The sequence below is a fragment of the Lagopus leucura genome, unplaced genomic scaffold (genome assembly GCF_019238085.1).
Source record: "Lagopus leucura isolate 7727_CA_CO unplaced genomic scaffold, USGS_WTPT01 Super-Scaffold_100008, whole genome shotgun sequence".
Lineage (NCBI taxonomy): Eukaryota > Metazoa > Chordata > Aves > Galliformes > Phasianidae > Lagopus > Lagopus leucura.
Genome location: NW_024962265.1, coordinates 33327811 through 33399899, shown reverse-complemented (window position 1 = coordinate 33399899; position 72089 = coordinate 33327811). Strand labels below are relative to the sequence as shown.

Genomic DNA, 72089 nt, shown 5'->3' with positions numbered 1-72089 from the left:
ATTGGTGCTGTCTGTGCTACTGTCAGCTTTGGAAAAAGTGCTGATAATATGTTTGATCTTAGATTGGTTCTGAGATTGAAGCTAAAGAGAAGCATGTTGCTAAAGCTTGCAAGAATGGGGGCTTATGATTCATCATCACCAAGGCTGAACGTTCAACAAGAATTCAGAAGTGTTTTTATATCTTTATTGCATTTCAAAACATCAGTGGAGCCACTGACAAACCTCAAATAGTCATTTAGAAACCAGCAGAAGAAAGCCAAGTAACATAACTGGCGAAGAAATCCCTCTGCCTTTTATAAATTCTGAGCTAAAATGTCATCACTGGGGCATGTTTCCTGATTTTCCCCATCTACAATTTTCCCTGCAGAGGACTGGTTACCAGCTTCACAATGCTAAGCTTCAAAGGTAATACATATTACTTAATCAGATATGGATGCAATTGGGTTGGGTTCCAGTTCAGTTGGTATCAAGCTGCATTTTGTCCCTTCCCTGCATCAGTGCACCCAGAGCAGCACAATGTTTGCTAGAGGAAAGACAACCCTTTTCCTACAGTGAAGGAAGGCCCCTACTTCCTGGGGCAGGAAGGAGCAAGATGTGCAGATATGGAGGATTTGCCTGGGTCCTAAATGGATTGTGCATGTGCCACACTAGCTGGCTATGATGCATCTCTTGTGGCTGCATCTCCTCATCCCTATACACAGCTTGTTATTGCAAGGGACAGGAAATGTCTGCTGCACTTTGCTTTTACAGTGGGGTGCAAGCCCGGCTGCTCCCATTGTAGTGCACATAATGGGCTTTTTACCAGTAGTGGCGCTGGATTAGTGCCTTTGGAAATGTTGTTCAGGACAGTCAGCTATTTTTATTATTTTTCTTGCAGTACATGGGAACTCCAGCCCACACATCAAAGATCCTGTTTGTTGCACGGCTTCCCGCACTGAGTACAGGTAGTCACCAATTCCTGGGCTGCATGGGTGCAGGAAATGTTCAGGAAATTACACACTCTTTTCACCTCCGATTTTGTTTTTCCTGGAAAAAAAGAAGAAGCCACAGATTCTTTTCATGTCTGCACACACGCAGAGAGGGCAGAACAATTCAGTGAAGGGCCTTAAATCACCCAGACACAGACCAATGCTGCAGCTTGTCTGAGAGCTCTCCCCACTTTACGTCCAGGAAGGTTTCAGCATCAGTTGGCTCCCATGGGCCAAGCAGGAGCCATAGGGGTGGAGGAGAGTGCCCGGGTTGATAGACTCAGAAAGGCTGTATGGAGATTTCTGGGAGATATTTGTGTGGGTCAAAGAACCTTGGAACACACCTAAGTTCAAGGGCTATGCTAGCAGGGGAGATGGGGAGATGGCACATTTTAGGGAAGCTGCTGCCTCAGCATCTTTCAACCACACCTCCAAGGTTTTAACAGATGTAAAATATACCCTTGATTAGCCTGTCAGAGCACAGCCTGCAGCCCCAACAACACACAGACGGCCTTGGGCCTCCTCTTCAATCCAGCTTATGGATACAAGGAAGGGTTCAGGGCAAGGACCTCGCTAGGATCCTCCCCTCCCGCAGAGCCGTTCCGGGCCCCGCAGCCCCGCTAGGTGTCGCACGGCGCAGCGGGATGCTGGCGCCCCGGGATGGCTCTGCAGCCTGCGGCTGGGCCCCTCCTGTGCCTCCCACCTGGGCTTCCCACCTGAGCCCCCTCCTGGGCTTTCCAGCTAGCAGAAATGCGCGGTACCCCTTGCTCTAATGTAAAGCCTGGGAGGCAGCCTGGGCCACATCTCAACGTGAGGATCCATCCGTGCTGTTCGCTTAGGGTTCCGTTTGCTCATAGCTCCCAGCCTGTGTATGGCCTGGAGGTGAGAACTCACCTCCGCTGCCTCAGGAATGGCATAGCAGAGACAGGGGAGCCGATTCTGCCTCACATGCAAGTGTCGTAGTGGCCTTCCCCACTCCTCTTATGTCCCTCTTTGCTACCTTTCACTCTCATCCTGTCTCAGGTACGAGGCAAGTTTCACTCCACACATGCCCATAGCATGGACGTGTCTGTAGGGCATTGCAGCAGGTCTCTTGCATCCGCACCACATTACCTCATGCACCACTGTCCAACTCCACCTAGGATCCACCGACCTACGCATGGGAACCAACTTTGGAAAGACACCTTCAGGCTTGGAAAAGAGACGATTTCCTGCCTCTGAAAACGCACTGATCAGTGGTGTCCATAGGACCCAGGGCAGCACTGGCCTGACAGACTCACTGGGTACTGGTACATCACCATACACAGAATCATAGAACAGAATCATAGAATCATTAAGGTTGGAAAGATCACTAAGATCATCTGGTCCATCAACTCATCACCACCATGTCCAATAACCACCATTAACCATGTCCCTCAGTGCCACATCTACACATTTCTTGACCACCTTCACAAACAGTGGCTCCACCACCTTCCCGGGCAGCCTGTGCCAATGCCTCACCACTCCTTCTGAGAAGACATTTTCCCTGTGTTACTGCACGAGCTCAGTTTTGGTGGGATGAGCATCTCCATGCTGAGAGCCTGAGCAGCTCACTTTGCACCGGCCACACGCAGCCCCTGGGAGCACAGATCTGCACTCACCTGACCTTGTTACTAACAACCAGCCCACACTCCAAACACTCGATGGGTTTTATTTCCTTCAAAACAACACCAACTTGACTCTGTAAGACGGCACATCCCTGTGCAATACTGTACCTATCCCTTCTAATCAACAGACGTTTTCATAGAGGAGGTGAAGCAAATTAGAACAGTAATTAACTGAGAAACAATTGGAGTTGTTCTATCAATTCCCCGTGCACTGGACTGAAATTGTTTTCTGGCTTCCTACAAAATTACACTGCATCAAAAGTAAATACTTAATCTAATATTCTAGTTGTGTTTTTAGATAAACATCACAGCTATAAATCATTTTAATGAGTAAGAAAAAAAGAAGCAAATACCACATTAACTTTTCATTACCTTTATAACATTCCCCATGGATAAAGCAATTCATTTATGGATATAGCAGCCCCCTCTATTCCATAATGTTGGTACACAGAGGGATGAAATAGTGTAGCTTTGGGGATGGTTAAGGTCTTTTAGAATAAGAAATGGCCATGGCTTGCCAATCCACTGCTTGTAAAATAAAGGTTATGTATTGTAGCAAAGAAGGATGGGAAAGAACTATGAATAATTTGATCCACTCATTAATAGAAGAGGCTTTTTTTAATTGCTGTTCTTACACAGTAAAGGTTTTAATCAGAGGAAAAGTGATCAGTAGAAAACTCGAAGGGAAGTAGACTTTTCTTGATGAGCTGTTACTCCAAAGACTCTCCTGTTACAGCCACATACTCAAATACATCCAAAAAATCACATTTCAGGCAAACTAAGCATCCCAATGGGTGGCAACTTCTTAAGCAGGAGTAATTCAGCTGCCTTCAGAAGTACAGCCATATGCTTCTGTAAAGAACAGAAACATTGTGGGAAAAATTATGCTGTTCTTAACAGAATTTCAACACTGACTTCAAATATAATCAGGATTTCAGTGGTGTGCTTTTGTTTTTGTTTTTGCTTTTTTTTTTTAATTCTTCTGTAAGATAGCAATAGCTTAAAAACATGAAGTGTTGGCTATCTGAGTAAATGTAGCTAAAAATCTTCCCTTTCTTTGAAATGACGCAAATAAATATCCCATGTGGCCTTCCTACAACACTACCTCCACTGTTTCTCATCTTACATAATTTCTTTGCATCCTCCTCTAAAATTTATGCTGCAATGTCTTACAGGCAATAGGATTTCTCACAGAGCTTTGCAGTAGCTGAATCAACCAACAGTGGTGAAGAAAAAAAAACCTTTCTGCCGTATCCTAATTTATTACTCTTGACTGAAATGGTTTAGAGCCATCTCTGAGCCACACAACTAGTAATTCTCTGCTTCACAGACAAGACATATTTTCCTAGACATAAACTAAATTATTTATATAATGCATAGAGCATATGAGCCATCCATTACCTGATACCTCTGAAACAATAGGATGGAAAGAAGCCAACTTTAATTGATCATCCAACTGCCCAGTTACCCTGTGCAGGCAATTTATGTCAGATGCTATATAATCACACTCTGAAACAATTTCAAGAAATAAATCTTCCATATTAAGGGAGGTGGTTGTCTTTGGAAAAACTATTGATTTGCAGTGATTTTCCAGCTACAGCACTTGTGTAAGATGTGAGCCAAGTTCCTATCCTCACCAAACAGCAGGGTGGGTACCCATGCCCAGATGCACCTGGTTATAGTGTTAATAGGGCACTGCATAATTTCTCTAAGGCAGGCTTTCTAGCAAGGCCTAGATCTCTAAGGTATAACAGAAGTGCTTTGGCCAGAAAAATCACTAATCAAAATTATTGCTAGCTTGAGAAATCAGTGGCTCAAAACCCACTTTCAGTAGGCTTCCCCACTGCAACACCTAGTTCTGTGGGCAGCTGGACCTATTGGTCTGCTTCCCAGGCCTGGTGGCCACCAGCCAAGCAGAAGCTCCTACAGCTGAACCAATCATAAGATGTCTGGCCCTGGCCCTGCCAATCTCCTCCCGTGGGTCCCCACCCAGGCCTTCTGGACAAAATGAGCTCCTACAGCACTAAAGTGTCACCCTCTTGTCCTGTGTCATAGAATCATGGTCGTAGAATCGAGTTGGAAGGGACCTTTAAAGTTCATGTAGTTCAATCCCCCTGCAATGAACAGGGACACCCACAGCTACAGATTGTTCAGAGCCTCCTTCAGCCTGACCTTGAATATCTTCAGGGATGGCGTATCCATCACCTTTCTTGCCGTCTTGTTCCAGTGCCTCATCACTCTTATTCTAAAAATACTTCTTCCTTATATCCAATCTAAATCTCTCCCCTGTTATTCTGAAACCATTTCTCCTTGTCTTATCTTAAGAGACTCTGCTGAGGAGCCTGTCCTCCTCCTTCTCACAGCCTCCCTTTAGATACTGTAAGGCTGCTCTCACGTCTACCTGAGCCTTCTCTTCTCCAGGCTGAACAGCCCAACTCTCAGCCTGTCCTCACCGGGAGCTGTTCTATCCCTTAGGTCATTTTTGTGGCCCTCCTCTGGACATGCTCTAACAAGTCCACATCTCTCCTGTACTCCCCATCTGGACACAGTGCTCCTAGTGACATCCCACCAGGGCAGAGCAGAGAGGCAGGATTACCTCCCTTGCCCTGCTAGCCACGCTTCTTTTGATGCAGTCCAGGATACAGTTGGCTTTCTGGGCTGCGAGGGCACATTGCTGGCTCATGTCTAGCTTGCCATCCCCCAAATCCTTTTCAACAGGGCTGTGCTCTATCCTTTCATCCCCGACCTTGTACTAATAAGATCAGTACACATAAAAACACAGTTATTAGTCAATTAATTAAATAGACAAATTATTTCAGATTGTGAAAAAGTTGGGAAAATATTTGTTTTCCTCTGGACCTGAGAAAATTTCTGCTCCATCAAACTTCTTGTCTCCTTCTAAGTATCTGTCCCACATGAATATTTGGGAAATCTTTGTTTTCCATATCTCAATTTACTAATCCACCAAAGTTAATATATTTACATCAGGGACAAAGTGGGTTTTTTTAAGTTTTTAGTTTTAGCTTAAAGTTTTCAGCCTTCATTTTAGTTTTGTTCACCTCAAAAGAATTCTTCCTTTTGAGAAGCCAGCCTTGGAGTATTTGTCAAGCTGCACAGTGACTACATGTTCCGTGCAATGAAAACTGGGTCACTGGATCAACACTGTGTGTTTTAACGGGCACTTACAGCATGTCCAGGGATTTATGTGTTAAGATGCTACAAATTGCATTTTCTTACTGCATATAGAAGAATGCAGAAAGTCTGATCTGTTACAACTACAGGGTGCACATTCAGGTGGCCACAGCAGGAGTGCCTGTGGGACATACCAAAACTGTAATGCATGAAAAATAATTGCCCTTCTGTGGCTTTTCCTTACTGTTCCACAAGACACAGCTAACAGCTCACCTCAACAGTCTGAACATTTGTTGGCCAAGCCTTTGTGGTGACAAACTTGTCTTTCCAAGAGCGCCAGTATTCTCAGCTCCCCAGTCCCTCAGCACAAACTTCTGGCATAGCAAAGACACTGACCACGCTCCAAAGGTGGGCAGCATATCTCCAGAGCTGCAGGGTTTGTTGTAAGGACAACATCTCTCTGGTTCCCCCTCAGAAGTACGCAGGATACCCCCAAGTGATGCACCTCCTCAGCCCCACGTCTCCCTGCAGCTCCCAAGATTTGTAGTAACTGAGGATCTGCTTGCACTTCCCTCCACGCCTTCCTGATATAAAACTGCACATATTTCCTGGCATTGTTCTCCAGCAAGCAGGCTGGGGGGCTTTCTGTCAAAATGGCTTTATTTTCTATTTTTAGCCTGGCTCTCTAGGGTCTTGAGCAACCATTGGCCTTGAGTGACTGCTATTTTTTCCCCACATGCACTACAGCATCTTTTGAAGCTGTTCGTAGTTTCAACCGTCTTTGACAGGAGAGGCCTTGAAGATATTAAATTCCTGTGAACTTCATGAAAACAGGCAGCCAGGCTGATCCCAGTGGCTGAAAGACAACAGGAATTCAATTATTGTAGCAAGCACCAGAGGCTGCATGTGGGACACGGCGGCTGTGGCAGCCCAAGGCCTGGGACCCTGACTCAGACCTTTGCAGGTGCCTCAGCGCCATGCACAGAGGCAGGGACAGCTGGTGAGCGTGGCTCTACTGCTCTGGGAAGGAACTGTTTTATTACTAATGTCTTCCTCCGTTGCTCTATCCCATCCTTTCATTTTTAAATCAGCTCATCTTTTCTTAACTTCCTGCCTCTCTTCTTGCTTTTCCAAGTCTTTCCATGACTATTTTCCTTTCATTTCTTTCCTCATCTAAATTCCCATTCTGTTCACTTCTTCCTTTACTCTCCAGAAAATCGCTTCTTCCCCCTGCAGTACTGATCACCAGGAGAGAACCTGGTGGTGCTAGGATGATTTTGTTTCTCCAAGACCTCCTCTCCTCTGACTCCTCTTTCTCATGAAGGTCATTTAAATCCAACAGGAAATGACAGTCGCGTAAATGACATGTAAAATAGGACAGTATCTCTTTTTTCTGTCCTAAATCAGACTGAGGATTTCATTTTGTAGTGGTTTTGTTGAAGTGCAGGAAGACCTCAATCTTTTCTGGGCTACCCAAGTAGAAGACAAAAGATTGCATAACACAAAAGTAGAGTCCCACAGCTCCAGTATACGAAGGCTTGAATATGGGTGTTATTAAGAAGTACCACAGTACATGGGGTGTAAAGACGTCTGCAGTGAGTTGAACCCATCCACACAGACATGTCTGAATACTTCAGCTCTCTTGCTCCTTTGGCATGAAGTCAAATGTACTGATGTCCCTGTGCATTTACCATACACTGGGTTATACAGGTGTCAGGCAACATTCTGGTGTGAATTTCCTTCCATCTTCCTATCATCTCCAACTGTTTGTCAAGGCTTCCAATGATATTTAAAAATAAAAAGGTGAAATACTTACAACTTGTAACCCACTATTGTTTAACAGTTGACTTTCAGACAGAATTATAATGGTAAATCACCTATTACATGGGTATTTTTTCTTCTTATTGAAGTATGAGCTGAAGTCATGCAGAAGAGTCATGAGTTTAATCTCACCGTGCAGAAATATGAACTGCAGACAGTTTCCCATCAAGCAAGCCTGACCAGCAGTCACCACAGGACAGACAGGTACTTCACAGAAGTCAAGCAAACGGATCTCCTCTAAGGCCAGGGAAAAAGCCGCTGCAACCCTAGCTTCCCACGGCGAGTTGCAGGCTACATTCAAAGTGAGATTTTACTGGTCCCTACTTTGAGAGGACAAAGTGCAGAACTGCTTAAATCACTTCTGCATGGGGGAAATCCTACCAAGTTTCCAAAACTGCTATTGAATATATGGTGCCTCCTGCTGAGATGTTCTAAGTGATTTGTTCCCTGCACATGCTGAGATGGCATGGAGAGTTCAACTGAAAGCCAGGCCCTCTCTTTGCCAAAAAGGAGATTCTGGACTTGAATTGCCCTGCAGGCATTGTGAGACTCCTCTCATTCCTTCAGTCTATCAGAGAGACGTGGTGGAGAAGGTGGATGTGGGTATGATTTCTGCCATGTGCCTCTTTGGACACTGAGGCAGGTTGTGGACCCTTCTTCCTATTCCAGTACTGTCACTCCTCCTCTGCATCCTACTTCTGACAAAAATGCAAGCGCAAATCTAGCAGGTTTCCAGAGAGGAAACCAGAGAATTCATATTCACCACGGCACCAACAAGAAAGGGGAGGAAAGGTTTGCTCTTCACCCCTTAGCTTAGAGGTGTCTTTTGTTACCTCACGTCCCAGTGAGCACCAAAAAATCCCTCTAAGTGGGTGCCTAACCATGTAACGTACATTTGGTACAAAATTCTTTCTAAATTTTATTTTTTTCTTACTCCTTTCTACAGCAAAGGGGTTTTTGTAATTTAACAGGGCCCATCTATCTTTGCAGGAGAGCCCAGCTACCTACCTAGCAAAATATGGGGCCATTGTAAAACAGGGGAATAACTGCTTGACTGCTTATCTCAAAGATAATTTACTCTCTAACTAAAGGGGCTTATAGCTGCAAGATGGGAATTTATTTACAGTTCATGCCTGACCTTTTTGATGTCTGGTAAAATCATGTTATGAAACTGTTTGAAAATTTATTGTCCTCATTTAGCAATGCTGACATTTCATGATTATTGGCTTTGCAAAACCTACTGACACTGTCAGGAAAACAAAATTCAGAAATTGCTCCCAGGGAAAAACAAGCCCTGATTTTTAGAGTGTGGAACACTAACAGATCCCTTTTATTACATATTTTTAATATCCACAGAAGAGAAACAAGCTGCGTAGCAAAGCTGAAAAAGGAAAGGAGAAAAATACCCTTGATTAAATGCAAATCAGAAGAGAGCTTCACTCCCAGCTGGTTAAAGTCAACAGTAAAAAGCGTCATCACTCCAAAGCAAGGATGATCACAATGATGAACGCTCAAAGACCAGCTCTGTGCCAGTTGGGTCTGGTGGCAGGTGGAAAACGGCTCAGAGCAGTCCAGCTGGCAGCGGACCAGCCACACGTCAGCTCCAGGATCACAAAGGCACTGCAGGCACTGCACCTCAACCATTAGCACTTGTGGAACTTCCTAAGTGCTCCAGCCACATGAGTGGCCCCACTTGCACATAAAGAGGTGAGGAAGGACCCGCAGGGCTCTTCACATTGCCACTGGCAAATTATGTTGTCTCCACATGGCATGAGGAGGTGCTTCTCAACAGGTATCTAGCAGACAGCACTGATGAGGTCAGGTCACTGCACGAGTAAAACATCCGTAGAACTGTCAGCAGGTAGTAGTTTCACTTGGCACTCAGAATGATGTTGAGAAAGCCTCTGCCAAGATATTTCAGTTGTGCTCATGTAGAGCAGCAAGACATTACTGCAACACAATCACTTGCAATGTTTTCAGAAGGTGTTAGGTTTTCCTGACCTCTCATTTCTCTTTTTTTTTTAAGTGTTACCCATCTTACTTAGAAAATTCTCATTTTTCCTCTTAAAATTTTCCACTTCATGCTACAAAAAATGTAGTTTTGTGAATACCAACAAAATTCTGTTTGAGAGTAAAAATCTAACTGCTACATCAAAGTGCTCTTAAAATTCATCTTGATATTGATTCATAAAACACTTTCCATTGAAGAGATGGGGCACTACACCCCAGCTCTTGGAATATGTGTGATGGTGATGAATCAGGGATTAGCTATGCAGGGATTAGCACAGCTTGTTATGGGCAAATGCAGAGTTAGTCAACTAGCTTTGCATTGGAGGACATGGATTTTTCAATACACTTATCTTGGTATAAAAGCTTTAATGAGAGCACATGAAAACATCTTTCAGGATTGTTAGAACAAAATGAGAAACAGGTTAACAACCTTTCAACAACTTCATTTCTAGACCCAGTTTGCTGTAAGAATTGCAAACAAAACCACAGGGTACACCAGACCCATAGCAGTAGGTGACAAGAAAAATGTAAAACTCTAGAAGTAGAGAAACTGTGCTTTACACTGGTGTGGAAGTTCTTAAAAACTGTTATTCAGAGCTAGCTGAGCATCTCAGTGATTGCATTCAATTATGGTGGTCTTTACAACAGTTCTTTTGTAATGACTGGTTTAACAGTGATCTTGCAAAGTGTTTTCAGTCATCTGAGGTCCAATGGTACAGACTCAGCTGTGCGACCACTTACAAGCTGAAATGTTTTAAGTTCGACTGTCCTTTCTTCAGGCTTTCAGGAGCTCGTAATGACTCTTCAGTTACATTTATTTTTGTGTTGTTACTTGAGATATTATGAGACTGCCTTCACAGAAGATTGCATCTGACTCCTGTGAGTTTGACATTTTAATGACATTTTAATACCTCTCATTATTGCTCCACAGATCGTATACATTAATGGAATTATTTCAGCATGTTAAGCAGATAAACAATTTATGGTAGTAAAAAAATACAAAGAATATGTAAAGAAAGAAGCATATTTTGTGGTATAAAGCAAGTAGCGTCTCAGCTGAGGTCGTGGTCAGTTGAGATGTCTGTGTCTTGGCCATGTATCAGCTTAATTAATGGAAAAAAGAAAATTACAGGAGTGGCAATCAGGTGAATATGTTATCTCTGAGAGCACTGGTGCTGTAACTGCCACGGAGGTTTCTGCTCACCCTGGTGTAGGCATTTAGATGCTTGGTGGCATCGCTTCAAGCTAGTGACCATGAACGTGCCAAAGAGTCCATTGTGTCAGTATGTACTAAATAACACAACAGCTGAGCTCTCACAGAATGGCTAGGTAGAAATGTCTAGTTTAACGTGGCTGCAGTCAAGCAGCACATCTCATTTATTTGTTTTTGTCTTTGTTTTTTGTTTGTGTCCCTGTTACCAGTCCCTGGAGAGAGGCTTTGCAGAAGGAAGGTGTGTGGGAGAGTGGCTGCACCGCTGTTAGCTCTGTTCTCTGTCACCACTGAGATGGGCACAATCTCTTTCACTCATTTTCTAAACAGGACGTGGTGTCACTTCACAGTTCAATGATTTGAGAGAAAAAGATACCAAAGGTAAAAGAAAATTTAAATTCACTGAAATTGCCCTTGCTGGCATGCAGCCATCTCAGTAACATTCATTAGTATGTGCTGGAGAGCAACCACAAGCTGAGCCTTCTAGTCATGGCTCACAGCAATCACCCACGCAGGGCCGGGAAGGGACGAGGGGTGCCCAGAGGCGTCCCAGCTAATGCTGGTGGGCTGCCAGGCCTCCACAGGTCAGCAGGAGGCCTGAGAGGCCCTCAAGCCTCCTCCCATTCCCACTCCCACAGGCCCAGCAGCACAGCCAGCCTTGCCGTTTGTGGCTGTGCTAACAGCCGTGCCCCGATCCCTCAGCTGTGACTGGACCTGAAATTCAACCGCAGTCATGTTTCAATACCTCAGAAACATCTACAGCCTTTAGCACTATTGCTTCCTCCTCCCCCCTGATCCTGTGAGCTGCTGCAAGGGCTATTGACTGAAACCACCGAGCAGATTTTATTTGCCTTCAGGAAATTAAAAGGCAAAGGCCTCCCTGCACTGTAACAGCCATAGAGTGATTGAATTAAAATGCAACAGCAGCTAAATAATTATCATGTTACTCCATTAGTCCACATTCATAAAGCAGAGTTATCAGCACTCAGTGACTTCCAACAATTATTTTAAATGCTTTTTTAAATGTGGTAATGGGGAAAATTTATGGAGTGTTTCTAAAGCAGCTTGCTTCTGAAGGATTTATTCATCAACTCTTCATTTATTCCTGTATTAACATTTGTAAGTCAGCTCTTAAGGAAATTTTGCATATTTTCACTCATAATAAATAGCATTTTAAGATATGAGCTACGAATGACTAAATGTTGCTCAGAAGGGAAAAAAATTTCAGGCAGTCATTCTAGAGCAATGCCTGAGTCCAAACCAAAAGTACTTTCCCATTTTCAGCGAACGTGGCAAAGGACTTGACCTTTAAATGCTGGGGATGAACTGAAATGCAAGCAGGCGTGAGTGAGCAGACTTTTGTCCTTTTAGTTACCCTCAGCACCCCAGAGCAATCAGAGTACCTGATCCCCATATGTGAGCTGTATGCTGTGCTACTACTACTTTTTAAAGAGTTCCTTCCCTAGCTCTAGTAAAATTGAGAGCAGCACAGCAATTACCAGCCCAAGCAGGCAGACACAGCTGCTCCATTCTGCTTGGGGCCACGAGGAATGAAGCAGAGCTCAACTGGGGCATGAAGTTCCAGGCAAAGCTGGAGGTGACATTATTGGGCCAGGAGAAGGTGTAGGTGATGCTTATGGCTCATCCCTGTTGTCTGTTCAGGAAGCACTCCCAGGCATGCTCAGTGCCTGAGGACCTGAAAGCACATGGACTGCATTGTTTGCTTATTCTCCTTGGTGAATTTCCTTAATGAGCCAACGAGTTGTTAAAAAATGCCCAGAAATAACGGCAGATTAGCAGACTGCGCAGGGAGGTGGAAAATTCATTCACAGCCACCAGGGGAAGCTGAGGGAGTAAAATCCTAACTAACAAATTCTCAGTCAATTCTAAGATATTTTCTTGACCTTTTTTTTTTTCTTCAAAGAGATCAAAAGAAGGAGAGAACTAGCAATTACGTGTCACAAGAATACAAAAAAAACGAATGCAAAGGAATTTTCTCAGGTCTTGATGACAAGGCCTGGGTTTTCCAGAACAGCTGGAGGACTCCTGCTGGTTTACAGCACACAAAATGTCTTCAGAGCCCTTTAAAGTTTTTGTAAAATAAAATAACCGCAAAATATTTCAGTTGTGTGTTCTGTAAAGACCCAAATCAAGGAACTGTTTTAAAACTGTGGGCTATAGAGTGGCAGCATCAGAGAAATTCCCACATTACACAGCACCAGAACACCGCAGAGACAAGAAGTACGTAATGCTAGCTGGTATCCCATACTAACTAGTGCTGCTGCTGCTGCTGCCTCTTAACCCACCATCTCTACCCACCTCTAATTAGGAGGGCCACAGGAAAACTTGCAGAAGGATCAGACACATAGGAAAAGCCCAATAACTTGAAGAAGCCATGAAAAAACAAGTAACAGGACAGAACAAGACAGCGTTGTTCTCGCTAGATAGTAAGAAAAACACGGTGCATGCACAGGGGCAAAGGCAAGTTGTAAACAGGCAGCACTTCCAGCTTCATATTCATATATGCTGTCATTTCACAGGGTTCACTCATTCTGCACTGCTCTGCAAAGGAATTGCTCCTTTTTAATGACAAGAATGCAGAGGCAATATTTTTTCCTGCTTGATCTATACAGTGCACTCCCTTTAATTAACTAGTATCTTCAATGAGGAACACTTGCAATTTGAGAAGTAAAAGTATCAGCAGAAATTGAGTTGATGAAATAGACACAAAGATATAACCCAAGAGCATGATTTAACCCGTTGATGCCAGAGATGATTATGAGTCGTGGTGTCATGGGGTGCATCCTGTTATTTCCTACATCCTGTCTCTGAAAGACAGAATTGATGGGTGCTTTGGGTTTAACAGTGAGTGCTCTTTTTAGAGCTCGATCCCCATCCCACTGGTGATTGATTTGGACATCTCTCACATTTGAAGGCCTTCATCCTGCATTTGTCATCTTGCATCAGGCTGTTCTCCAACAGGTTAAGGGAGGCAGTAGCTACACACTTCTTGGACAGGTAAAGTACAGACACATCATAAATATATCCTCCATTTCATTTGTGCCACAAAACAACAAGGGCTGATTTTTCTATTTTTTTTCCTTCAGTAATTTCACTTCAGCCAGAACATTTCAAGTTATTATTTTAGAAGTGATAGAAGAATTTATCATATGCCTTGATCAAAAAGGAGATGTTGGTTTGGCAACGTAAAGTCTTGCCTATTCAAATTTTCTAAATCAAATGTTACTTTTATTCTATGAGCCAACAAATCCCTAATTCAGTTTGACATACATTGAAATATTGCATTACTCTGATGTCAGTGAAAATCAATGAACTAATTTTCATAAAATAAGAAATTTGCACTTTTGGGAAGAAGAAAATTAACTCTCAATGCTTTCATGTAAAGCACACTGCAGCTGTCCACAAATACAGTAGCGTATCTGAATGAATTTTTCTTCATTTGTGGTAGAACAAGTTCTATTTTCTCTATAATTCTAATGCACCAAAGCTATTGACCAAAATCTCAAAATAAAACATCAAGAAGAAATATTGACTCAGCTTCTTTGAAAGCCTGGATTCCAGTGAGGACTATCATTTGTGTTTTATTGCAGCTATTTATGCCCACAACTGAAAACTTCAAGTATATTCTGCTGTGTTATGTCTGCTGCAGTGCAGGATCCTTATGGCTTTGTCTACAGCCAAATAAGCTCATGCAAAAGCCCAGGAAGCTTTTAATTGTTCAGCATCTGATCAGATAGAGGGGTTTGGTTCAGGTCCCACTTCAGGCATATTTGTTACCATCCTTCATGACAGATAAAAGCCATATTCTCTACTTCTACAATATTTTCATTCTTTCTACAAAATGCACATCTACAAATGATTTTTTCATTATGAAGAACTAAGGAAGAAGTGCATGATAATAAATCACACATCTCATTCGTGGCATAGAGGCAATCATAACAGGCTCAAGCTCAGCCAGAGGAACACGACTACATTCTGTGCCGGTGAAAATTTAGAAGGAAGGTATTTAGAAAAGTGACAGTTGTAACAACTTACGTTGTCTTACAGAGGAAATTGCAAGTTATAATGTCATCGCAATTCAAAGACTTTGGTTAATCTGGAAAGAAGTCAAGCAATACCAATTTGGACCAGCCTGCACTTCTCTTTTTCTGACAGTCGTCATCTCCATGTGCAAGTGACAATGTGCAGTGCCCATGTGGCCTCTGTGCCTGGCTGGTAAAGAGAAGGTGGGGGATTATTTCAGACAAAATGCCACGGAGTCCCCACAGCTGTAGAGAACATCCTTCTGGCCAAACATAGACACAAACAGCAGTGTCAGAAATGATGTTCCACTTTGTCTCTGCAAAAAGGGCAGTGAATGCCCCAGTGCTCGTGCATCAGTCTGCATACCAACCAGTACCTCAAGCTCAATTGCTGAAGTGCTGTTCTGCAGCAAAGCAGAAGTGGCTGGAAGCCCTCCCTCACTTCCTGCTTCAGGAGCCAGCTGTGCCCAGGCAGCACCTACAAGGAAGGCACGTGTGGTTCTCCCCACGGGGACACACAGGAGCAGCACACAGAGACATCTCTGAGCTCAGCAGCAGGGCAGAAAAAAATGAGCAGGTTGCAGCACAGTGCTACGTTCAAATTCAGGAGAATGAGACACACTGAGGGTGACAGAGTCTGTGTTGAGGTTTATTTACACTCAGCATAAAAAAAGTGACAATAACAAAATATAGAGCCTGGCAGCAAATACTAATCTATATCCTCAAAGGTAAGAGCTGAATCTGAAAGCAGAAGATAAATACCAGTAATGGATTTTTATGTTGTACCTTTTTGTAACTACCTTCAATTTTGTAATCAAATACTCAATCCTCTCTGTTGTTTACCTCTAATTCTAAAGCTTTCTGGTAATTTACATCACATGCAAGCAGTTAGCTGGGCAGTGGATATGCTGTCAGCTTCTCTGCTGGACTTGTGAGGCACAAGTTGAGCACACTGCAGAGTTGATGACAGTGGGGCTGTAATCTACAGCTGTCAGGCACCCACTGAATGATCATTTACCTCCAAGGTTTGCAGTTCTTCTCAAAACGGGTAGTGGGCCAAGCAGTTCAATGTAAGGGGCCACCGATTTGTTTGTGGACCATTTGTCTCGAAACTCTTTTTCCTCTAGAGTCAACCTGTGTTCCAATTTCTAAAGAAAATGCACTTAATTTTAAGCCAACTGGGTCTGCTGAACACCAGTGGTCCTAGTTTCCAATGGGAAGGGTGGACCATACTCCATCCCAAAACAGAGCCTCCTTCACACATCTGATGTTTAGTTTTCTCTCTGTTTTTAGCTGTTCTACCCCTTCAGGAGCACTCAGTACTCACCTGACAGAAGAGAGATCACCCCTGGGGTATTCAGAGAAGAAGTTCATGTCCCAGCTCCTGTATACCCAGTATTTGGTATTTAAATAAGGACATTTAAAGAGAGCTCCTGTAAGGCACCCTAGGGGAGACTCCCATCAGCATAATCTACAACCTCCTGTTTAGGCCCCTGGTCCAATGTTAATGCTAATGTCTGAATCAGGCAAGGAGCAAAGCCAGATTTAAGCTCCACAGCATGAAGGTGAAGCTCTCTCACCACCAGCTGCAACTTTTTTCCTGGAACTTAAAGTCCTCTGGAAACACTAAACCTTTTTGTAATGTATAAAAATATATGAAAATGTATTCTCCACAGGTAATAATTAAGAGATAGATGTTGTTTTACTTCCTCCTTGCTATAAAGAGCTTTCAAAGATTATTCTGGATTTCCAGTTTTTCCAGCGGAAGCAGTAAGACAAAAACATCACATCTCTTCTAGCATTCCAAGAGCCTCTGTGCAATTAAACACGTGATAACATGATAACTGTCTCTCAACCATTAGCAATGCTGTGACACAATTAACCTTTCTTTCAGCAACACCCACATCTGGCTGGTAGCCGCTCACCTCGCTTGTCGTTCTCAAGATTTCCCTTGTAGCCATTACCATTTCAGTTAACAATTTAAAACAATATTTTATCACCAAAAGGTTTTGTCCACAAAGCACTAAAAGCCAGCATATCTTTTCCTTTAAATGTTGATATTAAATAAGCAGCAGGTATGACTGACTTAGCAGGTATGGCAATATCTCTTATGAGTGACGTAGGCTTGGCCCTACATTCATAATTCACTTAAACATGGAATTTGATAAATTCCTCTCAACCAGCTGTCTGAATTCTAAACAATAGCATTCTGAAGTGATTTTGCCATACTGCAGGGAGAAACCGAGCAAGGAAATTGTAGTAGTAGCTCTGCTAATCAATATTTCCATTACATTAAGGAATAAAGAGCTATCTGATTTTTGCATGGAAAATGATTCTTTCAGTTTTGCCATTACTTGCCCATGAATTTAATTCTGGACAGAACAGTCAGTTTTCACTTCCAGACACGTAAAGAAAAGCATGTCAAGAAAGGATGTGTTGTTCCTGCTGGGCATCAAATTGGCCATGAGTAAGCAGTGGGCCTTGGGCCACAGAAGGCCAACTTGTCTTGGGCTCTGTTACGGAGAGCACTGCCTGCAGATCATAGGACATAATCCGTCCTGTCTTCGCAACACTGCTGAGATGCACCTGGAGTGCTGGTTCAAGTCCCAGGCTCCCCGTACATGAGAAATACAAATATAATGGAGGTAGCCCAAAGCACCACAAAGATGATTATGGGTTTGGACACATAGCGGGTGAGGCTGAGAGAGCTGGGGCAGGTTAGCAGAGAGGCAAGAGATCTTGGGGTGGATCTCATCTATGTATATAAACACTTGCTGGAGGGAGGAAAAAAGACAGAACCAGCCTCTTCTTGGTGGTTCCCAGTGACAGGACAAGGGGCAATTGGTACAAATGGAAATAATTTTTTTAAATATTTATTTACTTATTTTAAGGTGTGTGGTCAAGCACTGGAAGAGGTTGCCCAGAATGGTCGTGTGGTCCCACCATTACGGATTAATTCTATAAACTCAACTGGATGCAGCTGAGGGCAACCTTCTCCAGCTAGTCCTGCACCAGGCAGACAGATTCTTTCTACAAGCCTTGCTTTGCATCAGGAAACTAGCATCAGAGAAAGAAAAAGGCAAAAGAGGAAAAAAAGAAAAAAAGGAAGTGAGCTTTTCATCTTAGTAATCAACACTTCTGTTTGCAGTACACAAACACAGTCTTCATTAACACTAGCGATTACACCGACATCCAGAAATGCACATCAGAGCAGATTTAGGGATGTTTCTAAAGACTTGATGCTCCACTGTGTCTAAGCCCAGCTTGCGTGGTCCATACCAGCAGCTCTGCAGAGAATTATCCTTTATGTCCCACTTCCAAAGGATTTTATAACACTGGTGCAGGTTAGCTGCCTCTATGACTTTCCGTGGCTGGCTTTTAACCTGGACGTGTCAGAGAACACCCCATCTCAGTGCTCCCCAGTGCCGTGCACATGAATTTAAGGCCCCAAAAGCAGTTAGCTGTGGCTCCACAGCAGCCTTGCACAGCCTCAATGTTTCTCCTAGAGCTTCCTCTCTTCTGACAGTAACTCACTCCCTAATTCAAGATGCTTCAGATTCCCTCTTCAAAGATAATCTTTACTGTCAAGCTGGTTGCTGCACAACTGATAGAGTGGCACAGGCTGTAAGAGCTGAGCCAGATAACCTCTGCAGACACAGCAAGGGGAACCATAGCTTTTTCCTCTAGCTGCTACAATTCCTGTAACAATTATGAGGTGAAGGTAAATGATTTATAAAACGTAACATAATAAGATTTGCAGAAATGACCAACCTGAGAGTCACAGAGCGGCAGGGGCCATTTGCCACCCATTAAAACACACTGTGTGTATTAATGGCCTATGTGGCCACCCCGAGACATAATTTATTTAAAGACACACCAAAGTTGAACTGAAATTGGTGCATTAATAGCTTAATAATAATAGATTAATAATAATAATAATATAATTAATAGCTGCCAATATAAATTGAAATAAAAGAACTTAAATTTTGCGTTTTTCCCTACCTAGAGAAACTAACAGAGTTATGTACAGGGGAAATGAGAAGTGACTCAGTTGCTCCCTAGAAGAAGTATTAGCAAAGAACAGACCCTGAAAGTTGAAGCCGAGTCCTCACTTACAACCAGGAAACCACAATTCAGGCAGTAAAGTTTTAAAAACCACAAATAAAGGCTCATTTGGGGCACAGTGATGCAACATAGCCTCTTTGCCGGTACAGAAGCAAATTTCTTTCTAAAGGCTGTGATGCAGGCTGTGTCAGAGAGCATAACCACAAAATAGCCTGTCTTTCTCATCCATTATAGCAATTCCAATGTTCCCAAGTGAAAGGAGTAGAGAGCCTGTAAACATGTCATCAGACCAGCAGTTATGTTTGCTCCATTCAGTTCCTAGCTGAATTGCATTCAATTGTTGCCACTGGTTACCAGTAGGCACTGCTTCAAAATGAATGGGGGTTATTAGAAAAGAACTACAACTTCAAGTAGATTTAATTCCCATTTACTTTTATCATTGCATGAACTTTATGAGAGGTTTCTTTTTATGTTGCCAGCTAGACTATTTCTAAATGAACGATTTATGAGTATTCTAGTATTTGCCATATCACACAGGACATCCAGCTCTACAGTAAGAGGACACATTCAAAGCCCAGAAGAGCTCCTCAGTGCTTGTTTGTACAGCTAAAATTGCAGTTTCTGCTAGTCAAGAATTCTCAAGCAAGGCATTTTTATGACATCCCCTGTTGTTTCATATACTTTGCTTCTTGTAGAAACATCCCCACATGCTAACAAATTCACAACTGCTCTCTGGTAAGTACAGATTAATTAGCTAGTGCATATTTAAGAACAAGTATCTTTTCTCTTTTTGAAATTCAACTGGTCCTTTCCCTCTCAGGTGTGCGGCACCTGTTGCCTCCGTCATCCTCTGACAAAGGGACAATATACAGAGTCACTATGAGTGAGGATAAAGTACTGCTGTCAAACTGACTTATCGTTGTTAACCAGTAAGGTTTCAACAAAATTTCAGCTGGCATTTTATTCAGCACTATGGAAGTGATCCTTGACAATTTGTTCATACTTTGGTACGAACAATTGTCACCATCACATTAAATTCATTTTCATTTTAGTGTTGTAAATGCAGCTTGTTTCTGCAAGGCAAAACTTGTAACTGAAATCTGATCATGGCAAAAATACCAACTTTTAATAGCAGCTTAAGCAAACTGAGCACTAGAACATCCAAGTGGGTGGACAACCTAAGATTGGAATCACAGAATCATTTGAGTTGGAAGGGACCCTTAAAGGTCACCTAGTCCAACCCCCCTACAATGAACAGGGACACCTGCAGCTCAATCAGTTGCTCAGAACCCCCCAACCTGACCTTGAATATCTCCAGGAACAGGGCATCAACCACCTCTCTGGGCAACCTGTTCCAGTGCCTCACCACACTTATCATAAGAAACATTTTTCTTACGTGCAGCCTTGCAACATCCCACCCATAGGGGGAGGGAAGGGTTGATAAGACAAATGCAACCACCCCACATGTTTTGCCTACTCTAAACTAAACTTTTGGTGATTTAATCTGTAGCTGATTGACCAAGTGTTGCTGACAACACAGCCTGAACCCTGGCTCAATGTGATCTGGTTGCTTGAAACATACCTACTTTGAAAAGATTGTATGTTTTGTGTGAGGTCTTTAAATACAAGGTAGCACACACTAAGCTCTGAGGGAGAAACAAACTCAATGAACATCCAGAGGTGTGCAAAAGTCAAACTCCTCAAGCTGTGTAATGTTTCCTGAGAAGTTTCCTGCACTATTCATGGCCAGTAAATGAACCTCCTGACTTAGGTGAATTGCAGTAAAACAAGGTGGGGATCGGAGACACATCCTACCAGGCAAGAAAACAGAATATCTGCCTCAGGAGCATGGATCCACACACCTTTGACGTAGAAGCAATATTGTCAGGGAGTGCTATAAATACTCATATGAGAGTATGAGGGCATAGCAACAGTTCTGGACTCTCAGTTCTGGTTCTGAACCAATGTAAAAATGACAACATAGCACAGACAATAATGACAATAGCACAGGCCAAGGAGATTCCTCTGCAGAGGAAAAGCAAAGCAGATCATGTACGTACAGTGCTGACAAGTCTCCAAAGAAGCCCCACAGGATGGCAGTGGGCATAAGAGCTGCTCTGATTATCGTGGATGCAGCCACTTAGAAGCATCTAGCTGCTGAGCTTAAGGAAACTGGCTAAAATAGCAAAGAGAGCTAGAAAATCAGAAACTTCAATTCCTCAAACCTATCCCTCTAGGACGAGTCTCACTTCTAAATAGAAATCTCAACTGAGAAGGAACAAACTCCTCAAGCCATTGGGAAGCTAAGGATGGAACTCTGTACAGGAGGAGGCAAAGCCTACTGAGCAGCATGGCTGCAGCACCAGCCAGGTAGCTGGGCCTCATGTTCAGCTTTCCCATATCTGAGTACTATATAACCTCTCCGCTATTTTATTAAAAAGACAACTTTCCTTTAAAATTTTGGTACAGCATGCTATATGCTGCAGGATTCTCAGGCAAACCATGCTCAGCAAGATAATCAAGGCCATCAAGAGAGTACGGGAACCCTTTTTGATCCATTACTGGTATGAATCCTGACACCAAGAGCATCATCAAGAAATAAAACAAGCTTCCATCAGACATCTGAATGATGCCACTTCACACAGCAGTCTTTGAGAAGAACAGCAGCTCCAAGGAGGAGCTGTGGCATGTGGCAGGGCCGCCAACCTCCACATTTAATACTAGACCAGGCTGCCCAGGGCCCCATCCCACCTGGCCTTCAACACCTCCAGGGACAGAGCATCTACAACCTGTCTGGGCGATAACAATTTTTTACCCCCCCCCCCCCCCCCCAAAAAAAAAAAAAAAAAGAGCTACTATTTTCCTTCTGCTCTTAGCAGCAAAAGCAAGAGAAGCAAGTAGCAAGCACCTGGCAGAGCACCAGCATTTACTTCAGTACTTCCAGACTGTACTCAGCCCTGCCAGAACAACCCCTCAACAGCCTTGTGAGCTCCTGAAGCTGCTATTAGTTCACACACACATCTTCACTGACAACTGCCAGGGAATACCTGTCCCAGTTGTTCTTATAGTCACGCTGCAGGTTGTGGTTCATAAGAACTGCATGTCTTTTGTGGAATAGCAGTACTGTTTTCCTCCTTTGGGTCAAATCTTTCTGCAGTGCGACCCTCACTGCATGGCATAACAGGATATCGTGGTTGGGGGTTTGTCAAAGGCTCTTGTTTATTTTACATCATGTTTTAAAACAATACGTATTCTGAAGACGACAAACTCTCTAGGCATGGCAGTGTGCTCAGCGACCTGCTGCCAGTATGCCAGGCCTCTCATCGCAGGGCCACCGATCCCTCTGCAGCTGCCTCCTGAAAGGTAGGAGAAGGGAAAGCATTAGCAAGGGAGAAGATGGAATCGTATCATGGAATCAGCTTGATGAGGAACAGAAGGCAGCTGGTGGCTCCTGGCAGGCCTTTCTGCCATGCCATCACCCACAGCTCAGTGCAGGACAGGGCTCACCCCAGGGCACGGGCACTGCTGGGCACAGGGCTTGACGTGCTTCGCTGCACAGAAGCAAAGCTCGGGAGTGACTTGTAACAGATTTAAAGGGGCTTTCAAAGCGAGTCAACCACAACAGAAACCGCCCATGTCCTGTCAAGAAAATAAGACAAGATCACTTCAAACCCTTTCTTCAAACACCCGCAGTTTCCCACTTCGTGAAGGACCCTGCAGTTTCCCCTTCCGTTTGCCGGGCACTCGTTAACGAGGCTGCGGCGCCATCTCCTGGAACGGCTGCTTCTAAAACCGAAACGTCGAAAAACGGATCAAACAAAAACTCCCCGGTTTTCACACACACGTCTACGCACAGCAGGGAGTTGAATTCGAGAACCGCTTAAAAGAAAGAAATACACGAACCCAGATTTATTGGCAAGCAGGTAATTTAGCCCTACAGCTGCGTATGATAGCAGTACTCCTAGCTGCTCGGCTATATTCTCAGTGCATGCTGATAGTGATCAGTGCCATAAGGCATATATTTTCACTGTGGAGGTTGCACTCGTTGTTGCAGATGTATTAATTCTGTTGGTGAGCTATCGCACTGGCTGGGACTGTATCCAGTACCACACATCATCACGTGCATCTCTAGAGTTGTCACATCCATCCAGACAACTACATTTCTCTATATCGGTACAGAATTAAATACTTTGGTTATCTAAAAACATTTCTTACATTAAAATGTTTCAGGGCATGATATTTAAGGCTGTTCCTTAAAAAGAGGCAAAAGTACCGTTATTTTTATGATCTAATCAATGTAACGTAATGGTCCCAGCGCCTCAGGTCTCCCTCAGGAGAAAGGCAGTTTCTGTAGACACGAAAATGTTATCCCTAAAACTGTCAAATGAGTAATATGGGCTAATACTGTGTACACAATGCAGCATCTTGCTTTTGAGCAGAAAAATAACCTTCAGCATTGTGCTGTATTTACCAATATATAATAGCGTATTTGCTAATAAAGCCTGGCAGAAATACTTGTTTTTTTCTTTAACAAAGGGCACTGATGAGCAACGAGTAATGAAGACAGACTTCACCAAGCAGACTGCTTTTCAGCAATGCCATCAACCAGCTGTAAGAATGGATTCGTCAAAGGTGTTCCTGATGCTCTTCTCAAGTACTGTGCTTTTAATAACCCCATTTCCACTGCTTTGTCAAAGAAATAACTGGCCTCAACATGGGGCATGTTAGCTCTGACATCTTTTTAGTCAAACATTATTCTGTGTGCAGTCCTCAGACATTTCCTAGGGCTCCTCTGTTGCTGTAACATTCGCTTTGTCAGAAATGAATTCTGTTTTCATTGCTATAGGCTGAACTCTAGATAAAACTACAGAAGAGTACGCAAGATTTAATTGAGGCAAGCAAGACTGGGTTTGCAGTGACATAAAGCAAGCAAACATTCGCAGTAGAAGATGTCAGTGGTGGTTTACAAGCCTGAAGTGCATGTGTTTGAACATTTCTCTCATAAACAAATAGAGCAGCAGCACACACTGTTGTGACATTTATGACCAACTTTGTAAATAAATACTTAAATCTCCAACTATGTTCTTTGCCTTTTCTAAACACTATCCAGTTTATCCTTTGATGCATTCCAATATTAGCTGTAGTCCACAACAGCAGCAGGTTATTTTTTAAGAGAGAAGTTTTCTCCATCATTTAAATAGGATACTAAAGTCAATGAGGAAATTATTTTTTAAAGCATGTATGTTCTTGATTTCAAATCACATTCATTCAATTATCAAGTAAAGGAGATGGACACAGTGTAAATACCATCCCACTTGCTGTTATCACTTCTGAAAGCAGGAGGTAGGAGGAACGTGACTCAGTTTCTGCAGGATGGTTTAGTTTATACATAGGAATCACACTAAGGTCCCAGGTGCATTACACAGCAGCAAATTTCCTTTGCTGAAAATGAATTCCACTTACTGGAATGATTAAAAGTATTATTAAGTGAGGGCGAGATTTCCAAAAGCTGATCAGTGAAGTAAGCAGATTTTTAGAATTAACCCTCCCTTAAAAATGTACTTAACTAAAAGCACAATTAAAAAAGACATACCCAAAGTAAAGGCTACTACATAGGCCTGCAGATTAGCACGAGTCCACTATCTCAAGAAACAAAGCTCCCTTACACCTACATACCTGTTGCAAAATGAATGGTGTGATTAAAAAGGCATGACGAGATTATTTTATGCACTATATTGTTCCCATCCTTCTGGGGTGCTACCCAGCACCCATACTGTAGGCCCTCACTCTGCACGTGTAACGGGCACGTAGAGAAACAGCTCTCAACTCCTTTCTGCAGTGCACACGTACCCCTTTATACGATGTTGGTAGGCATACAAGTAGCATTTGTATTTCAGTGTCAGCCTTTGCATTGTTCTTAAAGAATCACACAATTTAACCCTCTGATTTACCACCAGGTAATAATGAGCCCTAATCTGCTGCTGAAACTGCAGCTGTCTCCAATTGGCGCATGAAAAGAAATGGATTCTCTCGAGTAATTCCTGCAGGTTTTGAGATTTTACTTCTTCTCTCAACTGCAAGTTCTGATCTCACAGAGACGTACAGGATTTTACAAGGTCTGAAGGTTGCTCAACTGCTTCTACACACTTTCTAAACCACCACTTGAACTCATTCTCCCTTAACCAAAGACAACTTGGATACAGTGCAACAACTGCTTTTGATAGTTAAAGTACGAAAAATCTCAGGGCAACACAATCCCTAATGATACCAGTGTTGAGAAAAAAAACCAAACCAATAAATATTGACCATTTGCTAAGTAGCAATACAACAGTAACGTGTTGTGTGTGACAGTCTGCCCTCACCATCCTTTTAGCTTCATTTTTAGTTAGCACCCAAATCTGTAAGAAATCATCCACGGAGAACTAGAAATTTTTACTATTTCAGACAATTTTTGTCCTTACATAGCCCTTGATTATATCCCAACATTAAAATCTGAATACATTCATTCAAATCATTCTTAAAGAATTATTTTTTATGTGTAGAAATAACATCTCTTCTTATGCACCTCTACGTTCAATGACTGCACAAGGCTCAAAGTCATTCAACCATTTACCTGTTATTCATGGAAAGTACAAAAAACAAAAAAAACCCACAACAGTCCTGCAGAAATCAAAAGACAACAGCACTACAGAAATCACAGAATTGTGGTATTCCTCTTATTCTAAAAAGCTGAGAGCGAAGGAGAGGAGCAGATCTGAGAAGTTGTCAAGTTCTTAGAAACCGATCTGCAACTCAAGTAAATACTGAAAAAAATATCACAAAACAACAGCGCACAATCTCCCGCATCAAACATATTTGCCATTTTTCACATTAGATGCGTGGGAGACAAAAATATCCTATCATTTTAATAGTTGAATTCCTCTCAGTTTCTAAAGTTGGTGCCTGGTGGGAAAGCAACAGTCTGATGCTTTCCTTGGGCTTTACTCAGCATGCCCTGTGAGGAGAGGCTGAGGGCACAGGGCTGGAGAAGAGACTAAAGCAGCCTCATAAAATGGCTTGGGTTGGAAGGGACCTCAAGGATCATGAAGCTCCAACACGCTGCCTGTCACATGCAGGGCTGCCAACCTCCCCATTTAATACCAGACCAGGCTGCCTGGGGCCCCATCCAACCCAGCCTTGAGCACCTCCAGGGACGGGGCATCCACAACCTCTCTGGGCAGCCTGTGCCAGCACCTCACCACTCTCAAAGTAAAGAACCTCCCCTTGATATCCAACCTAAGCTGCAGACTGCTCTCTGCAGCCCCTGAGGAGGGGAAGCAGAAGGAGTTTGTTCTACTTGTGAGTATCTTCACAGCACTGAACTATGTGACACAGCTTATAACCTAAAGAATGTGGCAGCAGTGCTGAGCTGCCTCCGAATTGTCAGGTGGGAGAAATTCACATTGTTAAGGGAAATAATTTCTTCAGCATAAATACAGTAACGAAAACAGATAAAAGAACTTAAACCCTCTGAAAAGGTTTTCTTTTAATTGTTATGTGCTTTTGCCAAAATACCTCTAGGAGGCTGGGTGGATTTTTAGGTTTAATGGAAGTAGCAGTGAACAGAAACTGAACCCCAAAGTTCCAGAATCACAGAAGATCACAACTTGCCAATTTTTATTTCTTCTGTATTTCCTAATCTTTCAAAATAAACTCAAAGGCAGAACACAAAAGAAAATATTGTCTTTTTTTTTTTTTTTAATAAAAATATCAGCATGTTCAGACTTTTGTTTTCCTCAGTGCTATTATTTCAGCTGACGTCTGTCTTCCAATCAGTGTCCACACAGTTCTCAGAGAAACATTCTTATTTCTTCTCCACTTCAGAGCTAAGTTCTGAAACACAATACAGACTACAGAAATCTTTCTGTTTGTTTTGGGGGACGGATGATCTTTTGAAGAAGCTTACCACCCTACTGAGACAAAATTGCCCATTGCTCACATCACCACTTGCAGAAAAATGCTGCTTTAACACTGATTATGTAAGATGAACTCACTTTACTGTGGTCAAGAAATCTGATTTCCTCCCTAAATTCCCCAAACAGTGAAAAATGAAAGACTGATACTGATGAGAAAGCATGGTTTAAATGTAAAAGAATATTTTGGCTCTAAGTGTACACTGAAGAACACCGGGGGAATGCGTGCAGTCACAAACCCCATCTGTTTGTGCTCGATAGCACAACGAGCAAAGCTTTCCCTTCTCATATCAAAGAGTAAGGACAAAAAGGAAGTAATGAAGTGACTGGTAGCTTTAATTTAGAAATGATAACAAATACTTTTTATCTGAAGTTTATGTCAAATGGGAAATAAAACCCAGAGGATGCAGACTAAAATGTCAGGTATTTGTTAGAGAGGTGAATTTGTCCGTCCGAATGATGAGGATAAACAACAGAACCAAAACATTTCTAATGTGACATCCTACAATGATTTTTGAGCCTCCCAAGGGGAAGAAAGGAAGGCAATATACCAGTAAATACGCACATAGCTGCTCAAATCACTGCTACCAATCAGTGCACCAGAGCAGGGTGAACACGTTCCTCGTGTTTCTATTGAGTTGTATTATGCCAAATACAGCAGTCATCACACACATCAACTTTTAACTCACATCTCTAATTTGAGTTACGTTAAAATAATTCCTCAATGGAGAGAAGCGGTGCTGCTTACCTGCATACGAATGGACCTCATGTAAACAGGAGTTTTATTTGAACTTGTTTTGTTTAGTTGACACAAATACAATCTGAATGCAATTCAGCTCTGGCAACTGCTATATTAGAGGTAACACTGAAGGAAAATTATCAACTTTAAATGCAGCAAAATATATATCTAAATTATATACAGAAATATGTATTTCTTTGTATCATGTATAATTATAAAAATGATTTTTTTTATTTTAAAGAAAACATGTCCTTCGCAAGGATGCCAAGATCTTTCACAGAAAAATGTGAGCACACCAAACAACCTCTTCTAGTAAAATCTTAATTACTTTTGAGATACAAAAAAATTGTTAATGGCAACCATGGCCAACCATTTCTGTATTATGTGCAAGCTTATTAAATTTTCTCAGTTGCTTCTATGCAAAAATACTAGAGAAAATTGTAATCACATCAGGAATCTTTAAGAGCCGCCTTCCAGAATTCCAGTTTTGTACTTCAGCTTCAGACATTTATTGTTCAAGAAACAGCTAGAGGTATTTCTGGCATCATCCTTAACAGAACTGCCTGAACCTAACTGCACTAAAAGCACAAATACATCAGATTTAGTTAAGCAAACATACTTGACATACAGTAGGGGAATAAAACAAGAAAAAATAATAAAAAACATCTCCTCTCCCAAAAACAAGCACTTAGATCAAGCAATCCAGTTAAAGGCAATGCAATCTGAACATGTAACCTAGTTAGATTTTATAAAACCAACACCTAGTATCACAATTATGGTACAGTTACATCTTAAGTCTGTCTTCCTGCTTTGCTAAAATATCCAACACCTACCCACTGAGAATCCTATCGTGGAATTTCTATCATTTACAGAAAACTTAGAAATCTTCCTCATTCTTTTGTAATTTAAGTTTTAAATTCTTATGTACCCACCTGCTTTGTCAGTGGTCAAAATAAAAAGTACTCTCCTGCAAGAAAGCACTTACTATGCAATACACCTCAACCTTCCCTTCTTTCCTTAAGTGAAGATTATTTGAATCCACAACATAGGCATTGTGGTAGTCATAAAAACATACATCTCTCAGCTGTGAGTGTAAGTACCCTATTTACTTACCAGTCCTCTAATCCTTTCACATAATTTACCCTCACATTTCATGTTTATCATATCATTCTCATACTTAATTCTCAGTCTAAAAAAAAAAAAAAAAAAGCTTAATACACTCTGAAAACTTAACACAAAGGAAATAAGATTAATTTGACAAGTAATTAGCACAACAGATTCTTAATCAGTAGGCCTGTATATTGCTGTAATTGAAGTAGATGATTTATACAGCAGGGGAGAATGCACCTAATTCACAGTGCATTTCTACCATATGGTTTCTCTCTAGGGTCATCCCATACTTTTCCATGACATTTAGATATGCTGGTACATTTAATTTCATTTATTTCTTCTTCTAGAAGACAATTGATACATAAGTACGAAGACTTCAGAGACAGAGAAAGCTACAATTTCAAAGTTTCTACAGCATTAGAAATGTTATTACTGAATGAGTTCATAGATTTCTTCATTCATATCTTACAACTAAAGTAAAATGCACCAATATCTACTCTGCTTCCCTCAAGCTGTAAGTATGAGAAGAACTTGCTCCTGAACCCCAACGCTCACAGGAAACTCTCTGAAGTCATACGCTTGTTTAGTCCTGTAGCAGCTTCTGCTACATAATCAAGTAACAGGTTTCCAAAAATTTCAGCTATTAGTTAACGAGAGGAAAATCAAACTCAGACCTGACTAAAAGAGACAACTAACCAACTGTATTAACTAAACAATGACCAGACTCAAACTGAAGCAGTGGCTCTCCAACTTCTGCTATTGAACTCCAAATCCAGCTTACTGAAGTACTGCTGGCTACCATCCTCTGGTCCCCTTGTAGAGTATCTAAGCATGTTCACCACAGGTTTTTCCCGTTCAGCTTGTTTCCTAACATTTCTCTCTCTCTCTCTCTCTAGTCTTAAAACCACTCTGTTTCTTGTCTCATCAGAATACCAGTACAGCAGTACAATACAGCAATACAACAGTAATAGCACTGTGATCTACTGGTGGCTCCACGCGCCAGAAAACATTCTGATGGGCACAGAATGATGCTCTGGCAATGCTTGCTGAGGTAATACCACATATTAGCGCCCTAATTAAAGAAGCCATTGCATAAAGAATAGGAGGTAGAAGGCATTTCAAGAGACCTCCTTTCCTACTTGCTAACAAAAGCAGAATTGAATCCAGAGTTCAGTAGCCATCAAGCAGCTAAGTGTTCTCTGGTCGTTTTACCTACAGCTCATCCTATTGCCCGCAGATCTTCTGTTTGCCCACCCCATTTCCAGGGAATTCAGTCTATGAGTTTGAAAAGCCATGAAAACTGCAGAAGCTGTCATATTTGCTGTGAGCAGATCTGCATGGTCATATCATTGGCATTTTTAAAAGCCAGGTTAAAACAACTAACTTTCAATTCATCCCTTCCTACGTGAGTGTTCTGTATGTTAAGATACCTGAAAACTGCACTGATACAGTAGCACTTATTTTAACTTGTATTACGAATAAACTGCACATGCTGTTTTACAGACAATATATATTTGTAAACTTGCTCATGCAAAATTAGTGTGCACAACAGGGATATTTGTTTTCTAATCCCCACACCTTAAAAAATGACATTTATGTCTGCTTCTTTTTGAACTGTGCCAAAGCCCCCTCTTTAATATAATAAATCTTACACAGGATTTATCTGCCAGCCAAACCAATTTATGAAGCTGAAACAAAAAAAAGTTATACAAAAACATGGTGCACCTGGATGCTTGATTCCCACCTCCCCCACACCTCTTTGTTGTTGTCTACAAATAGAAAGAGTAAACAAAAGAAAAAAAAAATCATGGTCACAAAATTTTAACATTTTAATCCTAAATGTTACAAGGAAAATGGATGTTGGAACCTACTTCCATACACCATGCGTCAACTTTTTAATTCCCAAATGTGGCCAAATCCACTAAAACAAGAGTGGTTAACAAACGCTGGATTATGGAAATACATTTCTGGAATAGATGCTAGAAAAGCAACAATGGGAAAAGCCAACTGTCTCCATAAAGGTAAATAAAGTGGAACAATGTGTAGATTAGATATTTTTTTCTGTTTCTTACTCATAACCTGTCAATTCAGTGCATCTTATGGTTCAACATAATGGTCCCCATTTTGGGCAAACATTTAACTAGTGTCCATAGATTCCAAGTTAGTGGATGAGGAATCTTTTTGGATACTTTCAAAGATAGTTGCCAGCTCGGTGTTAGAGCTTATCTGTGACTGGAATTCACTCATTAACGGACTCTTTTCTGCTTCTGGAATGGTTAGAAGTGCTGCTACTGCCCTCATCGCAGATCGTTTCAGTTCATCTTGCTTTTCAAACTCCTGTTTCACTGAATTTGCCTTTACCTAGGGAAAAAAGTGAAAATGTTTGAAAATGTAGCTCAACTCTCCCTCTAAACCCACCTTAACCCACACTTATCTTATAAAGACCTATTTCCTTTCACTAGACCAAAATTGAACACTGTACAATAAACAGAAAAATGCTGCACATTACCAATTACCAAATAAAAATGTTAGCAGCTAACCTCTAGCTAGTAGAGTCAGTAAATAACACTGAAATGGTGTTATCACAAATACTTCCAGACTTCAGAGAACAAAAGTTAAACAAAAAAATCTGCTTTTATTAAAATAATCTATTAGTCTTCTCTTGATTTCAGTGATAAATTATTATTAAAAACAGCAAAAATTCTTGACAGTCAATATAACAGATTACAGTAATGGGGAAAAGAAAGATAAATCAGGCATTAAATCAGTATCAGAGCACATAGCTGAATCAAGATGAGTAGGAGTAGGAGACCAACTGTGCCAAAACCCAAAAATCTCACTGTATAAATGAGGAAAAAAAACACCCCAACAAAACAAACCAAAAGCAGCACCATTTTATGCTACCTTCATCACTCTAATGTTTGTCTGCAACAACATAATCATCAGAAGTCAGAAAAAGCCTTAGCATTCTACTTTCACTGTTTATAATAACACACATGTTGCTGAAGTAGCAGCTACGTTTTTGAGAAACAAAAAAAATGGCAAAGAACCAGGACTTTTAAAAATGAGCTGACCATTTTGCTCTGTAATTTGTAGTTCAAGGAGAAGTAATACATGTATAAGGATCCACGTATTTGCATCGTTCTGCAGTTTACAAACTATAATTCAGGAAAAGCTCTAGCAGTACACCTAGATTACAAGCAGCGTTCTTCATACACAAATTCCTTTATAATTCTGTACAGCAACACAAGTTAATTAACAAACAGAAGTTGCAATTTAAAACAATACCTTAGTTGTACATGTAGCACGCAGAGGTTCAACAAGCCTATCCAATCTCTGCAGCACTGCACTTGGACAAAGGGTCGACAGTCTCACCAACATTAAAAAGGTTAGCATCTAGTTGGAGAGAACACCAAAAAAATCAGTCATGCACAACACAGTTATTTCCTAGAACACTGTGCAACCGTTCACAGCAACACTTTAATGATATTTTAAATAATGAAATATTTAAACACACAAGGTAGCATTCTTACCATTTCAGTCCACTCACTATTCAAAACATTTCTTGCTTGCTTACATAGCAAAATGACAGCTAACCTTAATGTCATAGTGATCCTTCAAGCCATCTTCAACATGGTTTAGGAATTCAAATATATCTAGTCTATCCAAACAGCTATCCAAAAGAGTATACATGCATTCAAAGGCAGCTTTCCTAATGTCCAAACCATCATCAACTGTGTGCTTAAATGGTCCCATTTCCACCTGTCAGCAAATAAAAACAAAGTTAAAAAATAATACATTTAGACAAACGGAGTCTATTCGCGTTAATCTAGTCACATTTTTCTTAGTTAACATACCTCTCTGATTAATTCCTTCCGGACTTTTGTTTCATTGTAAAGATGAGGAAGCACAGTATCTAAGAGGTCCCTTATTAATGATGGTTTATTGTGTGCAGCTGAGTTAAATGTCACTAGGGCTACTCTTCTGACATTGAGATCCGGGTCCTCCAATGTTTTCAAAAAATCACCTGCAATTGCAATAAACTGCAATAAATCAACAAATTCCTAAGTTACCAGAAGATAAGCCTACTCAGTATGTATTGGTGTAACAAGGCCTGTCTCCATACATTTTCATGTTAGTTTCTGGTGCTCTGTAGCATTGCTTTGGTAAAACAAAAGCCTGCAGAAACAAGTATTCCCACCCCCACAGTATTTAGCAACTTCCAAGAGCGCTGAACCTTTAAAGAGGAGAAAAACAGGGTGTAAACAAAGCAGCTTCTACACCCACAAAAATAAGGTAACGAGACTAAAAATTAGAGATTCTTGAAGTAGTAGATAGCAGTAGTTCACTTACTGTATTCAATACCCAAAAAGTATTTCCAGAAATCAAAGGGGTAAAGCAGTTTTAATGGAAGATAGTAGGAGAAGCCCACACACATAATCAATCAACTCATTAATGTATTATTAAAAAAAAAAAATAAAGATTAGCAATGAAAGTAAGGTAAGAGCTGACATTGCCTCACCATAAATAAACAACTTGCTCCCCACAAAACTGTTTTTAAAGATGAATCTTTTTACCCCTTATTAGATTTAGTGGCATACACTTCTTCCTAAAGATTTTAGGGTAATCAATCCACTATAAAGCTAACAGTCACCACAGCATATTAAAGAAATCTACAACAATGTCATACAAACGAGAAAAGCTCAGAAAGCCACAGAATTGCAAAGCTCTATCACACTGAAAGCTCTGATTATCTTATCCACAAACAATAGCTTTAAATAACTTTCAGACCAGAAAGCATTACAGAATCACAAAGACCTAGCTTTACAGTCCACCATCTGATAATACTCAGAATTAACACACATATACATATTTTAAGACCAAACATTTCCAAGACCACCTTTCTGGGTAAAGACAGAACCTGACTAATTCAAGCTGACATAATTTAGAAAGATCTTGGAAGGAGAAATCATCTCTTAGGTACCATCTTTCTAAAAGTCCTTGCTCCTTATATTCTTTTCCATTGCAGCTTCAATATATGCTACTTTTATCACATATCTTGTACCATTCTGAATTCAAATAAGCTAGAGTTAACAGAAATAATTGGATCCTAAGGAAACCATTTCAAACAGTTTCAACAGTTAACATAAGCAGCTATTTCTGGTTCCATCTACAAAACGATCTTTCTCTGAAGACACACAGAATACATTTTAAATGCAATTCCATCACTTGAAAACTTAGAATTTGTCACTGGAACTAAATAACTTACCTATGCAGTTCTTCAAGAGTGGGTCTATAGGTTGTGGATGATCAGAAATAGTGAACTTAACAGCAGTCACCACAGAACTTCGAGCATATGAGGATCCTAACATGAAATAAAATCGTGAGTACGTAACAGTTAAAACATTACAACTACAGAATTTAAATCACACTTAACCCACTCTTTACCAGCTTCTAATATCCTTACAATAGCTGAAGAATAAATGCTACTTATTACTAGTAACGCAATGTAGCCTCCACAGATATACTGGCGTTACATTTTAAATGCTGAGACACAGTATGTGTAATAAATCTTTTCTGCTCCAGAAAACTGAAGCAATGAGCCTACTTGCACACTCTTTTAATTTATCTCATGCAATCCTCTAAACAATTCTCTTCTTTAAAGCAGAAGGACATGAAGAAAACACACTGATACAGTTCTTGATAAACTCATTGATTGGTTCCATCCTTCCTAACTTTACAAATTTCAGAATTCTTATTCAAGAATTAGGAATATATAAAATACTAATGCTCTGCAACAAATCTATCAAGCAGTACGATCCTTTGCTGCCTACGCTCTCCCCTTTAAGTTTTACAGTTTAAGTTTACAGTTTTGTTAAATGTAACATTATTAAATTAAATATCATACTCTGAAAGAAGAACATTCATGCTCTGCATGACTTACTTTCTCCTGCCCAAATGGAACTAAGCTTCACATTGTTCTTGGCAGAGGGTTTTGGGGGGCAAGCAAATTTCAGGAGTGTTACAGAACTTAAGCAAATCACTAAAAGAATCCCACAGCAATTTATTAAGATAATACAAGGCCATTTTTTACAATTTATGCATACAACTCACCTGATGCCAAGTATCCCTTGAGTCGTGGAAGCAGAGTCTCTGGGTCTATTAAAGTAAGCTTGCCCAAGCATTCAGCAACAACATTCCTTGTACCCTCTTCTGCACATTCGCAGTGTTTCAGAAGTAAGGCCCAGATGTTCTCAACATATGGTTTGAGACCAATCACTGATGCAGAGCTAATTATTTCTTTCAAGGAATGAAGAAGAAGGTATTGCCTTTTAGGCTGGCTGGTTATTTCTTGTAAGACAAAAGGCAGATACTCAGGAAGATTGCCAACACTAATACTGCCTAATGCGTAAGATGCTGCTGATTTGACTTCTTCACTAGGAGAAGAGAATGCTTCTAATATTACAGACTTCAGCTCAATTTGTCCACTTAAGTCAATGTGATGCCCAACTTCCCCAAGTGAAAGCAAAGCCAAAAGCCGAATGGAATCCGTGGACCTTGAGTTCTTGACATCTTGAATGAACTGACCTACCACAGCTGGTCCTTCCTTAGGGCACGCTCGAGTAAGGGCAGCCACACATTTGGCAATGGAATAATAAGACTGCTTGTGAGTAAGTGCTGTGCTCTGAGAGTACACTGGACCAGTTAACATGCGCAGCAAATCCATATAGCCTAAATTATTTGTACCAGTCACAACCAAAGCCTGGAAAAATTCTAGCATGGCACTAAGCGCTCCGCCCTGAAGTAGAGGCGATCTCACCAGCCCAATAAGTTCATTGAGAATGGACCCACTAATCTTTGACAAGGAGGAAGGATATACTTTAGCAAGTGTTGTCAGAAAACTGATGGCCATCTGCGATACGTGCATATCACTTTCACTAATAAGAGGTGGAAGCTCATCCAGGACAGCATCAATCATGGCAGCTGTCAAGCTGTCACTGTAATTCTTAATTAAAATATCTAGAGCAGAAAGAGTGCCCAGCTTCAAAGCCCGTTGGTTCTTTCTCAAAAAAGAAGCAAGAATAGGAACTCCTTCCCCCAAGATTGGTCTCAAATCTATCTTCAAAGGAGAACCAGCAATCAGTGTCATGGCCTTCACTGTAGTTAACCGAGTGATTTCATTCTTCAGTCTCTCTAGGAAGATCTGAAGTGTACTAGGCAGGTCTGTGCCCAAGCTGTCACCAAGGCTACAAATGATTTGACCCATGCAAGATATTGCCCTTTCTTTCACCTCCTGATCAATGTCAGCAGCCTTTAACCTCTTGATTGTACAAGTAAAGAGATCTTTGATGTATGGAGAAGCATCAAAGGAAGAAGGCTGGTCTAAAGGACGAATGACTTTCACTAGTTGTTGAGTAACCAAAAGTGCCTCTGATGTGATCTTGTAAAATGGATCTCCAACACAAGCTACAACTGGAGGCACCAGTGCTTGAACATGAGGATGAAAAACTTGGGGAGAATGATTGCAGAGGATCACATACAAACAGGACAAAGCATCTATCTTCAGATTAGAAGAACTTGATTTGTCATTCAGTGAAAAAATTATTCCTGGAAGAAAGATGAAAAATGTATTTTTAGGTTAGGATATTTATACTCTGTTAGAACACTTCAAACTTCTGAAGGAAGGCAGCTATACTGTATTAGGTTGACTGTAGGAAAACACTTACTGAGTGCTTCCCAAGCCCCTTTCTTGCCATTTTATTCAAACAATTACTCTACAAACTTTTTCTACACAGAGGACCTGGGCCATTTGAAGGTTTGTGATGCCTTTTTTTTTTTATTATAAAAGGAATCTGTACCTTTACATTTTCCAAGATTACTTTTCCTTTTTTACTTCAAAATTCAGTATCTGAGGCACTAAAAACTAAAATACAAGCAATATTTTTTGAGATAATCAACTAGAGGCAAATGAACCTTTCATTAAAATACAGAAGAAAAAAAATCCAGTCTTACAGCCAGCCCTTGTTTAAGATTAATGGAAATGGAATTAAAATATGTACATGAATTTATACATACAGTAGCTGATTACATTGCCAATTTCAAATATAAACAGAGTATAGTCAAGACTTTCATCCTGAAGTTTCATATCAAAGTTCTCAGTAAATCTTTAGTTTAATTGTATGCTTCTCATACCTGGTACAAGCACAGGAACATGCTGTGTTAGGGCTCCAGGTAACACATTTACTAGCTCAGTCAGCATATTAAAGCAACACTGACGGGTCTTCACACTTTTCTCCTTCATTTGTTTGTGCAAGGCTTTAACTATGTTGGGAACCTGTAACCATCACACATCTGTTAATCGATTCAATAGCTGACATTTCTTTCATCTGTCATCACTTGGGGAGAAGGCTAAGACAAACCTTTCTCTATTTCTGATTTCCCCACAGAATCAGTTATTGTATAAATAGCAAGAAATGAAGATTCAAAAGAATCACAAACTAAAAAAAAAAAAATAGTATTACAACTTCAAAAGGTGAGATGAAACAAAAGAAAACTACATTTGCATTAATAAAACTATGCAGAGAAACAATTGAGAAGTCAGTCAAATAATTCACTTTAAGAAAAGGAAAATGCCATTTGTCAGCACTATCCTTTTTATTTTGCAAATAAAACATGTTATAGCAAATCAAGTTTTATCATGATTAATAGAGGCTTTGCCTATGTTCTGGGACATAAAAAATAACTAGTTTGCTTTGGCAAAGTGGTTAAATTACATGGGACATGCAACCTCTAAAGGTAAACAACTGAAGTCAGATAAGCATATCTGCCCAAGCCAGTAATTTTAATTTCCATGACTGGAAATAAACTGCTGCACTTTTCTGGGCTGGTTCTAAGGCTTGCAATCCCAGAACACAGTAGCACAGTACTATAACCTGCAATCTATATGTGACAAAAGCATAGCATGGCATATTTCAAGAGCTATCAATATGAATAGGACAAAATATCAATGTGTTTTCACAAAGTTAAGCAAAAAACCTTGATGAATAACCTGACTCTGAAGCATTGTCAAAGGTGTCTCTCCTTGTTCCATTGCATCAGGATCACAAAGCCAACTTTGCACCGGTCGAGTTTGTTTTAAAAGAGAAAGATAAGCATGAAAAACATCTGCTTTAACATTTTCTTCACGTTCTTTGAATCTGGCTATTAAAGCGGGAGACACAGTTTTGTAGAATTCTGGAAGCATTTCGTGTCGTGTGCTAACAACAGCATCCAGACATTTAGCAGCTGCACGCCTTACTTTCCAGCTCATGTCATCATCATCACTATATTCATCATCGCTCCCTTGAAAAAATAAAATTATGCAGATGTTCAAATCTAGACAATCAAAGCATCAAAGCTTTATCTTACAGAAAAATATTGAGTATTTTGCATTTTTTAACCTATTTGATTTTATGCATTATGTAATAATGTTGTACAGGGGAAGTAGTGAGAAATCTTTCCCACTATGTCAAACATGTATTTCCAATTCATTAACTGACATATTTTTCACTTCAGATCTATCATACTACATGCTGTAACCTTTTACCACCTTTTAAGTATTTTAAAATATTTATCTTGCACTTTATGTTCACCCTTGGAATTATTTACCTTCAGCAGTAACATCTAATACTTTTATTCTGAGAAATGAGTTCATACATCACGCTTATAAACCAACATAGAAATTCAATTTGGAGGTATACAAGTCATTCAAATACTGACACTTAGCAGCACTGCCACCATTTCAATTTTCGCAGACCACTGCAAGTTCTCAAGACTCTCGCCCAAACCAAAATACAAATATACCTTGATCATCATCATCACCACCATCAGCATCCATAGCATTTTCATCTTCATCTTCATCATCATAATTGTAATTTGGATCATAGGTAAGATATTTAAGACAAATATTTATTATAGTAGATACATGAGGATAAACTTCTTTAGGACATCTGCACAGTACCAGAACAAAAATAAAGTCAGATTACCTATAAGAATTAAAATATTTCTGCCTAAAAGACTTAACACTACATGCAGTACTCTGAAGACATCATAGCTAAACCAAACACCATCAGTTGCATCCATCTGAATCTGTAATTCAGATAGGACAATGCCACTATGCAACCCAATCTACTAGACTGGAATTTTGCAGAAGAGCAAGACATGCCTTTGGATATGATTTATTTTCCTCATCACTACTAGACAACAAGAATTATTAGAATACTTCCTCCCTCCTGTGTGCATTAGTAGCACTGACACAGTAGAGTTTATGACATCCAAACATAACCCACTGCTTAGCAGTTAAGGTGTAACATTGAGTTACAGGAACAGTTTCAGTTCAAATCTTGCAAAAATATTTTACACCAAGGAGACTACCTTAACAGCTCACAATCAAACAGCACACTGTTAGATATTAAGAAAACTCAAAGTAAGTACCTGAGAATTACTTACCTCCTAACAAAGGATTCAAATGCTTGAATGCAATACTCTCGTAGTTCATCATCGTCTACATTACAAAACTTTACAACCAAAGGAATTATTTTCTCAAGATATTCACCTGATAAGGAAATAATAGCAAAGTAATTACTCTCATCTAAAGAGTCCACCCAGTTACAGATAATTTATATATTTTTCTTACCTATTCTATGACCTGCTTGCCTACTGATAGCAGCAATACACTGTATATAGGTCCTAGTTGTTGACATGGAATCATTTTTAGACAGCTCTGTCAACAGATGTTCAATGAGGTCAACAAAAACCATATTGCCACAACTCATAACCAGGTGACCAAGAGCAATGATGGTTCTTTTCCTCACAGCAAGTCTGGGGCTAGTCAGCTGGGGGAGCAGACAGGTCAGAATTGAAGGATGGAAGTTAACAAGCAGTCCTCCTTGCCTTAAAACAGACAAAACACAAACTCAAACCAATTGAATCTAGATAACTTTGTTCATATATTCTACCAGAATTATTTTAAATATTCCCAGAACACCACAGAGATTCCAATAAAGTTTTTAAATTTTTGGAACTTTCAAAAACAAGAAACGAGTTTAAATATACCTTCAAAGCAGTAAACATTGAAAATTAGCTTAAAACTACAGTTATCAGAAAATGAAACAAATTATCAGTCTTCTCGATCAACTTATCTTCAATACATCCCACTTTTTAGTTTTAACTAAGGTTCCATTTACACTAAATATCTTGCATATCATTTCACTTCAAGTAATCTTTATTTCACATTTTGAAAATTAGGAAGTTAAAGGAGTATTTACTGGCATTCATCAGCGTTTTGGAAGAAGGATGTTTACCTGCTCAGCATATCAGCCATGATATCTAGTGCCTCCAATTGAACAGACACATCTTCCTGCTTGGCAATAGCACTAGTGAGACGCCCTGTGATCTTTTTGCAAACATTAGCTGCTAATGCAGAACCTGAAAGTACAATAAAACCTCAGCATTTCCATAATGAGAAAATACAGTTATTAACAGCAGAGATCATGCCTCTGACTACGGGAAGCAACTTGAATTTAACATGAATCATCTTTCCCACCCAATAAAACAAGTTTAAACAGCAAGTTTCTTTGCTAATGTAAAGTATTATGCTCTGCATTAGAACTGAAAGACTACCTATCTACCCCAAAACATACAGAGTAGGACGGCTTTAGTTTCATAAGTTGTACATAACAGAAAGGATAGTGCTTTTGGCAGGGCAAGCAATGGAAAGCAAAGGCCAAGATAAGCTTAGAGCAATAAATGGAAGGACTACAGGTAAAAATAAAGTAACTAAGAGAAGCACAGAAGTAGATAGAGCCACTTTAAAAAAAAAAAAAAAACAAACAAGGTCAAACCCCTTTACACAAGAAGCTATTTAAGTCTACTTGAAAGACTGCTAAAATAAACATTATATGTGTTTTAAAACTCATGTTAAAATGTATTTGCTACACCTGCATAGTTTCCCCCAACATACACAGCTCATTCAATGTTGCTCAGAGTAATTTTACAAACCAACTCATTTCCTGATGGCTAGCACTCATCTTTGTGTGCATGAAGGGTTTTTTGTTGTTTTCATTTAAATCACACTTTTGGAATGTTGACGTGAAATTAAAGCCATTCCAATCCACATTTTAATTATTTATTTTTAAGTTTATGCATCTCACTACAATCTGATTAACATGTGATTATTTACTGGTGGACTTTCAATAAAGGATGTCAAAATCAGAGTGTGTTTGTATTGTTTGTTTGTTTCTATTTAAGCAACTTCAGTCTCTAAAAACTACATTTTCAAAGCCCTCTTCATCAGCCTTCTCATTCATATCCTACATACAATATCTGAAATCCACTTGAGTAAAAAAGTAGTACTATTAACTGAAGAGCTGCTCATCATTAGCATCTCTTCTGGAGCCAGCTGCCTTCATTTAAAACTACAAGCAAGCATTTCAGTAACTTAACAAGCAATTGTTAGAAACATTAGGTACACTCCAAAACACTTACCGAAACTGAGGCAAGAAATTTGATCATTAAAGAAAAACATGCAATTTTTAATTTAACAGTATTCTATCAACCAAAAAGCAAGAAGAGGTTTAGTTATGAGTACAGCCCAGAGATGTTCCACCAGATGATTATTAAAATAGAAGCTTTTATGCTCCATTGGTTATGCCAATGTTCCTGTCACACAAGTTTTTTTCCTGAAGAGTTGCATCAGAGTGGGAAACTAAGTTTTTGAAACCACCAAAATTCCGAAGTACAGTAACAGAACAAACTAAAAAAACATCCTGAATACAAAACACCTTACCACTGGAAGCTGGGGGGAGTTCTCCAATCACAGTTTTAAGGCCAATGCTTGAAATGTCACGCAACTGTTCTTTATCCGAAAGCATGTTTGTACAGAGCGTATCTACAATGGTCTCCACTTGATACTCCTTCACTTTGCTCACCAAAGGACCAAGGCTGAATAAGCAGAAGAAAGGCAATACATTTGCAACGATAAATAAAAACATCAAAATCCTTCGTTTTTATTTCAGTATTTTGTTTGAAGTCACAAACTTAAGATCGGTTTCGGTCAAAGCAAATGTTTTAAATCTGACAGCTTTTAGCTGGTTAGGTTGATAATCTATCTACTTACATCTAGTAACAAAATACAGATTTAGCACATCTGTTTTCTTTTTTTTTTTTTTAATCTAGTGATGGAAACAATTTTGTATGACTGCTCTGCTTCATGGTACCAAAACTTGAGTCCCTCTTACTTCATCACACTTAATGCCAAGTGTTGTAGGCGACAGCCAAGGTTTATAAAATTACCTACCCAGAAACATCAGTTTATGTACTTGATTATTGCTGCCTACAAAGTTCAGACAAGAAAGCAAACCTCGTTACTACCACATCTTTATTCTACAAAACACTTGGGTTCTTTTTGACACGTTCACTCTATGCCACAGAGTGCCTTAACAGAATACAGCAATGAAATATAAAACAAAAACATAACAAATCTTCATTCACAGAGACCCTTATCAACACTGCACTTAGGGGAAAAAGAGAAAATGTCACTGAAAGATTAATGTTTAGTCATCCCAAATATTTCAAGGATGATGACAATTTTGTTTCTCTTATCAAACGCTTCCTTTTGTTCAAAGCACTGAAGCTGCAGATGGCCCAGTGAAATCTACTTCACTGCTAAGAAATACAGTATCCTTCACTATCTTCCTAACCCTACTGTCAACTTCCACTGCCTCTCCATTGTTAATACCCTGTTCCAGAAAGGAAGTTATGCAAAAAATCACAATGCCTTATTCTGTCTCTATTTCCTTCTAACACTAGCAAGCAATTCTTCCACTTCCTTCTTGAGGCTCTAGGAAAGACACATGAGCAGGACTGTGGTTTTATTGAGCTGTGTAGAAAAGTACACACACCTTCTCTCCCACAAACCCAATGCTGTGCCATTACACAGAGGAGATCTATAAAATGTCACAGAGTACATGACTCACAGTGGCTTGGAGGCCTCCATCCATTTTTCCTCATTTTGCACCAATACTGAAAACATTCCCATGATCTTGCTGTGCTAACACATTTTCTTACTGGGTTTGATCACTAAACACTACAGGGTACAATTAAATCTATTTGTTGTGAAGCAAGAGGGGTAGTTAAAAAAAAAAAAGACCTTATTTTAGTACACAGCATATTTCATAAGTAATCAAAACTAGAATCAAGAACCACAATACAATTGTTTCTACACTGCAAAACTGGTACTGTAAGCACTCACCCACAATCACCAAAGCTTTACCAGCAAAACAAGAAAGACCACCTTGCAAAAATAAGTTACTTTAAAATTCCATTCAGCTGTTAACATTCAAAAAGAAGCATGAGAACTTAAGTTTCCTCACTGCCCCTCTCCCCCTTTCACTCGAGACTTGCTTACTTAGTTCTAACTTTTCTTTCTTTTTTTACAACACCTGCCTTCAGAAAAACCACCTCAGAAATGGGAAATCTCAGAAATTCTGGAAAATTAGCATTGTAAGCTACGCAATCAAAAAACCGCGCGTTCATCAAAAACACAGCAGTTAACCCAGACAGACAGTAACTGCTCTGAAAGACATACCTCCCTAATTTTACAAGCTTCTGCATTTTGATCGACAGCTATTTTCTCTGCGGTGACATCTGTAACATTATTACCCTATCAAATCATGCTTACTGGTGTGATGTCAACACTGGAACCATAGACTGGCCTGGGTTGAAAAGGACCACAATGATCACCTGGTTTCAACCCCTGCCATGTGCAGGTCACCAACCAGCAGACCAGGCTGCCCAGAGCCACATCCAGCCTGGCCTTGAATGCCTCCAGGAATGGGGCATCCACAGCCTCCTTGGGAAACCTGTTCCAGTGCATCACCACCCTCTGTGTGAAAAAACTTCCTCTTAAATATCTATATGATATATGATATGAATATCTAACCTAAATCTCCCATTTTAGTTTAAAACCACTCCCCCTTCACTATCACTATCCACTCTGGTAAACAGATGGACTTCCTCCTGTTCATAGTAAGAATCTCAAAAGGTGAGATGCAACATGAAGCTACTGTTACTGAGTTTGTAGAGGCTTTGGTTTGGCACTGAACCTACAAGAAGGAATAGCAGCCAAACAAGAAGCTGCATGCAAGTCACACAGGAGCACAAGCAATGGCCTGAGGCAAAAATGGAGTCAGTAGTAGCAAGGACCAGCTACAGGAAACAGGAATTGTGTAACTGTAGAATTAACAGAAACACAGATGTATCTCCAGAAAACAATTTTTTCTTCCATAAAAACAGAAGGGCTAATGGATAGCACTGCCTTGATCTTATGTGCAGACATTCCCCTAGTTATGTTTTACTACTGATCCAGATGTCTCACCAAAGAAATCCTATAGTTCAATTTGTGACACCATCCCAATGCTTTTCCACCTGTGGCACACACTTCAAGTTATACACATCACCATCAAATTCAACTCAGAAGAAAGCAGAGAAAGCCTTCATGACATTCTATATACCCTCTCTCTCAGTGCAAACACTGACCAATAGTAAAAGCTGTGTTTTGATATGATGGGCTCACCTACACTGGTTATGATTTCAAAAAGTGGCAAGACGTGCAACACTGTTATTTTTTAGGAATAATTTTTCAAAAGCTTAAACTCTGGTGCTATGACCTTTTTTTTTGTGAAAGTGAGGGCGCAACTTGAGGCCCACAGGTCCAAGTGAGCCTGCGGGGGAAAAAAAAAAACAAAACAACAAAACCATTTGGATGTGGTGCTCAGACACAGAGCACCAGAGGGTTGTTAGAGCTAGGGTAGTATGGTTGGGTTGCGTTGGACTTGATGATTTTTAAGGTCTTTTCTAACCTGAGCTGTCCTATGATTCCATGATGGTTCTCTCTGGTCTGTTCTCTCCTATGCTGCCAGGACAGCAGGTGAGCGACTTCAAGAGCCAGAGCAACCTCCAGATAGAGCCAAGCCCTACAGATCAGAAACCATCCATGTTTCTGCAGCTTACAAGGGCGGAGAAAAATTTATCTGTCCTTCAACAATGTGTACAATGTACAGAGACAACCACCTTACAAACCAGAAATATATGGAAATAAGGGCATGAACAAATGCAGAAAAGAAGGAGCATATTAAAGCCAACTGCAAACTCATCATGTTAGGAGAACATTAGAATGGGATGCCTCCATGTAAACTAAATTTCTTCTACACTGAATTTTTATACTGCGTATGCCTGCTTTTCATTAAGGCTTTATTCTAGCAAAGTTAACAGAGACCAACATGATCTCTGCCAGGTTATAGTAAACTCCAGCTTTGGAGAGCTGAAATTAAACAAGAAAACTGAATGATCTTGTTATCAAAATAATATTAAACATAAGAAAGCAAAGATTAAAGTCTTCAAATCTATCCCAGTATTTATAAAGTACATGAGATCTTTGAGACTGCAGACATTTAGGGCCATAACATCACTGAAATACTGGAAGTTTGGAGAAGTTTTACACATTATTTTGCCATCTACTTGTAAAATAGATTAACATATTTAACACCAGAACAACATTCAACTAGAAGTATCTGTCAAGTTTAATTCCTTGTTAGCCTTAAAAGGAGTATCTTGTAGAAAGGTGGACTGTCTTGCCAAGTTGATTAAAAAACAGTGATAAAGTTGTAGTGTATGAATTTACAATTCAGCGTTCACTATTTGGAAACAAATAGCAATTACCACACTTTCAAAACAGCTTGGTCACAAGTCAGTCTGATAAACAAGGGTAGATCTTTTGTTTTGCTTTTGTAAAATGCTTTGAAAGGTTAAACTGGAAAAAAAATAGAACAAGTTCAAGATACTGGAAAAGAGGTGGGAAAAAGGTGGGATAACTTCAAACTTCATACAATTGATCATAGAATATAATAAGGGAATTATTAGATGATGGTGCAGAGCTAAACCCTGATTAACAAACAGTTACACAGTTCCAGAGAAGTGAAGATATGTGATATGTTCTATCATAACTGTACCACAGTACTGGAAAGAAGCTATCTGGATGCAAAGTATTTCCTTTCAGCAATTACAGGAGGGAAAAAAGAAAAGCTTTGGTTTTATTTCCTGAGTTTCTGAGAGTGATTCTGAATTAAAAGAGCAAGTTTCACATTAAAAAAAAAGGAAGCACTGGCACTAAATCAGCTGCACAAAACCAGAAAAGAAATAAAAAAAAAAAAAATCAACAGGCAAGCAGAAGTTCTGTCCAAGCTAGCATGATACTAATCTCTTAATAAAGGCCATTATTCTGAAAGCAGATAGTCAAAAACCTAAATCAAGTTCTGCCACTCAAGCTAAGTAACTATATCAACTAACTCCCACACTACTGTATTACAAAAATCCACAAATATGTTAAGACAGAAGAATCACCCTCAAGTCTTCACAGTCTAAAGCAGAAAGTTCCTTACTTCACATGTATTGAGAGACAAGCAAACAGTGTGCAAGCTGACAAGCAAAGCTGTCTTCCTTGTTTTATTGGAGTTCAAATCCAGCTCCCCAGGAACATAGCTGGATTCTCAGTTCACCACTAGCTAATAAAACTGTGAGGAAGGCAGTTGTAGGGAAACTTGTGGGTCACTCATCACCATTCAGAAGGAAAGGCTTGAGGCAACAGCATTCACCACACACGCACTAAATAATGTTAGTTTAGGAGCTCAAGACTGTATTTGCTAAGAATGAGAGTAATACAACCCCAAGCTTTCATCACCTCTTTGGTACTACTGGGGGGGGCGGAAAAAACAACCACCCTTATTTCTGTGTTTTTTTAGTAGTAGAGATTTGAGGATGTGCAGCTTAACTCTTAAGTGCTGTCAACAAGGAACTGCCCCCTGCTATTAATTTTACTTGCTGACCTGTATGCGCTTTGGATTTTCTCACCGTTATGAAATGCCACTGGGCACCACACTGAATTCACTTCTGAGCACACAGTCAAACAGGACAGTGAATTTGCTCATTTTGGAACTGCATATTTTACTGGCTCCCACTAATGGGTGGGGCTGCTGTCCTTTTGACTGTACATGGGGCAAAAAGAATGATCTGGTCAAACAGCTTAGAAGTACCCATAGGGTAAAGAGAAACTCACATGCTTCAAGCTCCTGTGAAACTCTAACTTCTACCCCATCTCAGAACACCATGGTTTTCATGCCTTTTGCAGCAATGGCTTCCAAACACATTCCAACTTCCCTTACACTTTTCATACTTCTCTCTCCACATACAGCTCAAACCACAGGATGACTTAGATCTTTAAAACCACAGTTCCACCTGATCACCTATTTTCTCCATTCCCAAAATAAGATAGTGCTTCAACAGCTCAAGCTAAGCTGCTACTCTGCAGTTGGAATTCAAACTCAGAAGACTGCAAGCCAGGGATTCCAGCTGAACTCAAAGGACTGAGACCTATAGTTTTCATTCGGTGACAACTAGCAGACGTGCCTCTCTGTATGTGAAGACAAAAATAAAAATCTTCCTTCCCCAACCCTGCTGTATGTGCCCCAATGTTGCTTCCCTTCTTTCTCACATCAAAAAAAAATAATCACAGTAACAAGACTTAACTGTCATCAAAAATGTTCAACAGAAGCCAAAGGCAGCAAGCAAGTGCAAACAGAGATATCTATCACAAGAACCAAATATGTGCATTGAAGCACCATGTGTAACTTACTATGTAACAGCAATGACAGATTAACATCTTGACACTAGTGGTCAATCATAGACAAACCTATCAGCTTCTCTTCCAGCAGCTGCACTCACAAGGCCTCACACCCATGACCTCAACAGAGCATTTGTGCTTGAGGCACAGCACCTACTCTAATAAGCCTGGAACACGCAATTCCCCGTTGCAGAGATAATCACACCTACTCCTCTACACACCAGCCTTCACAAACTGTAACCTGCCTGGTTTCTTTCTCTCTACCACTACCACATTACTTGGGTTATAAAACCTGCTCAAAATAAGGACAATTTGGGGATTATTTATTATAAAAAAAAAAAAAAGAAGGCAGAAAAGGTGAAACATATTTACCAAAAGCATGCACTGAAATATTACATTTGACCAATTCCAGCTTTATTACAGCATCAATCTTGACAAATTTGACGTTGAGGTCAACTCCTCTGATCAGACCACAGACAACAATCAACCCAGTGCCATAAATTCAGGAAGACTGCAGCTTACTCCTCACCCTTTGCTGGGAAGTTAAACTCAGGCCCTTCTCTGGCACTGCCCTTTAATTTAGGACAAAGGGATTGTATAGACATCTTCAGATTCCACCTAACCATCTCCACAGTTACTAAATCCTGGACAGCAAGGATTTACAAGACTATACCTACAATCTTAGCACATTACTGTTTCAATCAAGTTAACTGAAGAATACAGTTTTATTAAAATAATTTTTGGACGCTGATAGCAGCAATGGCCATTTTCCCCTAACAGATGGGCTCCTGGTGAGCTTGCACATGACTATCTGCCAAGACACAGATTACCACCAAGAATTTTCTCTCTCACAAACGCACCAAGCCATCCCTGACTGCATTCCTAAAAGCTCAATCATTTTCTCCAGTTGCTCAAAAAGATCACAAGTTTCTTCACAAGCTGATCGTAGTCTTCCGCCAGGCTTTCCCCTCAACGTTTTACCAGTGCATCACTAGTTTATCTTCAAATACACACCACTGTTAGTCAGCAGCTACTAATGGCATCAATTCCCTATCCTGCACTTGCTGCAGAGTAAATTGTTTTGCAGGCAACCCAAGTAAAAATCATCTAAAACACCAACAATCATAATTCCAAGGTATGATAACTGTCCACAGTAGTCTGGAAAGTGGGAACTCTGCCATTTCAGTCAAAATGCTACAGTCCAGAAAAGTGTCACTGCAGAACCTGTAGAAAGTATTTCACATCCATAATGCTTCATGCTCCAACAGAAGTACTGTAAATTGAAGACTAGTAAGCATAAACAAGCAGATGTACAGTTACGGAAATACATTCAGTTAAAACTGAACAACAGCAATCTTTCAAAAATACAGCTAGATTTCAGAGTAGCAATCCAGGAAGTCAGCAAACTCACTCTCCAATAAAAGTAACCTGGTTAGTGAGATTCCAAGTAGCAACATCATCTCTAAGATCCTATCTTCTGCTTTTGCAATGACTTGTGTAGCTCTCTTAAAATACATCTTCTACATCTGTCCTGGTTTCAGTTGGGATTATTTTCTTCCTCGTACTTAACACAGCACTGTGTTTTGGATTTAGGAGAAGAATAATGTTGATAGCACACTGATGCTTTAGTTGTCACTGAGCAGTGCTTACATAGAGTCAAGAACATCTCAGCTTCTGCTGGTGACAGCAAGGAAGCTGGGGGTGCACAAGCAGCTGAGATGGGACAGAATCAGGAGGGCCAAAGGGCTGTCCCATACTACATGGCATCATGCTGAACAGTAAAAGAGTTGGCTGGGACAGGGGCAGCCACAACTCAAGGACTGTCTAACCATCAGTCAGTGGATAGTGAGCAATTGCTCTGCGTACCACCTGTTTTGTATATACTTTTATTATTATCATTGTTGCTATATTCTCCTCCTTTTACATCCTATTACGCTGTCTTCATATCAACCCACAAGTTTTACCTTTTTCCAATTCTCTCCCCCAACCCACAGCAGTAGGAAAAAGTGAATGGCTGCTTGGTGCTGAGCTGTTGCCACAACATCCTAAACATCTGCAGCTGGCACTGCCCTTTATACAGCAATGATTTTGACAGACCACCTCCATCAAAAACAGTTGCTCCATAAGTGAAAATACCTAAAAATTATTATAAGGATGTTTTTTTTAAACTATTGAGCAACTAATAAAATCTTAAGTATGTTTATTTTGTAAATGGAATTTGCACTAAAATAAAATAATTTAAACTAAATTAATCGGAATTTAGCTGGAATTTAAACTAAAATAATCAGAGTAAAAGCTGGTCAATTAGATCCACTAGATCATCAGTTAAGAAAAGTATAGCATAGTGGACACGAGATAGTGGAGTTCAGGATCTTGCACAGAGGAAATGAGGAAGCAGGACTGCAACTCTAGAGGAGGGCTAAGTTTAGCCTCTCCTGGGACCTACTTGAAGGAATGCCACAGGTGAAGGCTATGGAAGGTAAAGGAGTTTTAGAGATCTAGTCAGCAATCAAGCATTACTTCCTCCAAGCTCAAGATCAGTATAACACTAATGAGTTTAAAAAAAAAAAGTCATCAGGAGTAATCAGGATACATACACTATGAAGAGTCACACTGAAACAGTGTGGTAGCCTCCTAGGACGGAATGACAGGGTAGGCAGATAAGGAGGGAGCAGTATATGTTGTCTATGCTGACTTCAGCAAGGCTTTCAGTACTGTTGCCTTGTTGGAAGCGTGGGCTCAATGAGTGGGCAGCATGGTAGATTTGAGCCTGAAGAGCCTGATTGGCAAAGCTCAGAGGGTTGTGATCAGTGGCACACCAGCTGCAGATCCCTAGTTAGCAGTGCCCCCCAGGGGTCAGTACTGGGTCTGATCTGGTTCAATTTATTCAGCAATGACCTGGACAAAGAGGAAGAGTGAGTGCACTCTCACTAAGCTTGCTGATACAAAACTGAGAGGAGTGGCTGATAATCCACAAGGCTACACAGCCATTTAGAGTGATCTCCACAGTCAAGAGAGGAGGAACCTCATGGAATTCAAAGGCATGTACAGGGTCCATCATTTAGGTAGGACCAAGTCCATGCCCCATAACAGGATGGGGGGCTGACCTGCTGGCATGCAGGCCTATGGAGAAGGACCTAGGGGTCCTGTGGACAACAAATTAACCATGAGCCAGCAGTGTGCCTTTGTAGCTAAGAAAGCCAATGATATCCTGGGATGCATTAGGAATAGTATTGCCAGCAAGTTAAGGGAGGTTATCTTCCCTCTTCACTATGTCCTGGCAAGGCTGTATCTAGAATATTGTGTCCTATCAGGGCTCCATGGTACAAAAGACATGAAAGCTCTTGCAGTGAGGCCAGTAGAGAACTATGAGGGTAATTTGGGGACTGGAACAGCTCTCTTATGAAGGATAAGAGAGAAAGGACTGTTTAGCTTGGAGAAGACCAGGCTAAACATCAATGGATGTAAGTATCTTATAGGAGTAGTGCCCACTGCTAAGACAATAGGCACAAACATAGGAGGCTCTCTCTGAAAGCTCTCTCTAAAAGCCAGAAGCACTTCTGTAAGTAAGTGAACACTGGCACAGGCTGTCCAGAGAGGCTGTGGGGTTTCCCCCTTGAAGATCAAAAACTGCCTGGACACGGGCCGGGGCAGCCTGCTCTGGGTGACCCTGCTTTAAGCAGAGACTGAACCAGATGGTTCTAGAGCACCTTGCCAATCTCAACCATTCTGTGTGGTTCTGTGCACAACAAATGCTTATTTGCTAATGTTTAAAGATGATGAATCACTGATGTGATATAAGCCATTCATCCAAATGTTTGGAATTAGTTACTAGAAAGTGTTTAAGTACACTTTGAGTCAGCATCTTCATTCCTATTTATGCAGCAGCAACTGTGACAGTGTGACCTTTAAGTAGAATACATTTGAAAATACAGTTGTCCATAGAGTATCCTCTTTATTACAGACATCATCTCATAACCAACTACAGTATGAAATCAGCATTTTAGTTGCTAAATAAACACACAAGGAAAAGAAGAAAAAAAAAACACAAATGGAAAAATATATTTGACTCGAATTACCAATATAGCATGATGTATAACAGTGTATTACTGCACATACAAAACACTTCAAAAGCTGCTGAACCAGATCAGCCACACAGCATATGTGCATCATCCTGTTCACATTAATGACTCACACTCACAGCTTCAAGCAGGGTTCCCTATACTGAACTGCTGCCCAGAGAAGTCACATTGATAAATGCAGTCAAACTACAAGGAGGCAAGAGGAATCACTCAAAATAATTATTTCAATGCCTTGTTTTTATTTGTATTTTGAGATAGATATATATGCATATGAATGGTTATTTATTTTAAGTTTCATGTATGAAATAATACAAATTTGTCAGAACTGTTTTCAACAGCAGAGCATCACATCATAAACAACTGCTTAGAATGAGCAGCAGTTCATCCTAAAACTGAAGCACTGAACATATGAACTCATCAGTGGCAATTTGGGCTATCAGAACATTACTAACAGTGAAGCACAAACATCTTATGCTTAGGCACACCATTCTGCTTGTCTAATTCAGATGCATGTAATCTTAGATAGAACTACAGGCAGTATAGCTACTGCCACCAAAAGGTACACAGGATACCATTCCGGACTACATGAATAGCCTTCAAATGTGAATGCTGCAAGAGTGTCCAAAAGTGTTTTCTATATTGGTATGATAATCTATGATTATCAGATAGAGCAAAAACCTCCTTCAGAGTAAAACTGACAGGGACAGCCAAGGTAAAAAAAACAAAAACAAAACCAACTAAACACCTGACCTAGTTTGCATCCAGTGTCTGGAACAACAGGAGTTTGATGAGTACAACCCTTTCTCTTCTACTGATTGACTTTTACTACAAGAGTACTAAACTCAGTTGATTGACTTCCCTTTTTATTCAGAGGTGAACAGCACAACTGTCTTGCAAGGTTGCTATCCAAAGTATGCATCAGCTCAAAGTGCGAACCAAAAGCAAACATACTTTATCCTATCCAAAAGCAGCACAAACTGAAAGGGTCAAGAACAAAACCAGCATGTGCTTGGAAGAGATGAGAAAAAAGTTAATTAGCATTTTAACAAGTGGTGCACTTCCTAACTAGATGTGAAAGAGATCAGTGGATAAGGCAAAACTTACTTGTTACTACACTTGCCTAAGAACAAATATTGCTTTAAGGCTGTTCTCAGTAATTTTAAATCTGCTCTCTTCAGTGACCTCAGTTAAACAAACCTTGAAAGAACTATTCTCCTTCAAGAGATTCTTTCCTGTTTTAGGAGTAATCGATACCACTACCATTCAGAGTTTCCACAGACCCAGCTGGAAGAGGAAGCTCCCCTAACAAATTGGGAATCTTTCTTCCTCAAGAAAAGGGCTGTCTGAAACACAGATTTAGAGGTACTAAGTTTCCATGTACCTTTAAGACGCTCCTCTGAGAGGGAATCTATACTTGAATGGGTCATCAAGCATCAGCCTGATTAAAGTTCCTGCTGATAGTCTCTAAAGAGCACCAGAGCATTTAATTTAATAAGGTAACCTAAACAGTTTATGCTTTCCTCAGCTGAAAGGGACAGAAAATACTTGACAAGTAAAGAACAGAAACAGCACACAAAGTTGGGAAAAATATGCTGGTCAAATTTAACTTTTCAACAAATCACATTTCCATCCAGTACTGCAGCAGATGGAAGACACTGCATCACCTCCAAATGTCTTAAAAAAGCTACAGCTTAACTGCACCTCAACCTCTCCTATCCCTTAACCTCACTACACTGCTGTGCTACCAATGCTTATCTGATCATAGGAGGAAAGAGCTAAGCCAGAAGAAATCTAACTCCCCAAACCAGTCTACAACAAAATCAGATATGCAACAGTGCAAAAAAAAAAAAAAAAAAAAAAAAGAAACAAGGGTGAGAACATCAGAGCAACAGCAAAATTAGCTTAAATTCGCTTAAAACTGTTGTAAAACAGTACTGTGAGTCTAAGTTACCTTAAGAAAAGAAGGCATTTTACAGCGTTCTTCCAACCTACAGTGTCCCTCAAGCATATCTGCAAGGGATTGGGACCAGACCAAACAGAACTTGATATGTTCAAGAATGTATACATTTTAGATGAAGGCTCACAATTTCTCTGAAAACTTTTATCACATTTCTTACCCCCTCACAAGAAGCTAAATGCTGTTCTTTAACACGATGTGGATTTTTTTTTTGTTTTTACTAGAAGTATTCTAAACATTAAATTGATTCTTTCATTTTAATTAAATCCAAGTTTTTCTCAGTCAAAGAGAACTCTAAAAAAAAAAAAATAAAAATGGAAGACACTTAATAAGAGAAGTATAGGGCACACCTACATGCACAGACAATCATCTATCCTTTCAATTTCTTCCCTCTGCAGCCTTTCTTTAATGTTTTAATAAACGCTACTTTGGAGTGGAGTTTCAAAGTTCTAACCTTGCCATTACAGACTGTTACATACACGTCACACACATTAATCTGAACTTCAGGTAACTTCAAGTGAGCATTCCAGAAGAGCACTGCATGTATGCTGCAACAAGTTTTACCACAAAATGTTACTTCAGTAAAAGACAATTCTAAGCCTTAGCCAAGTTCCATAATTACATAATGTCTTTCATGCATTGCTCTCTCCTGAGTACAGGCACTCTGTTTCAAAGCCATAGAATGTAAGCTGTACTACAAGAGATTCTGACGTTCCACAAGTTCAAATGCAAGAGCAACATATTATTTTGTGTTACTTTCTCTCTGAAAGGTTTTAGTTATCTCTTAGAATATTTCAGAAGGTGATGTAAATACTTCTTGTAAGTATAGAAGCAGATGTATGAGCAGTCCTTAATCTTCTGCTCTGTTAGTTTCTGTTAGTTTGATGGCATCAATTGTAAAGAAAGCTGAAACAACCTGATCCAGTCACAACATGAAAATCCTCTTCAAATCAGTCCCAAGCTCCTCCACAGTGAATTTACTTCACTACATGCCTCATGAAATGTAAAACTTTCAGTAGCTCAGTTGGAATATTTAAAGAAAAAAAGTTGTTCATGAGCAAGAAGTAATGTCAGGAGTACCAAGGAGCTTCTCAGAGATGCCCTCCTGAGGGCACAAAAAGTTAGAAAGATTGGGTGTGGAAAGCTACAATAAAGGTAGCAACTGTTCAGAGAGGTACAATAGCCAGAAAAGCCACCACAGGTGAAGTTAATTCAGTGAAGGAAGAAAGGGTACCAAAGCTGCAGAAGCCTCTGAAAAGCAAGTAACTGCACCACAATCCCATAAAATATTTGCAGTTCCTGCAAAGCATGTAAAACCACACGATCACTTGAATGTTAGTGAAGAGGCAAGTTCCATGTTTGACAACCAAGACTGTGCATTTACTTTATGTTTTTGTTTCTGCCTGAAAACACTCCAGTACAACAATTCTATCATCTACCTTCTCACTGTCAAACATCATTGCAGCAACTACCCACCAACTATCATCTTATAAAACCTACTTAGAATTCAAGAGTCATCACCAGAGAACAAGCATTTTAATCATATACCATCAGCAATGACTGTACACCATATTTATCACCTTAAATCCAAAGTGTTACATTGCTGTATCAACAAAAGAAACTAAAACTAAGGCAGATAACCTAAAAGGGTTCCTCAGTGGAAAAAAAAAAAATAAATTCAATTAATTCAGCACAGCAGCAGTCCTTTAAGTTTTTTGTTTTCTGTTTTTCCTTTTTTAAACTAACCCTTTGTTTTTCAGTCAACAGACAATTCTTTATACCATAGAAAAAGAATACATACCATTTAACAGCTAAGTTCTGCACCTCACCGTTTTTATCTTCCAGTAATTTCAAAATCATCTTCACCACCTTTCTTTCACTGTCATCATCCAGCTTGATAGAATCTTTCTGTAGTTCTGTCATCAAGTCATTAGTAGCCATAAACCTGACAAAAGACAGTCAGATAATTATTGCTGAAAGAATATGGGTTACTCACAGTGCTCTACAAGACAAGACTTTCAGTTTCCACCATTTGTTATCACATGAACCACACAGTGTTATCTACTTTGTGTTGCAAGCAGCATTTCTTCTACTTACACAATAAATAGGAAGAAAATACAATTTTAAAACACAACCTTTAGTTAGGTCATCACCTTTCCTTGATGAGGATAGCTACGCATCTTACCTCCACAGTTTACACAGTGATTCAGATGATCCCCATAACAAAGCTGACACTTTCCCCCATCTGAAATAGTTCTTCCATTAGCTACACCAACCTTGTAAGAAAGTCTCATCTCTGCTCTGAGGTTATTTGAAAAGAACTTTGAAACAAGAAGAACAATACATTCTTCCAGATGTTCACAAAAAGAACACAGGCATTAATGGAGAAATAGAAGTGAAACTATGATTTATGCATTTTTCATCATCTGCCCAGACTGGTTTGTTTATAATCCAGACAATAGCCAAAGATGTTTATCCAGTCCTCAATCCAGGGTGAAACACTGAAGTCTCAGATTAATCCTTGAGAGATCAATCAAACAGAAGCAGCTTTCATACCAACTAATTTGGTATTAAATTCTGCTGTCACACTGACCAGCAGAAGAACATACTGAGAAATGACTTTCCAAAAATACTGCTTTCATGCCTCTTGTTTCTTTTCTTTCTGAAGTCTGTTTTCCAATCTGTTCCTCTTTCATGTGTCCTTTCTTCTCAAGCAAAGTAATAGAGATGCTTTACTCAATTACAGTTCCCAGGGGCTTCACTACCAATCCCAACCCCATCCAAATGCCCAGAGAAAAAACGGTCTGCAATTATCCAGTTAAGGCTGACATTTGGGCTTGAGATACATTAGCTGCAGACATCACTGCAGCTCAGGTCATACTTGGAAGGTTATCTCTACAGCTTGACCTGCTTGATACTTGTTGTATTGAAAATGAAAGCCAAGACTTCATAATCTTAACGTGCACCACAAACACCAGATGCCTCCCTTCACATAACAGACCAACTTCTTGTCTTTTAACAGCCATTCCAGGCTAATAGTCTTAAGATGTTTCTCACTAAGATAAGTGAAGGCCTCACTCATTTTCCATTCACTCCAAGAATCCCACTGAAGCAAGCCTACAATCTGACATGAACCAGATGCTTGCATGATGGATGTAAACAGCACCAGCCTTTAAGCAGAGCAAGGAAAAAGGCAACTTGAAAAGTAAATGTAACGGACAAATAGGATGGGAATAAGGACATCCACAAAGTCAAGCAGAACTTTAAAAAAGTCATCTCCACCTTACTGCTCCTTTTACTTTCTTTTCTTAAACCTTCATGGCCTCCTATCATGCCCTTGATCAATAGCCCCCATTTGCTAGCCTTGTTAACTCTCACCCCCTACTTGTGACAATTTCCTTGACTCAGCAGAGATCACACATCATCAGTTCATCAGATTTCTGCACTAAACCACAACAGGGATCTTCCTGGCAGACAATAAAATAATCAAAATAACTAAACCCCACAGTGGTATGGGCAGGAATAGCAACTTTAAATCGAAGTAGCTGCTATTTAGAAACATGATTTTGAGTAGTTTAGATATGGTCTTTGGTCACAACTGCTTCCTCCTTGAATGCATCAAAGTTCCCATGGTGCAAAGCAGCAACATCTCTGTAGCTCCCACCCCCCCCCCCCCCCCCTTCACAGAACAGTCATACTCTTCCTCTGTGAGCACAGCGCTCCTCCCACAGCCCCAAAGTAAACTGTCACCTTCCACTGCTGCCCATTTAGAACTTCAGTTGCTGGACAACAAATGTCACAAACAACTGCATCAGAAAAGTTAGTTTATCCAGAAACTAGAGGATTCAAATTTACAGTGAGATAGCTACTGAAGCACTGTTGGCCATCGGCTCGCTGATAACAACGATACCACCTCTCTTCAAATACACATGGTCTAATAAAAACATCTATAAATACTGGTACTCAGAACTACTATACCCATTATGCAAATACACATCACAAAGTTTTCATAAAAACCCCACGTAATGCTAACGCAGCCAGTTTGTAAAGGCCTACCAGCATTCATTTTTATGGATTGTAATTCGGATTCTAATTTTGGTCACTTTTTTTTAATATTTCAGAATTCCACAGTTGTTCAAAGATCCTGAAATGGGTAATCCATTAAACATGATCTCCAAAAGTTAAAACTTGTTCTGTAGTTGAGATGCATCACTTGGAAAGAAGTGCTTGCTACAGCTGCATCAAACAGGTATTACCCATTTATTTTATGCAAGAAGTTTTAAACTCACTGAAAATCAGGAGCAAATACATCACACCATTTCTTGAGATACCCTTCCCATGAGTGCAAAACGCAAAGTTCACTTAACCACACACAAAAAGATAACAAAAATCAAGCTAAAAAATATTTGGTAATACTCAGAAGAGAAAAAAAAATATCTGTTTTTCAGTGTAATGAAACAACTCAGGCAATTCTGAACTATGTGCTTCAGATTAACCAACTTCAGTATTAAAACTTGGCAAGTTCGCAATTTAAATTTTGCAGGTATCCTACCATAACATTCCAAATAGGTGGACGTGAAAAAAATATACACAAATGTGCCCAGCGCTTCAACAGCTCTGTCAAAAGCAAGCAAAACGATTCCAAATCCATTTCTATGGCTATTTAACCATCAGCTGTTTTCTGCTAGACTTTAATATGCTAATAAGAGATTGATTTGGATGTCAGCAAGCTCTTGAACTCCAACCTAAGCACTGCAAAGATGCAGCAATGGTGTAAAACCCAGGAGTGTTTCATACGTATCTGTTCTGATGCACTCTGTTCAACAGCCCAAAGCTTCAAATGTGAATTTCTGGCGACTCATCTCAATGCAGATGAAGAAACGCAATTCTCTTTAAACTAATGCTTTGTTAGAACCACACAAATAGATATATATATATTTAACTTATTACTGAGCGATCTCCCGAGGTCCCTTCCAGCCCCTACGATAGCAATACTATATTTCATTTTCTGATTTTTTTTCCATTTTTATCTTTCCAGTTCTTACACAGCAACCAAGCGATTCAATAAGAAGCACCGCTCAGAAACACAGCTGCCAGTCCCCACAGAACTACACTGGCTTCTCCCTTGGAACGCACGCAGCCTCAGAGGCAGCACCAAGCCACGCGGGGGGCACAGAGCCGCTCTGCCCACAGCTGCGACACCCGGGGCACGGCGAGCTCCGGCCTGGACGGGCTGTGCGTGCGGAACGGCAAGAGCCGCGCGCCCGGCGGCCGGGACGGGCCTGACTCACCCGGCCCAGCCCCTCGGCCCAAGCAGGCCGCCCGCGGCCCGGCCCCGCGCCTCCCACGGCCGCAAGCACAGCACGGGGCAGACGGCCCCGTTCCGCACGGCGGGCCGCCGCCTCCGCCCGCGGGCTCGGCCCCGCTCTTCAGTGTCGAAGCGGGCACGGGCCGGGCCTCGCCATCACCGAGGCCTGGGGGCGGCGCGGGCCCCACCTGAAGTCCTTGTCGCTGGACGTCATCTTCTCCAGCAGGTTGGAGATGTGGTACGAGGCGCTCGCCATGTTGACGCCGGCGGCCTGCGGGAGGAGGAGAAGGAGAGAAGGAGGAGAGGGCGGCGTCCTGCCGGCCTGGCCGGCTCCACTTCGCCCGCTGCTGGGGACGGCGCGGGGCTGGGGGGGGGGGAGGCGGGCGGGCTCCGCCGCCTCCTGCGCTGCGGCTGCACGGGGGCGGACGGGCGGGGCGGCGGCCGCTCGCGCTCGGCGCGGGGTCGAAGGTCGCCGGGGGCCCCTCGCGCCGCCGGCGTCGCCGATTGGTTCCGCGCACGGGCGGGTGGCGCCGCGACGTACGTGGCGCGGAGCGTGCGCGGGAAGCTCGAGCCAGTCTGCCACCAAGGACTACGAGTCCCGGCGTGCACCGCGCCCGCCGCCTCAGCCGTTGGCGGTGCGTGTCGGGATTTGTGGTTTAGTGGGACGACGGAGCTTCGGTTGGTGGCCGGGGCGCGAGAGCGCCACTCTGGTGGCACTGCCGCTTCCGTGGTGGTCTGTAGGAGCTGAGCTGTCTGAAGGCGTCGGACAGAAACCAACAGCGGCAATGTGAAAATGCAGCGTTCCTGGTGAAGAAAGGCACCTTCCTGCCTGTTTAAAACAACTCCAAAACACAGGTGCTTCTAAAAGCCCTGGGAGATGCAGAGCACACCAAGAGATTTTTTTACATGTTGTACAGTCAGTGAATATACAGATGTTATAGAATAGCAGAGAACTTGCCTACATAGTTATTACACCAAAGCAGAAAACAGAAAAGATAGGAACCTCACCCATATCTTGGGCTTGCTTAGGAAACCCCAGCAGAGCAGATCTCCAGAAGAGATCCTCCCCCACTGCTAGTCAGCTCTTAAATGGGTCTAGGAGAGATGGAGCCAGGCTCCACCCCTTCCGCAACACAGGTGAATTGCCTTCACCTGTGCTCCTGTGTCTGACTCATTGCTCGCCTCAGGTGATCAGTCAGAGGTTCAGGCAGTGATTTAGCAGTTCCCATACACATATGTTGGCACAGCTTAAAAACCCATCCCGACAAACAGCAGCAGCAGTAGGTGGCAGCCAGCTGGGCTGAGCGTGTGCACATTCCTGAGAGCTGCATTAGGCTTGTGTGGAGTTGAGCAGCACAGTGCCCAGCAGCCTCCAGGCACACAGCATAGCTCAAGTGTTGATACCAGCAACTACATAGAAGTGCACTTGTTTAGAGTTAGCTTGGCCTACCTCCTTGCTGTACATGGCAGTCTTATTGTTTTTCTGGGCAGCCTTTCATAGCAGCAGGAGGAAGGCCTATGCTCTTTACCAAGTGAACAGGAGCTCTGAGGAGAAAGTTTTAGAGGTCAGGTGGACAGTAGTTGGCTTTGAGTCAGCAGTGTGCTCAGGAAGGCCAGTGGTATCACAGAATCACAGAATGGCCGGGGTTGGAAGGGACCTCAAGGATCATGAATCTCCAACCCCCCTGCCACATGCAGAGCCACAAACATCCACATTTAATACTAGACCAGGCTGCCCAGGGCCCCATCCATCCTTGAACACCTCCAGGGACGGAGCATCCACAACCTCTCTGAGCAGCCGGCACCAGCACCTCACCACTCTCTCTGTAAAGAACTTCCTCCTGACATACAACCTAAATCTTCCCTTCCTCAACTTAAAACTATATCCTGGGCTGCATTAAAAAGAGCGTGGCCAGCAGGTCGAGGGAAGTGATTCTCTCCCTCTACTCTGCCCTGGGGAGGCTGCATGAGGAGTACTGTGTTCAGTTCTGGGCTCCTTGGTTCAAAAAAGGACAGGAATCTTCTAGAGAGAGTCCAGTGAAAAGCCACAAAGATGTTTGGACCTGGAACATCTCCCCTGAAGAGGAAAGGCTGAGAAACCTGGGGCTGGTCATCCTTGAGAAGAGAAGGCTGAGACAGGATCTCACCACTGTTTATAAACAGCTGAAGCGTGAGAGTCAATTGAATGGGGCCAGGCTCTTTTCAGTGGTGTGCAGCGATAGAACAAGGGGTAATGGGCAAAAACTGCAACACAAGAATACAAACATGAGGACAAACTTCTTTACTGTGAGTGTGACAGAGCTCTGAAACAGTCTGCCCAGAAAGGTTGTGGACTCTCCTCCTCTGAAGATATTCAAGACCTGGCTGGATGCTTTCCTGAGCAATCTACTGTAGGGAACCTGCTTTAGCAGGGGTTTGAACTCAGTGATCTCCAGAGGTCTCTTCCAACCCCTGCAACTCTGATTCTGTGAACAGAAATCACAAGTGGCTGTGTTGTGGCCTGTCATCCAGTCACCATGTGCAAACAACTGTTTGGGAGCATACAGGTGCTAATTGCTGTGCTGGAAAGAGAGCTCAATAAGTACTGTTTCCATCTCCAGATGCAGCTTGGTGACAGGTCAGTGCTGTGCAGCAAAATGGGGGACAGGTAGGAATGAAGTGGGCAGCGTGGAGTTTAATCAATGGCATCACAGAGGGTAGGATCTGAAGATGGGATAAGGGAATTGGCAGGGGTCAGAGGGAGGAGGAGGATTTCTCAAGGAGAAATGAAGGGAATCTCTCAGAAGGAGAGGTGGCCCTTTCAAATAGGCCGTTTGCATTCATGACTTTGGTACTACGTGAGGATCAGGTGGTTATGGGACAGTGAAAGATCATCTATTAAAAAATGCTCTGCCTACATGGTTACCATGATGCATTTTACTGGGCAAGCATGTGAAATGAACCTAATGATAGAAAATGTTGTGTTATAGGAGAGGTCCTTTACATCAATCGCTGCTATAGAATAAAGCATTACCAATGTTCATTGGAAGCAGATGCACTCAAGCTGGGAGTTAACTTTGTAAATCCTTACTGTTTCAAATTAGACACTAAACCAAACTACTTCTCACTTTGGGAATTCTACAAACATTCACTTATGATAAAGTCATTCATGCAGAGAAAAAAAAAATCAGTTATATAGAACAATTCTATTCTGGTTCATACTTCCAACTGATACATGTTTTGTCTGAAGTGAGGTTGCATTCCCCAGTTTCCATCCCAGAGATTCTAATCCTGTCAATTTTCTCATTTCCAGGGGTATTTTATCTTGCTTATTTTATTTTCTCAACCTTTTTTTTCTCTTTTTTCACGTCGGGGTTTGGCATCATCATGCACAAATCTCTTCCTTAAAGGTTCTTCAAGGACTTGAAGAAGGTAGAAATGAATTCATAGCATAAAAATCATGTTTCCCTCCTTCTCAAAGAGAATCATAGATGGGAAAATATTTGTATATCCAAGGATGATATTAAAAGTAGGAACTTTTTCTTGCCACGGCTGTACAAGATGTAAATATAACTGATGGCCTCTAGCACATCCAGGATGCTTTGCAATCCTGTGCATTTTTAAAAAGATTTTAAAATCACTGAACGTACCTCAGCCAGCTTAGCGTACCGCTTTTTAAACCTGGTTTCAAATTACTACCATTCAGGCCATCATGGAGGAAGTCAAAGTATCTTTTTGTTCAAGTACATTTATTACAATGGGGATTCAGTTATTGTAGATGCAGTGTTCCAGAGGAAGTTAGACACAGATAGAGGCTAATTGAGAAGAGATTTTTTTTCCAGCTGATAGCAAACAGCTTCACAGATGGAGTGGTACTCCTGATCTGTTCCCTGTAGACATGCATATTAGATGCTCTTGGTTCATTCACAAAGATAGCTGAAAGCTTAATTAAATGCTGGAACCTGAAAGGATTTATCTTGCTTTATACTTGCAAATATATTCCCTAAATGCTGAAGATGAGAGAAGAGCAGTGTTCGTTTAGAGATGCATTCACAGCACCAGAATTTGAACCCTCACCAATTTGCTCTTTCACTTCACAAGGGGGTTGTGAGCCCATGATTGAGAGAGGAAACCGGGAATGCGCTGCATGTTGATATATCAGCATGTAAAGAGCTATAGCTTCACGAGGCTTAAAGGGAATCCTTTAGGATGACAAATTTAAAGCTGGTTATCAGTTTTTACAGCTGGTTTTGGGGAAATAAAAGGAAAATTGCTGCTCCAAGTCAAAAGCTGCTCACTGGCATAAGCGGATATTTTGAGCCAGAGAACCTTACAGTCCTGGTTTATCACTTAGATAGGTGACTGACTTTGTACATCTGAACTTTGAATCCTGACAAAGATTGGAAGAAAGACTTCAAACATTTTGTTGGATGATTATAGTAACACACTGCAGATGGAGTCAGTAAAGTGATCCAGACTTAAACACGGAAGAAACAGAAGAAGGAATGATATGACTATTTAACTTACAGTAAACAAATAGAAGTAACAATATTCCATATATTAGACCAGTCACATGGTTGAATGTGTGTTTTAAATGCTGTAATGCATTGTACAAAGTTCTGTGTTCCAAGTGATGGGGAAGGATTAGTTGTAGAACTGAAAACTTGGCTCTGGAATTTTAATCATAGCATTTCTCTGCTAAGATTTTTTAAAATTTCCTCTATTTTCTCTTTTCTTTCTCTTTTTTTATTTTTAAATTTGGATGACGTCCCACAGAAAATGATAGCAATTTCTAAAGTAGAGAAAATTTGGAACTAAACATATCATCAGCTTATTTTCACCTTATAAGACCAAAGTTTTAGTTATGGGGTTTTTTTCTTCTTACAACTGGAAAATTGTTCACATGAAACTTAAGTAAAAATCTCAAGGTATCTATATAAAAACAATTTAAAGCATGCTACTGTGTTGATTCTCAGGAGTAGTCAATATGGGTTCACCAAGGGGAAATCATGATTGACCAAGCTGATAGCCTTCTGTGACATCATCATTGGCTGAGCAGATGGGGGGAGAGCAGTGGATTTTGAGTACGTTGACTTCAGCAAGGCATTTGACACCGTCTCCACAGCATCCTTGTTATGCAACTTAGAATATGTGGGTTAGATGAGTGGACAGTGAGGTGGACTGAGAACTGGCAGAGCTCAGAGGGTGGTCATCAGCAGCACAGAGTCTGGTTGGAGGCCTGCAACTAGCGGTGTTCCCCAGGGGTTGGTGCTGGTTCATGTGTTGTTCATCAGTGACCTGGATGGAGGGGTAGAGTTCACTCTCAGCGAGTTTTCTGATGAAACAAAGATGGGCAGATTGGCTGACACACCTGAAGGGTGTGTTACCATTCAACAAAACACTAGGACAGACTGGGTCCTAGTGGACAACGGGTTGGCCATGAGCCAGCAGTGTGCCTTTTTGGCTAGGAAGGCCAGCGTTATTCTGGGGAGCATTAAAAAGAGCATGGCAGGAAGGTTGAGGGAAGTGATCCTGCCCCTCTACTCTGCCCTGATTTGGACTACTGCCCCTATACTACTGCCCCTATACTACTGACACATTTAGACTACTGCATCCAGTTCTGAATTCCCCAGTTCAAAAAAGACAAGGATCCCCTAGAAGGAGTCCAGTGGAGGGCCACAAAGACAATTAAGGGCCTCAAAGATAATTAAGGGCCTGGAGCATCTTCCATATGAGGAAAGGCTGTGTAACCTGGATCTCTTCAGCCTGGGGAAAAGAAGACAGAACGAAACTGATAAATGTTTATAAATATCTAAAGGGAGGTAGGAGGCAAATGGATGAAGCCAGCCTCTTCTTGGTGGTGTGTAGTGATAGGACAAGGAGTAATGGCCTAAAACTTGAACATAGGAAGTTCCATACTAACATGAGGAAGAAATTCTTTATGGTAGGGGTGGCAGAACACTGGAACAGGTTGCTCAGTTATGTTGTAGAGTCTCCTTTTATGGAGATATTCAAAACCTGGCTTGATGCCCACCTGTGCGACCTGTTGTGGGTATCTGCTTTAGCAGAGGAGGTTGGACTTGATGATCTCTTGAGGTCCCCTCCAGCCCCTTTGATTCTGTGATTCTCACTTAAATGTTTCATTTTGAGACAATAGAAGATTCTATTGATGTACCTGGTTATGTACTGGTAATGTACTGAAGCAACTGACAAATGGGCTGAAGGGTGAATGAGTCTTGCTGATCACTCTTTGGCTTTCCAGTCAATGAACCAGCTTATGGATCAGTGAGTCTCAGTATGATATTGTGACCAGTGCACTGCTGGAGTTGCAGTCAGAACCTGCTGTTCTTTGATCCTCAGCAACAGCACAACAGAAGGGTACACCAGAGACTGGGCAAAGTAGACAGATTCTTAATTTTTTCTGTATTTAGGGTAGCTGTGCCAAAAGCCAATTGGTACCCTGTTCAGTCCTTGAAATACCATCTCCTAGAGGCTCTCCTAGAGTGGTTCTGATGTGCCAGGCCATGGAATCCACATGGTCCTGTAAATACAGTTGCCCTTTTCCCCTTCATGGCTAGAGGCAGGGCCCCTCTAGTCCTGATCAGAATATCCTTTTTGTAAACATGAAACAGAATTTCTTTCATTAGGGTCAGCCCTTCTGCTCCCGCTAGGTGCCTACGCAACAGAAACCAGGGCAGTAGTTTTTCTAGAACCACTTTTGGTTGCTATTTTTTCTTGCAGTTTGCATACCTGAGCTTCTAGGGTTGAGGTAAGTTCACCGTCCCACTTCCTCTGGTCCTTCCCATGGTCATGCAGGTAAAACCACAGCGTGCCATGTGCTGTGTGTCTATGCTTTTCTCTCTCTTGAGCAGGAAAGCACTGACTTAAGAGCTGACATATTTGTCTGTACAGATGAGGAGGACAATATTTACCTTCTGGTTGCTGACACTGTGCAGCTATTTGCAGTGTCTGTGGTCTGCAGTTTTCAAACATTTGCCACATCTCCACGAGTAAAAAGTAAAATTAATCTTTCAAATAAAATCTAGCTTTAAATATGAGACAGAAATGCAGATTCCCAGATGTTTATATTATTTTCATACCAAATGAACTCAGTTTAGAGGACAATATTTTTTTTTCCATCATTACTACCTCTTCTGAAAATTAATCCAGGTTGGTTTTCTTTTTGATTGACCATCTGCATTTTCATTCCTTATAACTCTAAATTTGTAATACCTTCAGAGCAAATTATATCAGCATACCAGGCTTTCTTCTTGTAATGATCTCAGCAATGCTTGTCCTGAAGATACTTGTCTCAAGTAAACTTACAAGCGCTTGTTTAATTGGAACTTCTGATGTTGAACAACGTTGTTTATGTTTCAAAAGTAATACAAGTACAAATTATGTGAAGTGTTTTTGACTGCTCAGGCTTATTAGAGACAGAGATAGCTGTGCTGTGAATTTTATTTGTTCTGGAACCCACGTGTAAGGAAAGCCTTGACTGGCCAGATCAATAATTCAGAAATGTGTATGTTTTTTACATTGGCTAATTACAGTATGAGCCAAACTTTGTCAAAGTGGACACGAAGACTAAACTTCTCTATTTGGTAGTACTTTAAAACACCGCTGTTATTGTGTTGATTCTTTCTTAGGAGTTCTTTATTTCAGGACAGTAGAATGTGCTGTCTCTCTCATGTATGAGACTAGCAGAAAAAGAAGCAAAGATGGAAAAATACAAATATTCCTCCATGAATCAAGGTGACTGGAGAGGTCTAAAACCAAATCAGGATGAATAAGTTTATGGAACTGAGTATAACTTGACTGAATCTAATTTTGTGTAGCTAGACTGACTCATCCACAGGATAGTCTAAGGTGAAGTGACTCAGTGACACTCTCCTCTTGGAGCAGATGATGCCAATTGCCAGCCTACGTCATTTGAGCAACCAGCATAGTCCACTCAGGATGCATCTGTGTTGGCAACCACAAACTGACTCATGTTTGGGGCTTTTTATGCCCTGTGGATGTTTCATTGAAAGGCTGTATTAATCATCAGCTTGCATGCTGGAGCAGGGTGGTCTCTTAATATGTGATGTTTTCTTTTAATTTTGCTGTTTGAGCGATGAACTCAAATTAATGGTAAGACTTACGCACTGTTGTACAAAAAGCTGAAAATCCTTAGATCAAGTGCAGATTAGGACCTGTCTTTGCAGTTTCCAGTCATTACTTATTTCTGCAAGGAGATCAGTGGCATAGCACCATAACAGGCTGAAAAACCACAAGGTCACTTTTGCTGCTTACACCTACAGAACTGCCGCTGCTTCCTTCATAACCTTGAGTCTTATGATGCTTTGATTCCAAACCTTTAAGAGGATGAGTGGTAAGGTCCAAATCCCAGAACATACCAATGTGCTCGCTTGTGAGAGAGCTGCATCACTTCCTTCTTATCTAAACTTAATTAACAGCCTAGCTTGTTTGAGTCAAGAACACCTCAACTTTGCGTGGAGGCAAGGCTGCTGAAGGGGCTGGGGTCTCCAAATCTGACCAATATCTATTGAATCTTAGGGCCTAGTTTATTTCAAAATCATTTTCCTCTTCGGTAAGTCATTAACTACATTCTTAAAGAAATATTATTGAGGTGTTCCTAACATTCTAGGATTAGCAACCATGTATTGTAAAACCTGGGTATAGGCTAAACTTAGGAGTGAATGTTTGAACTTGTTAGAACCACCCTTAGAATTGTTAAACCCTCTGGGTATGTGCAGTTTCTATTCTATTTGTAATGAATATGTATATAATTGAGTAGGACTGCCAAGTATTGGTGGCTCCTGTGTAAATGTATGTGTGTGAATGGCAAATGCAAAACAAAGTATCAAAAGAAGCAAGAATGCTGGCCAAGAATCTCATATATCCCACGTACATCATTCAAGCAGGAAGAGGCTCTTAAAAGAAAACATCTGCAATTAGTCATAATAGTTTTGATATAATTAGATGCCAGTAAGAAAAATATGTATCAAAAAGAGTATGCTTAAATTTCAAAACAATCTTCAGAGATACCTCCTGTTGTTTTGTTATCTCTCTGGGAGTTAATGATGCCAGTACTTTACACTCAGAAGACATTTTTAATAACTTCTATCAAAAAGTAAACCCATGCTGCTACAGAATAATCCAGAGGAATGTAATTTGAAAAGCAAAAACAGTTCCACAAACTTTTCAATCTTCTCAAGTGTCAAAATGCTGAGTCCTATTACATAAGTGCTGCCTGTCAATCAAGGTTACACACTTGATTTAATTTCTTTTTAAACACTTTTGTGGTATCACCAATTTAAGGGCATCGTTTCATCTCTGTATTCAGTTACAGTGATACAGGATTATGGCTTTGTTCTCTTATCGTGCAGCAGAGGCCAAAATTAGACTATTTTAGAAGTTTTTTTTCTGTTACTAGCCTGTTCTTCAGAGAGTCTGGAGCTAATACATTGTAAAAGCAATGTCATTTGAAAGGATGAATTACAGAGAGACAATTGTCTGCTCACATTCCACTAGATGAAGATGATTTTGTCTCTCAATGATTTCTAAAAGTATCCTCAAACTCTGTTCCTATAATATTTCTGGATGATGCAATGCATTTTTTGGCAATAGAAAGAAGTTTTTTTGTTTTGTTTTGTTTTGTTTTGTTTTTTTGTTGTACCTGATGTCATCATTTATGCCCATGCAGACCCAATGTGAAAAAGCTGATCTCATGGCATTTTGCAGTCAAATGTCTCAATGTGAGCAGTGTCACTGCCTGCAGCTGTGATGGCATGGAGGTCAGGAAGATGCAGTTTTGCAGCCTGGCCTCCATCAAGCAGTCATCAGTGTGGGACTGCAGGACAGGGCCACTGCAAGGAGGAAATGACATCTCCTAATCTCTTCTCTCAAAACCTATGCTGCCAAGAAGCGGAGAAACAGACTGAAAAAAATCTACTAGCCTCAGTTGTGTCTGAGTGCTGTTGTCCTTTTGAGATACAGGACATTTTTACTTCCACTTTACTGTTTTCATTAAACCATAGAGGCTTATTGCTCTCAGGCCCTCTTCTTGTGTTGCTTTGATTCCTTGTGCTTCCTTTTGCACTGCTTTCTACATGGTGTTAACAGGGTCATACTGTGAATCCAGCAAAGGCCAAGAACAGCATGATCTCTGTGTATTATGTTAAATTTACACAGCACCAGCTGCTGAGACTGAAAGAGACTTTCCATTATCCCCTCACAGCCTGCAGTAAGGCATCTGGCTGCAAGCCTGTGGTAGCATCATGGAGGAATGCTTCCTACATGCTTCAAGGTCAGCCTGTAAATATGGTTATTTTATGGCAATGGAACTACCCAATTTTAGTCAAAACTCACAACCAGAACATTACTAGAAGGGCAGAAAAACCTATGGGAGGAATTATTTTTGTTCAGAACTGTTTGACCACAAACTGATGCAGAGAGCTTTTATTTCAAGAACTCAACTCCAAAATTACGTTTCTGTGTGGTGTGACTCATCCAGGAGTGCAGTAGTGCAGTACCTGCAGGGCAGTCAAAGAGATTGCCAGTGATCCATAGTTTTTCACACTTCTGGAAGATCAGTGAATTGTGTAGCATGGTTGGGTTTTGAGAGCCATCTTAGTTGATTCAAGGTGGTCTTAAATACAACAAAGCAGTTTCTGAGAACTGAGTGAATGCAGCATTACATCCCTTCGATCCTCTTATACTAGTGACCACCTAGGTGTCCAGTTAGATAATTCATAATAAATTTGCTTCTGTGAGTGATTATTAATAGAACTGGTGTGAAAATCCATTTTCACGCAATTTGTTAAACACTGACCAAAAAAGCAAATGTTATGGTGAACTGTATTCCAATTTGTGGAGAGGGGAGAATGAAAACTGTCACTCAATGTACATGTCTTTCAGGATAAAGGACTGGGTCATTTAGGGACTACTGTTAGAAGAGAGAGAATAGAACGGCTGCACGGTGCAATTATTCCTACATTTCCTACCAAATAAAAAGTCTCCTGTAAAATTGCTCTGTTTGTAGTTTCTGCCTCAAGATAACTTTTGCACATGCTGCTCAAAGATTAAACTACATCTATTGGAAAGAAACTGCCACTTGGGGTAACTGCCACTTGTTATCAAATGACATTTTTTGTTTATTTGTATACTGCTAGGGCTGTAGAATTAGAAATTCCCTCTCTTCATTTTGAGTTTTATTGTAGATCCTCATCATGGAAGTTGTAGATGTCCCATCCCTGGAGACACTCAAGTCCAGGTTGGATGGGGCACTGGGCAGCCTGATCTGGCTTGGTCAGGCACTGGAATGGACTGCCCAGGGAGGTGGTGGAATCACCGACCCTGGGGTTGTTCAAGGAAAGACTGGATGTTGTGTTGAGGGACATGGTTTAGTGGGAGCTATTGGGAATAGGTGAACGGTTGGACTGGGTGATCTTTTAGGTCTTTTCCAACCTTGGTGATTCTATGATTCTATGATCTGCTGGGTGGCAACCAGCCCACGGCAGGAGTTTGGAACTAGATGGTCTTTAAGGTCCCTTCCAACTCAAGCCATAATAATTTATAATAATGTCAAGGCTTTAAACTTTATAGAAGGAAAAAGGAAAAATGGAGCATATTTTCTCATATGTTTCTCTACAATAAAATACCTGTATTATTAATACTTCAGCCATATCAGTAATCCCACATTCACTCAAAAACCACTTAGGTATTCCAACAAGCATAGGCTGTCATTACTAAACACTTTATTCTTTTGTGGTCATCTCTGTTAAGTCCTTCACTCCCTGATACCACAACCCCTTCTAATGGTGCTGCTGGTAAACCAATCCTTATGCCAAGCATCAGTGCAGCATCCTTCTTGATGCATGTAAAATACAGGATGAGAACAATAACAAAGTAAGAACTGTGGCTACTTTTGAAAAATAAACTTTAAATATGGAGTTGTTCCTCAGCATATGTACTTCAGAATGTTTGCAGCAAGCTTACAGTGTGGATACGCATAATGTAAAATAATGTTCCTTTAAAGAGGTATTTGATGACAGCTGTTCTTTAACTTTGTACAGGCTGTATTCCAGAAGATTTTCTTTATGGAAATAAGCTCAGTAACATTCAAGAGTAGTAAACTGTAGAATTATCAATGTTCACATTTATTTATTTAGAGAATTAGCCATTGGAAATATATTTGCAGGGCTTGGAAATTATTTAGTGTGAAGCTAGCTAATCAGAGCCTTTCACAAAGTAAAGCAAAGGAATAGTGACCGAATACACATCACTATGTTTGACAAACTGATATGAATCATTCAGTCCCTCAGTGCTCAGTGATTGTTTCTGTGTTGATTCTGTAGTGACACATTCTGTTTTGACAAGATCACTCTCTCAAGCTGTCTTTCTTTTGGCACTTACAGTTGGTGGCATATAGAGTCTAGTAAGGCCCAGCTTCTGATTCATTTTCCCATCAGGGAGTAAAATATCTGTGTAAACAGAATCAGGTGTAGATTCAAAATGGAACCTGGTAATTCACTGCTATATGATGTTGGTCCCCATCAGTAGTTCTTATGAAAATCTAAAGAGGCTTAGAATGTATGTACCATAGTTCGGGTGTCATCAGAGACATCGTATTTTTTGCTGAATATAAGTGCCTGAAGAATTAGGCTACACTTCTAGAAAGAGGAGCAAAATAGACCATCAAAAAAGCACCAGTTCTCTGGATAGAACATTAAAAGTAAAGAATTTCCAGGGTATTTCCAGTGATTAAGGAATGCAGACGAAGTGCAAAAGAAGTGAATGATACCCAAAATGCTGAATGGTATCAAGAACTGATGGAGCAATCAGACCTTCTTGGGTCTTTGGTTTCAAAGAATCATTTCTTTACAGTAGAAGAAAAACGTAGCAATCATAACCTTCAATTTGAGAACGGAAGACGCAGGGAGAGCAATATTCCATTATAGTTTGTTTTTCCTTTTTTTCCCTGGAGATCACAAAGTTTAACAACAGCTGAAATCAGGTTGTTATAGACAGTTATTGTTTCAGCTTTCGTCATATTTCATTACTTGCTATCAGTGAATATTTTCAAACAGCACATCCAGTCTTTAACATTGCTCTTCTCAAGTGATGCACCAAGACAAGCTCAGAAAGGAAATGCTGGATGATTATTTAATAACCGATTATTTAAATGTGAGAAAGAGTTAAAGGAAATCTTTAAAATAGTGTGCATTGAATTGCAAGCAGGAAATAGTTTCTTTCTGCTAGCAGGGCCACCTAAAAATAAAGATTCCAAGCCATGGGTGTATTGCATGTCCAATTGATGCTGACAGAGTGAAAGTTCCCAATATGTA

General features: G+C 40.7%; 1 protein-coding gene across 1 annotated transcript; it reads right to left on the bottom strand.

The window, feature by feature from the left end:
* Positions 1-30504: 30504 nt before the first annotated feature.
* Positions 30505-59123, bottom strand: CAND1 (cullin associated and neddylation dissociated 1). The gene is made up of 15 exons (XM_042872534.1): positions 58947-59123; positions 55252-55395; positions 41523-41677; positions 40039-40162; positions 39372-39628; positions 39185-39290; positions 38540-38685; positions 37746-38038; positions 36890-37031; positions 34811-36304; positions 33966-34061; positions 32554-32723; positions 32294-32458; positions 31985-32092; positions 30505-31057 (listed from the first exon to the last, which is right to left on the bottom strand). Exons 1-15 carry the CDS (start codon positions 59012-59014, stop codon positions 30833-30835), a joined length of 3693 nt encoding a protein of 1230 aa, XP_042728468.1. The 5' UTR covers positions 59015-59123; the 3' UTR covers positions 30505-30832.
* Between the last annotated feature and the right edge of the window lie 12966 nt (positions 59124-72089).

Coding starts and splice junctions, on each gene's coding strand:
- CAND1 (XM_042872534.1), bottom strand. CDS start 59,014: ATGGCGAGCGCCTCGTACCACATCTCCAACCTGCTGGAGAAGATGACG. Junction 32,724..33,965: donor ACTCTTGAAGAACTGCATAG/GTAAGTTATTTA, acceptor TTGCAATTGCAG/GTGATTTTTTGAAAACATTG. Junction 31,058..31,984: donor GTGCTACATGTACAACTAAG/GTATTGTTTTAA, acceptor TTTTTTCCCTAG/GTAAAGGCAAATTCAGTGAA.